The sequence below is a fragment of the Chionomys nivalis genome, chromosome 3 (genome assembly GCF_950005125.1).
Source record: "Chionomys nivalis chromosome 3, mChiNiv1.1, whole genome shotgun sequence".
NCBI classification, from domain to species: Eukaryota; Metazoa; Chordata; class Mammalia; order Rodentia; family Cricetidae; genus Chionomys; species Chionomys nivalis.
Window position 1 is genome coordinate 6,012,292 of NC_080088.1, and position 60,948 is coordinate 6,073,239.

General features: G+C 48.9%; 1 protein-coding gene across 1 annotated transcript; it reads right to left on the reverse strand.

Annotated features, from left to right (window-relative positions):
* Positions 1 to 18,259: 18,259 nt before the first annotated feature.
* On the reverse strand, positions 18,260 to 60,375 carry Clic6 (chloride intracellular channel 6). The gene is made up of 6 exons (XM_057764612.1): positions 58,985 to 60,375; positions 31,140 to 31,249; positions 30,284 to 30,409; positions 29,298 to 29,404; positions 28,400 to 28,581; positions 18,260 to 19,616 (listed from the first exon to the last, which is right to left on the reverse strand). The coding sequence occupies exons 1-6, from the start codon at positions 60,086 to 60,088 to the stop codon at positions 19,455 to 19,457; spliced, it is 1,791 nt and encodes a 596-aa protein (XP_057620595.1). The 5' UTR covers positions 60,089 to 60,375; the 3' UTR covers positions 18,260 to 19,454.
* Between the last annotated feature and the right edge of the window lie 573 nt (positions 60,376 to 60,948).

The window sequence follows — 60,948 nt, forward strand, 5'->3', positions numbered from 1 at the left end:
CACCTCATTACTGGAGCTGAGCATCTTGTGAATACATGAACAAACATAAAGTGATCAACGCAAGCCACATAGTCAGATTTTATCTGCTTCTTGTGACAGGGGCTTGCTATATAGGACATGCCGGCCTCTTGCTTGCAACCTTTCTCCCTCAGCCTCCTGAGCCTGGGTTGCAAGTCAGCACCGCCAGAGCCCACCACCACGCTTTCTCTAACGGTTGGTTTCTTTCACGTGCCGTCACTTGTACAGTCTGAGCGGGCAGAGAGTCACCAGGAAATTATATCTGCAACTTCTTATAATAAAGTTTTTTTAAAAAAAGAACAATAATAAAAATAATACATTTAAAATTTTTAGATTCTTTTTTTAAGCACACAATCTCTGGTATTTTGTTAGACGCTATCCCAGTCTCTTCTGTCGCCAGAATCCCGTACAGAGAAAGGAAGACGTGGGTGAGCGTGGGTGGATGATGGAAAAGACTGTGAGACCGCTGGACACAGGATGCGAGGAGGGGGTGCTGGGCAGCGCTTTAGGGTCACAGGATAAATAGGACATGCTTAGCAGCCGATGCGGAAAACCTACACCTACACCACACCTGTGTGAAGCCTCCCACCTACTCTTTTCTTTTTTTTTTTTTTCTTTTTTTTGGTTTTTCGTGACAGGGTTTCTCTGTAGCTTTGGAACCTGTCCTGGAACTAGCTCTGTAGACCAGGCTGGCCTTGAACTTACAGAGATCTGCCTGCCTCTGCCTCCTGAGTGCTGGGATTAAAGGCGTGCGCCACCACCGCCCAGCTTCCCACCTATTCTTGATTCAAAACCATCCAGAAAGTCCCTCAAACTTCCAAAGTTGCTGCTGCTGGAAAACAGAGAGGGCAGCCTCCAGGGGGCTTCCCTTTTTCTGGTGTCGCACCACATCTGAGAGCTACACCTGTTTTCCTGAATTTGAAATGATAGCTGGGTGTCACACACACAGGCAACCATCCCTCCTGCAGAGCTGAATACTATTCATTTCCTGTACAATGTCAGCTTGTTCTCCAAGCTCTTACCAAATTGTGCTGGGGCGTGCGTGCGTGTGTGTGCGTGCATGTGTGTGTGTGTGTGCGCGTGTGCGTACACAGAAGGAGCTCTATACATTTAGAGAGGGGAGAGGTGGGTGGGAGGTAAAATCTGCCTCTTCCTCCACCCCAGCAGAGAAAGGGATGTCCACACCAAAGCCGTACTATCCAGTGGGAGAAACAGAGGTGTATTGGGGGGTTGGGGCGTAAGTAGATCAGCGGATGCTCAGCTAAGGTGAAATAAAAGTCTTCAGAGGCTGAAATGGCTTTTCATTTCCCCAAATACCTTTGAGGTTTTAAAGGCAACATTCAAAAGGCAAGAGTATGGAACTTGCCAGCTGATACCATACCATCAACAAGAACTAAACTTGGGGTGCAATGACAGTCCCACATTGATGAACAAGTACAGTGAGATTTTTAAGCCCATGTTCTGCCCTGCACCCCAAACACTTTTCAATCCCTATTTAAACTCCACTACTGGAACCCAGGCATGGTACTTGAAGGGAACCGCACGAAGGGTCAGATAGTGCAGACCACAGGGTAAGGTCGAACCTCACAGCCTGTCCTGGTTGGTTCTTTGGTTACTTGACACATGTTGTCTGGGAAGATAAACAATTGGGAAATGCCTTCATCAGATTGACCTGTGGGAAAGTCTATAGGGTATTCTCTTCATTAATGGCTGATATGGGGGTAGCCCAGGACACTGAGGGCTAGTACCACCCTGGGTAGATGGTTCTGAGGTATACAAGAAAGCAGGCTGAGCAAGCCATGAGGAGCAAGCCAGTCAGCATCGCCCCTCCATGGCCTCTGCTTCAGTTCCTGCCTTCGGGTTTCTGCCTTGAGTTCCTGCCTCTGGCTTCCCTTCATGGTGTGCTGTGACCTAAGAGTTGTAAGAAGAAATATCCCTTTCCTCGACAGGCTGCTGTGCTTGGTGCTTATCACAGCCACAGAAACTAACTGGACCCAGCCCTTAACAGGGCTGTGCACAGATGGGGCAAGGAAGAATCTATTCTGAGAATGGTAAATGAAGAGGCCGAAGGCTGGGGCAAGGCTTTGCCCAGAGGAGAGCCTTGTCCACCTAGAGGAGAAACGAATGTCAACAGATGCTGCCTGCTGGCTTTCAGGGAGGCTGGCAAAAGTAGACACCAAGGGTCACAAAAACCAATACATATCCCCTTTGACCCTTTCCACCACTTTCTGGGGATCTGTGCTACCAGACATTCTTAAAGAGACATGGTCACAAGGTGAGTCCTCACGGCTTCACTGGCAAGGGCTAGAAATTGGAAACAAACCCAGATGTCCATCAAGAAAAGCTAAGTTAAACAAGGCATGAAGCAGCTGGACAACAAACTCCAATACAGCTATGAGAAGGAATGAGGAAGCGACCTGGTGCTGATGCGAGCAGAGTTCCAGGATGTTTTGGTAAGGGACTGAAAACAAGGAACCTTATATTGTGTGTAGAACGTCACTGGTCATGAAATAGGAGATAAGATAGATGTCAGGTGCCCTCGTACAGGGATGTATGAATTCTAGAAGGTTCAACAAACAAAGGCGGTATCTGTGGGCAGGAGGGGGAGTTGTGCTGTTGGAGGATGGGCTAGAAGAAAGGGAAACAGGCAGACTTTTATATTTGGCAGTGCTTTGGATGGTGGGAAGTCCACGCGAAGGAACACACCAGTCTCATAGGGAAATGTCCAGGACAGACAGGTCCAGAGAGACAAGCGAGTGCCTGCCAGGGTCTGGGAGGATGGGAATGCTAAGAAGGACAGCCCAAGGTGGGGAGTCTCTTTCAGACGTCTTGGGCATCTAGACCTGGGAGGTTGCCATAGTCACATGTGCCTTGAATGATCTGAAGGTGACTGGTGGTAAATCTTGTGTGAGATGGAAACAGTGCATCTGTTTCCTGTGTCCACGCTTCAAAACACACCAACCCTCTGGTTCCTTCAAAGATTCTGCCCTCTGGGAGAAGCTCCAGATTCAGTCATTGGGGGAGGGGTTTTTAGTCCTGCTCATTCTAGAAAGTTCTAGGCAGGGGGGAAATATTAACTCAGCATGAAGCTTCTCCGTGGGCCTTGAAAGTCAGGCTTCCAGTTTTACCTAATTCACTTAAAGCAGAAGCCACAGAGTGAGAGGTGGCAGCCAGTGGAGTCCCAGGCAAAAGTGCTCATTCGGCCTGCAAGTTCCTGAGGTACCCGATGCTGAAGAAAGGTCTGTGTTATCAGGGGCCCTAAACCTCCGATACCAGGGCTGTCGGAAGGGCTGCTACAAGGAGAAGCAAGGGAAAATGTGACTTCCACCAAGTTGAACAGTGCCTAGGAAACAAAACACAAACCTAAGGCAGGGCGTCTTTATTTTTAGGGCTGGCGGCATCTGTCGGTCAGAGTGGCTGAGTGGTCCCAGGCTGTCAGCAAGCTGTCTTCCCGCACTGCTTTGTGCAAACTGGAGGGTCACCGACTAGTTAACCAGATCACCTAGCAAGGCGGATGACGATTACTAATGAAGCCGACCCATGGGCTTGGGGTGGAATCATGAGTCAGAAAAATGAATCACCTTGGAAGTTCTGAGGATGGACCTGAACCCAGAGACTCACAGAAACACTGATACTTTTAAGCAGAGCAGAGCCAAAGTACAGAGCAAATGTTTGGTCTCAGCAAATCAGCTCATTTATCCCTCACAGCTCCCTCTCTCCCTTCCTCTCTCTCTCTCTCTCTCTCTCTCTCTCTCTCTCTCTCTCTCTCTCTCTCCCTTCCTCTCTCTCTCTCTCTCTCTCTCTCTCTCTCTCTCTCGTTTGTGATTCCATGTATGTATTTGTTTGTGTCCATCTTTCTGTAAGTCTGTCTGTGCTTCTTCTCCCCCAACCCATGTATGTATGTCTCTGTGTGTGCTCATCATGTGCACACACACACACACACACACACATACTATCTGGTTTCACTTTCACCTTTTCTTGTGTGACTTGGAAGATGTCACACATCACCTACATGGTTCAGTGAGTGCACCTATAAGACAGAAGCAGTAATAAGCGTCCCCTGAAGGAGCCTATGAGAGAGACAGAGATAACAAGTTTGAAGCAGTTGCTATATGGCAGGACGTTCTCTGTTGTCCAGCATGGTTGGAAATGGTGTGTCTGGCCAATAACGAGATTTCTCACACAGGTCATACTTCATTCTGTTTCAAACACTTAAATGCAGTAAAATGCCCTAAGGCTGCATAATCAGAGAAGGGATTTCCCTTAATAATTCAGATGTGCTTTATGTACCCATAGCCACCTCATTTACAATCTATGCCTTAGTGTCCAGGCACCTGCGCAGTTGAGGGTCAAGGAGAACCGTGTGATGCAGAATGAAGCTGCCTATCCAAGCTCCTCGTGCTGAGCAGAGGCTGGACTGGGTAAGGTCACGTGACTCAACCTTCTGCTGCCACGTGCTGTTTGCTGGTCTCTCTTCCAAGTTCAGCATCAGCACAAAACTTTTCCTTTAAGAGAACAGCTTGGCCCTAGCTGGTTGCTGGAGTGACATGTCAGGCTGTCCCGGAAGCAGCCTGAGTCATGCCAAATCGCTTGAGGCTTGTACCGTAGCGCAGCCTGGAAATCTTTCTCCTCCCCACATCAGATAGAGGCTTTCAGAGTCAATAACTGAGCGGTGATCTGGGGACAGCCATCCATTCCTTTTCCTCTCGGAGGCCCCTACTCTTGGGGCAATTGAATCTTCAGACTTCTCATAGGTCTCCTAAGAGACTGTTCTTACCTAACCTGTCTCCTGACTCTTTCTAGAACTTTCTAGTATTGGTCTACCATTGGCCTGCTAACTCTGCTCTCCTAATGGCATCATCTCCACCTCCCATCAGGTCCTCAAACACGTGCCAGCCTTTGTGCCCACCCTTCCTGCCCATTCAAAGAACCAATCACACACTAACTTTTATCCCAAAGTAGGAACTTCCGCTCCTATGTCATGATTCTCTGATATCTCCTGGAGGGAAAGTCCAAACCTAGTGGGTCTTCCCATGCCAAACTGTGTCTAACATGAGGGTGGGTGTTCAGGAACGAGTGTGTGAATGAGGAAAGGAAGCCACTGTGAGTAAGTCACTTCCCGGCATCCAGTTCTTCTGTGAAAGGTAAAAATGATGACCCCCACCCCAAGCACTCAACAATGCTTCCCCAACGTGAGCAAACAGACAAATTCTCCGGGAAGTTGAAATAAGTAAGCATGGTAGTTTCTAGCTTGACTAACTTGCAGTACACCTTGGTAATGGACATTTCCAAAAAATGTCAGTGTGGTCCCACTGCTGGCGAGCCAAGAAGCACATGCGGAAAAAGCCTGCTCTGGCCACGGCCATTAACAGTGATCAGCTAAGGGATTAGGGACAAGTAATTCACATCCTTAGAAGACTCTTGGATCATCTTCAATGATGAAGTCCTAGGTGATGCAGGGGCTAGTCAGAAACATGGCCACTGTTCACACCCTGAACTCATGGAAGTCAGTTCCAGTTGATGCTGGCCCCAAGGAAAGGTTAAGAAAGAGGAAGAAACAGAGGCCAGACAGCACGCCAGTACAGAGAGCTGACTTGAAGAAGAAAGCAGACCAGATTCTTACAGGGAACTGGAGCCCACTCTGTGTTGGGATGGCTTGTGAGTTCCAGCCATTGAAGGACACTAGCACCTGAAGAAGTGACAGTGCCACTTTCCAGACAGACATCCCAGTGCCACACAGGCTTCCCTGCCTCTGTGCCTTCAGATGCTTCCCCAGAGAGGAGGTGTTTCTGTCCCTTAGAGTCTCTAAACAGGAGGTGCTCCCTTGATAAAGGGATCTCCAACCATAGCACCCAAGGAGGTACCAGGTACCTGCAAGTGGGAAGATTTACTAAGGCTGGTTTTCTAGTCTCAAAGGAGAGAGCAAATAATGGAATGTCACCTCCGTGTTCCCTGTGTGATCTTTAGGAGATGATGAAACAAGATCGAGCCAGGCACAGGAAGACAAATAGTACCTTGTGATCTCCTTTAGGGGAGGGATCTGAGGAACATGATGTCATGGAGGATGGGGCTGGAATAGTAGCTAGCAGAGGCCGAGGACAGGGAAGGGGAGAACAAGAAGATGCATCTGAAAAGGATGAACAATGCACCGGGGCTTTGGCACCCAGCGAAGGCGCCTGGTTACCACCATCACATCAAATGCACCAAACACCTGGGAGAGATGATTTCATCCGAAAGAAATGATAACTATATGGTGAATAAGTGAAAGACCCTAGTTTGATTATTATATAATATGACCATGTATCAAAACCTCACACTGCGCCCACAAAATAGGTACAATTATGTATTTTTAAGAAGTGGGACCTCAGCATTATTGGGATTGGCACTCGTGTGCATCATAGAAGCTCGTTTGTCAGTCTGCTGTGGAGTCAGATTTCCAGGTTGCATCCGCAGGCCTGCCTTCCAACGCTGCCAGCCTCTGAGACCAAGCCTAGAACTTCTAGGGACACTAATGATCAAGGAACCTAAAACACAGTATTTTGTAAGAAGCATCCTCGAGGGGTGGAGGGGCGGAGCACAGCCCTCAGCTGTGAGTGGCCAGCTACAGAGCAGGGATGGGGTCACCCAATCTCTTAGACTTTCCTCATCTCTAGGACTCTTAAAAGTTTCTCAGTTGAAGAAATTTACGCTAGTGGTTGAGGCGACAACCATCAACATAATGGACGTTTCCTTGGCCCTTCCTCTTCGGAGCCTGCTTTCAAGAGATGGATTTCTCTTCAGATTTGTGGTCACCTTTAATGGTGGCTCCCTATCTAGAAGATAAGACAGAACACAGCTCAGACAGGGACAGGAGAAATATGGCTTGTGCCTTGCTCGGTTCATCACATGTCTTCTCGGCTGGAGGAAGTGACTCAGACTGAATGTGAGTACCCTGCGCTTACTAATGGCTTCTGAGGTGATCTGGACTCAGATGGGCTCTTCCCAAGCTCCCGGATCACAGGGGCTTCTTTAGGGGAGGGACAAAGGGCATCTGGGGCAGAACTAGGCAGTTAATGCAAAAATTATGTTGGAGTCGTGTAGCTCTGCACAATGCTGCTTGGTTGACAGTCAAAATTATTCCACTCCCGTATCTTCTTGCAAAGTCAAAGTGGACAGATGTGTGACTTTGAAGGGAGAGGTGGCTTGTCCTAAGTCCTAACTTTCTGCCCAGCTCCCTGCCTACGAGGCTCTCGTCAGCCTCTTGTGGCCTATTTCTTCACATTTCAAGAGTTGTTCAAATCCATCTCCCCCTCTGTGTTTGGCGTCTATCCATTGTGTCTGATGTGAAAAAATGCTGCATACAAAAACCTATCCCAGTATCCCGGGAGAAAGCCTGGTGACTGTTTTTTTTTACCAGTTTTGTGTGTTTTCTTGCATTTTTCATGAGCATTCTTATCAAAGTTCCAAGAGCTGAGTGGGAAAGGTTTTTTACAGAGGAGCAAATTGAAATTTGACAAAATTAAATAACTTGCCCAAGGCTACACAGCTCCTTGCCCAGGCATCTTGAGTCATAATTAACTGTCTGGATCCCAGAGAGAAAGAAAGCGCAGACCAACAGAGTGACGGTGGGAAACGAACCATCTAGAGGTGGCTGTCCTTAAAGGAACGTGGACAGCTGTCTGGGCGTTCCAGAGCCTGTGGTGACCACACTGAGGCTCCTCGCCTGAAGATACTCATAGACAACTCTAAGGGGTTCCAAAGGAGGAGGATTTTGTCCCAAATAAACCTTTTTATTATCTTAAAGCTCAGTGAACACAATAAACACTGTAGCCCTACTGTTTGTGAGCATTAATCATCCAAGTTAATCCAAAATGTTCTGCGCTGACTCCTGGGTCACTGTGAGACACCGCCAAAGGGGACTGGCATTGACCGTTGAACCAAAGCCTGTCTCTAGCAGAGTTTAAAGCAACCATTGTGCACACATGCCCCTCCGGGGCCCTATAGATTGCTCTGTTTACTAAATCTCTACTGGCTTCTGGTTTGCATTTTTCTTTTGGGGCCCAACAAAGGATATATTGTTCATTACCAAGATCCCTTGATTAAAAATCTAAGTGTTGAGTAATAGCACTGTTCCTAGCTGTGTTAACCCCCCCTTCCCCAATTCTCATCTGCATCAACTTCCTTCTCCATTCCTCTCATGAAGAATGGATCTGAACCCACATCTATTTGATGTCACTGATCTTGCCATACACACATGTGCTGGCTTAAAAGGACCACATGGAGTCTCAGGATGGAATGGGGAGGGTGGAAGACAGGGCTGGGCCTCTGGGAACTGTCATTCCCCTGATCTTGTCTGTGATGCACGGTTCCACAAAAATTAGCTTCAGGCATTAACTAGTAATGATGTTCTGAGTTTTAGGTAAGAATTAAATGACTTAGTAGTTGTTCGTTTGGAAGGCACTGAGACTGGCCAGCCGCCTTTGAGTCCCCTGGGAACACCTTTTGCCTCCCAGACAGTAAGGGCCACATGTCTTACAGCAGAGAATCACTACAGTAACACCAAGCCCTTGACTATCAGAAAGCACAGAGATGTCACAGTATGGGACATTCAGGTTCTGCAATGGCATCAAGGTGGTGGCTCTTGCAGTAAGTGTTTCAGGTTTTACTTGTGGGTGACTCTGCCATTCCCACTTCTCTTAGAAAAGGAAATGGATCTTCAGACATCTCTGAAATGCCAGGAAGAAACAATCTCTTTCTCAGAGGGCAATCACTGCTCCTAGGTCAACCAGTATAGTCTAATCGGCCCTACCAGACAGGGCAACCCCAAGATGTCTCTGAGAGATGAGCTGCTTCCTTTATCAAGATGTCCCGGGGGAAAATGTCACACCTCTTCCTACACAGTCAGTTCACAGCAAGCCACTGCTGCTTTCTAGAGAGTTCTTGTGAGGCCAAACTAACTCCTAAATCCATGGGAGCATTTCTTTGTGTCTGGCCGTCAGGACAAGATGGGAGTGTGTGTCTCCATAACAACCACATTAACAGGGAACCCCAGAGTCCCCAGAAGATGTGCTCCCTGATGAAAACATCAAGCATGTCATCTGGGAAGACACTGTGGTTAAGACTATGCCTTCATTTCTTGTCAAGGAGACTGCTGTCTCGACCAACATGACTAAAGGAAATCATGTCTGAGAACAAAGCCAACCTGCCTGGAAAACTAAGACTTCATTGCGTTCCCAGGATATAAAAATCCAAGTATCAGAAGAGTAGGCAGTACCATTTAAAATATTAATTTAATTAAACAAATAATGATATCTCTCACTAGAACACAATTTCCCAGGGAAGCCAAATCAACCAAAGAAGGACAGCCATCTTCCCGTCTTTCCCAATAATACTTGTTTGTCATTTCCTTGGAAGTGTTCTCTTTTGAAAGCTGGGAAGTCATGACATAGCTGCTCAGGCTGCAGGGACAATTATGTGTCACAGAGATAGGGCACTCAGAGATGACACTCTCTGAGTCCCTCACTCTGCACCAAGAGCCCCAGCATCTGAGGACTAGGTTTCCGTCAGCGTCACATCTGCCCTGGTTACCATGGCATAAGCAGGCCTCGCTTTGCTATCCTATCCACTGGAGCCTGGTCACCACCTTAGTGCTCATATTTTGACATAGATTTTCCTTCCCTTTGGCTTCAGTGCTGAAGGCCTCAGACTTCTCCATGTTCTAGAACCAAGAGAACCCAGTTTATTGCCTTTATGGCTCTCATCCCTTGATCTGCACCACGTGACCCATCTGCACGCATAATCAAGCAATTAAAACCACACATAATATAAACCTACCAAATGTGGAAGTGCTCTGCTTTCCTGTTGCTATGACGACACACCCTGGCAGAAGCAACTTTTACGGAGAGGGGGCTTATTCAGCTCCCAGTTCCAATCCATCATTGTGGGTAACTCAAGGCAGGAACTTGAAGTGCCAGTCACATGACATAGAGCAGACAGGGACGGGCACGTGCATACCTTCTCCTCAGCTCACTTTCTGTGCTCTTAGACAGTTCAGGACCTAAACCCACAGAAGGTGCTGCCCACTTTTAGACTGGGTCTTCATATGACCAAGACAATGCCCTATAGACATGAGTGCACATGTATGTCCACGGGCCACATGTATGTCCACAGGTCAACCTAGTTTCGATAGGCCTCTTAGAGACTCTCTTCCCTGTGGTTCTAGACAGTGATAAGCTGATGATGAAAGCTGACCATCTCGGTAACTGAAACCCAAGAGATTACAGAAAACTTTGTGCCCCGACGTTCGTGTGCGGTATCCACCATGCTCTATTAGAAGAACCTTTCTTTACTAAAAGAACAGCAGCCTTGGCTTGGCTGGTGGTGGTGGTGGTGATAATTTATAGAACTGCCTTTGCCTGAATTCAGGGAGGACTAAAGAGAATCATGTCTACCTTGTACTGAGACACTTGGCCACCTGTTCAACATGGAGCGAAGTCATAATAAAGCCCTTTATTGACCAACTGCAAAATATCCTTCCTTCAGCTCCACCCTCTCTCCCCACCCTTTGGCAGAAGAAAACCTTGAGCAAATAAGTACACTTAGTGCCAAGATGTAGAGGCCAGCAAACTTGCTTTGTCAGCGGAACCTGGGAACCAGGTCAAGTAAACTTCAGGGAATGTCAGCCCTTCCTGCCCCACGGTGTTTGAGCCCGAGGAGAAACAGTAAGAAAGTCTGGAGTCCACTCGCCAGGAAGATAGGCAGCAGACATCTGATGCCATGGCTTGGCTCGGGAACACCAAAGAGGTTTGGCAATGCAACCTCTGCTGACCTCAACCAGGGCTTGTGCGTTGCTGAAGGAAACTTCCCCTAGCGTGATCATCACAAAAGATGGCTCCTGGTATCCCAGGCCCTGGCTGGTAAAATGCCCCTACTCTGGAGGCTGGGTAGAACCTGTGAATACACATAGTATCCTTCTTGTGATCAGGTCACGTGACAGGACAAAGGGGAAGGCGGATGGAATACACAATGAAAGTCCCTAATCAGTGGAGTCCCTACTCAGGTAGGGCCTCCATTCTGTAAGGGTTTGATTTGCTCAGCTGTTTGCGAAGGAGGGTCCGCTGGATTGGCTGACCAATCAGATGAGCCTTTGAAGGGACAGACTATAAGTCAGAGATGAAAGCGTGCAGAGAGATGAAGCAATTTAGACACCAGGAGCTAACCTCAAACCATGTATAGGAATCCAACTTCAGCCAATACCTTCCTTTGACCTCTGTGACCCTGGACAAGACAGCCAGGTATGGAACACAACAACTTCTGGTAGATTACTCAGATTTGTCACAGTGACAAAACACTTGCAGCTTAACGGGAAAGATTTAGGGGCTCAGCTTTAGGGGTTTATGTCTGTGGCCAGTTGCTGTGTATGCAAAGGCGGTAAGTGTGTGGTCTTTGTTACATGGTGTGGAAGACAGCTACTTCTAGAAGGCTCCCTGGACAAGAGTCCTTGCTAAGCAAGCACCAGAACCTGAGTTTGAATCCTCAGTACCCACCAGGCACGGCTGCCTATAGATGTAAACCTAGTATTGAGGCGGGGAGGAGAGGGCAGAGGCAGGCAGAGCTCAGCAGTTCACAAAACACGCTTTCAGTTCAATGAGATCTCCCCTTAGATGATAAGTTAGAGATCAATAAGAGGAGAGTCCCCGATGCCCTCCTCTGGCCTCTGTATGCAACACACACACACACACGCACGTACACACACATACACACACGCACACACATGCACACACACACGCACGCACACACACACACGCAAACACACACGCACACACACACACATGCCAGGGACAACATGCCAGCATTTCTCCACGACTGTGTTTTCTGGCCATACTTCTTTTCAAAGCATGTGTGTGATTGATTCGTTGGTGAAGTGAAGCGAGCTGAGGTGTTAATGGAGGGATGTTTAGTTAGGGTTCTATTGCTGTGAAGAGAGGCCACGACCACCGCAACCCTCTAAAGGAAAACATTTCACTGTGCTTGGCTTACGGTTTCAGAGGTTCAGTCCATTGCCATCATGGCGGGAAGCACGGTGGCGTGCAGGCAGACAAGGTGCTGGAGAAGGAGCTGAGAGGTCTCCACAGGCAGCAGGTCTTCCTGTGACTGTGAGCCACTGAGCCTGGGCTGGAGCTTCTGAGACCTCAAAGTCTACCTCCTAGTGACACGCTTCCCCAACAAGGCCACACCTACTCCAATAAGGCCCCAGCTCCTAACAGTGCCATTCCCTATGGACCTGTGGGGGCCACTTTTACAGCTTATGCCACTAAAAACTGTGGTGATGGTCAGGAAGGTGGTCTGTGGAAAGGGTCCCATTGTCCTCGCTGAAGGTGATCGCTGCTGACCTCCTCAGAAGCCACCAGGTGAGTTGACACCACTCCTCCAGTTACAGATGTCACACAAGCCCTAAATGTGAGGAGTGGCCCCCTTCAGAAAGCAAAATATCTACCAAGACTTCCTATGGCAGGTGGTTGAGCAATAGCCAAGCCTGCCCTGATGTGAAAGCTCTGATGGACATGGTGATTGTCAGCTTGTCATGGAAGCACACCTCCAGGCACACCTGTGAGGACGGGTCGCCATCCGATGGGCTGGGGTCCTGAACTCACTAAAACGCTAAGCGCCAGCATCCAGCTCCTGCTTTGTGTCCTGACTCCAGAGGCGGCAGGGCCAGCTGCCATGTGTCTGTCTCCATGACTTCCCTGTGCATTCAGGCCGGGAGCCAAAGTAAACCCTTACCCCTCAGTGACTTCTGTCAAATATTTGTCACAGCAACGAGGCAGTGACTAACAGAGACAGTATGCATTTCTGTGCTTGGGCACTGTTCTCAAATATTATCCCTGGGGCTGAGCCCTTCAGTCCGAGTCAGGACTGAGCGCTGAAGAGCTTGAGAAGACACAGAGGTGATGCCATGCAATCCCTACATTTGGTGGGAGAGGGAAAGTGGGGCTCAGGAGGAGCCAGCTGTGGCTGTACCGGACATCAGGTGTCCCCCCCCACTCGTGTGTTTGGACAGTTGGTCCTCAGTTGCTTGCACTGTTCTGCACCCCCTCGGGCACGAGGATTGAAAGGCAGATGTAGAGCCCCCGAGTAGCACCTGAAGGTTTCAGGCCAGCTCCACCTCTCCTCTGAGCTGTTTCCTAACTACCGCAGCAAGGTACCTCACTGCCTTGTGTTTCCACTGCTGCAGCCTGGGGTGTCTCCGGGCCCCAGGCCTTCCAGCCACAGTGATGGACTGCAGTACTGCTGAGAGCATGCCCATGACAAACCCTCCCTCCTCCGGTTGTCCCGTGGTTGTCCAAGCCATAGAGTAACTAGTACAGCTCTTTCCCACAGGCACCCAAGCCGAACTCTGGAGTCAGTGGGTGGCGCTTCAGTTATCCGAAATGTGCAACCTTCTCACTGACCCGGAGGCTGGACTTTGAATTCCTGTATCAGCAGAGCCGAGCTCCCAGGGAGCATTCTGGGGAAGGATGCTTCCTTGCCTCTTCCTTGCCAGCTGTTGGTGGGGGCAGCCTTCTTCAGAGTTCCCAGCCTTTCTACTGTGTCCCTCCAGCTTCTCACCCCACCTGCACATGGTCCCTTCCCTGTGTGCGTCTGTGTAGTGTTTCTTCTTACGATGGCATCAGTGACACTGGATTTAGGGACCAGCTTCACCAATAGGACCTCATAGGAATTTAAATAATTACATCTACAAAGATCTCTTTTGAAATAAGGTCACATTCTGCTGCTCTAAATCACTGCAAATTTTGAGAGAACACTTTATAACACACTACGTAAGGATGCGTGCCTGCATGTGTGTGTGTGTCTGTGTGTGCACGAGTATGCATGTACTCAGAGCTAACCACAGCCCCCTGCATCTCCTGCAGCTCCCCCAGCAATGCTCTTCACCACTACACCATATGATGCTATAATCCAGGACTCAGACATCAGAGTTGAACAAGAGATAACCTCAGGGGGCACCTAGCCAATGGCTGATGATGAGCCCGGCTCCCAGCTACATGTGAGACATTGCCTCATCCACCTCTGCCTATGAGGGGAAAGAGAGTGGGGTAGGGTGGGCTAAGGAGGCAAACACTCTTGGGACATCCCTTGGACCATGAGAGACATCCATCACATGTGGGGTGATGAGGCCCCTTCTGCCAGTGGGATGCCCATGAGTCCCGAGCTGGGTCTCTGTGTTCCTAAGATTGATGAAAATGCCCCTGAATCTCCTGCCAGACAATCAGCCGTCTTTATGTTTGATTTCATCAGACTCCGGCCCTCTTGTGTTGGTGTTAGAGGCATCACCACAGGCTTCTTGTCCCTGACACTGCTGTGACAAGACAGAAAATCACGGGACTGAGCAAGATGCCCCCTCCCACAGCCATTCTTCAGTCCACCAGAGAAAACAACCCGATACTTGGGGGTGGGCTTCTTGGGACCAACAGGGTGAATCCACACTTTGTTCTCTGACACGGCAAGGCCACCTTTTGACAGGTTATTCCCCTAGGAAGACACCCGGAGGCCTGGACTGTGTTTGGACGAAGTCTCAAACCTATGTCCACATCAGGCTGGAATGGTCAGTCAGTACTTCAAGTCCAGCCTAGTGGAGGGTGGAGGAGGCTTTGGGGTGGGAGGAAGTGCCACCTACTGGTGAGAAGGAAAAACTGGCTTGCGTAGATCTAGGACTCCAGCTTTAGGGAGACTATTCTTGATCACCTTTTCTTACAAACATCAGACAACTGAAAATAGTGTGTCTAAAGCTGAACATGACGGCTTCCCAATCAAGCTGTCGGTCTCCTGTGGAGCCTCTCGACAAAGCCTTAGGCCAACTCTCCATAGGCAGTCAGCCCAGAGACCAAAGGGGCTAGCTGAGGCTCAGGGGCCACCATCTCAAACAACGTCCCTGTGCTGTCAGGAGCCAAGAATTCAGAGTCTAAATGCTTCCCACCTATGTGATGAAGGACTCAATTTTTTTGTAAACCTGAGAATTCATGCTCAACCCATTCTAACAACTCACGTTTAATAGCAATAGACAATCAGAATAGTAAATTTTAAAAGATTAATTGGCATACAGCCAGATATGTTGTAAATTATAGAGAACTTTCTTTTTTTGGGGGGGGGGCAAAGCCTGAGTCTGCAGGCCAGGCTAGATTCAAACCCCAAGGAATCATCCTGCCTTGGCTTCCCTAGAGCTGGGGCTCCAGGTAAGCCACTACACCCAGCTCAGATTTAGGGCCTTGCGTCTGCTCAAGATTTGGCTGTTGTTTGTTTTTTTGTTTTCTCAGTATGGCCTCAAAAGCCCTTCTTGGGAAAGGGACTGGAAACACGCTCAGCTTCTTAGTGCTTAATCCCTGAATGGGGAAATCAAATAAGCGAGTGAAAACCCTAACGTCATTGGAAGACATTTCCTGCTCTCAAACCAAGGCTGCTTCTCAGAATGGACTAACTCACTTCTGGGTGCTGGGATTATCACAAGATTACTCTGAAGCCTGTAGGCATCAGAAGATTGGAAGGGCCTTGGTAGGTGTTGGTACAGAGAAACTCAAAGTTCCAGAAAGACGTCTAACCCAGATTCACAAGCAGCAACCACTTGGAAAGACACTCTGTCAGGGTAACAGAGCCAGCTGATCTGAAGGACTGTGGGCAATCCTAGGCCAGCCCTTGGTGCCACTGTCCTTGTCCCATCACCAAGAGTATTATGGGAAGCCACTGTAGGGAGGGTTGAGGATGAGGTGAGAGCAGAAAGCACCGTCAGAGAGAAAACGGTTTCTTTCCCAGAGGGTAGTTAAATCCACCGAAGAGCCGGAAACCAAAGGTGATCTAGGACAGGGGATGGTGGTTATCAATGAAATGAACAGTGGTGAGATAAGACCCAATTAGTGCTCTGACCCGAGCCTTACTCTCTGAACAGAAGGCTCCTCATGCCGTCCACGTGTGCAGCTCACCGCTTCTGAATATAATGTCCTTGGACCATGACCAACTCACCTGTAATAGCTTCGGCCAGATAATGACGGCTTTGGACTCTCCCTGACTCTACAGCCTCATTCAGAACATCAGTTGTCAAAACTCAAGCTGAACCCTTGGCAGTGACCACAGTGACATTGCCCAAGCCAGGCTACAGCAGCACTGCTGGCCTCCTAAGGACACAGAGGACAAAGGAAGACAGACTGGACCTGCAAGTCCTAGATAAGCCTGTCCTGGTAGCCAGGGATCACAACTATCCATCCAGCACAATAAAAAGACGACACCCAGACCATGGTAAGAGATGAATCAGAAAGGCAACTGACTTCAGAGGAAAAGCTGAACTCCTGTCATTCTGTGAGTTTATCACTTAATTTGTTCATTTATAGAATCGTGGAGTACACATCCTTAGAATGAAGCATTTTTTATCCCGTTTACTGTAAAAGTGAAGGAGGGCTGGGGTACCCTAGTATTTTTAAGGCAGTTATTCTAAGAATAACTCTGAACCACTGGAAGTGAGGACCTGGAGTTGGGGGAGGCTGTGCACATGTATGTGCATGGGTATGTGTGAGGGTGTTAAGTACACACGTGCATGTGTTTGTGATGGGATGGTGAACATGCAATATACATGTGTGTGTGAGTGCACATGTGTGCAGTGGTCTACGTGTATGGAGCGGAGGCCTTGCCGACTGGCCGCTCTCCCATCTCCATCTTCACGTGTGTGTGAGTGCACATGTGTGCAGTGGTCTACATGTATGGAGCAGAGGCCTTGCCAGCTGACCGCTCTCCCATCTCCATTGGCTGGAAGGATCTAGAAAGGGTAACCATGTGGGGCTTTTTCCCAAAGTGTTGTTGAGGGTCTGTAGTCAGAGGGAAGTTGGCTTTAATAAAAATATTAAAATTGTTTTCTAATCCTCAGCTCTCAACAACTAAAAGTGAGAATGGAGCTGTATCATCCCAAAAGCTATAGACAATCAGTCTCTCCGTAATTTCACCACTGAGGGTGGGGCTGGGGGCTGGGGTGGGGCTGAGGTAGGGGTGGGGTGGGGCTGGGGTGGGGCTGGGGTAAGGCTGGGTGGGGCTGGGGTAGGGCTGAGGTAGAGCTGGGATGGGGCTAGGGTAGGGCTGAGGTGGGGCTAGGGTAGAGCTGGGATGGGGCTAGGGTAGGGCCGAGGTGGGGCTAGGGTAGGGCTGGGGTGGGACTGGAGGTGGAGGTGGAACTGGGTTGGGACTGGGGGTGAAATGGGAAGGTATGGGGTAGGACTGAGAGTGGGACTCGGGGAGTAAGGAGTGGGGCTGGGAGGGGGGGGGACTTGGGTGGGCCTGGGGTGGAGCTGGAGATGGGGCTGAGGATGGAGCTGGGGAGGAGCTGGAGGTGGGGCTGGGATAGGACTGAGGGTGGAGCTGGAGGCGGGGCTGAGGACGGAGCTGGGGTGGAGCTGGAGGCGGGGCTGGGATAGGACTGAGGGTGGAGTTCAAGGCAGAGCAGGGTGGTAGTAAGGCTGCACCAAAGACCAGGACTGGGGATGACTGCCCCAAGGAGTCACTTCCTATAGCAACCCGTATAAATGGAATGCCCTACAGACGTCTGTTTCAGTCACCTGGACGAAGAGGTCACATATATCCACTCAGGCCTCCTTGAGGTGCCATGTCTGTGGCTCACAGCTCACACATGGATTATCTGTCACCCAAACACCAGCAACCTCTGTTTCAGATTTGATCTCACCTTTATGAAGGACACTGATAGCTTTCATTTTATCCTTTAAATACAAATAGGAAAGTTGGGGGGTGGAGGGGAGACAGAGAGAAAAGGGGGGCAGGTTCACTTGAAAGTTTTTACTGGAACTTAGAAATGGCACAGCAGTTAAAGCGCTTGCTGCACTGGGGTTCAGCTCCCTAGAGTCCAGGTCGATGTCAGGTAGACATGGTGGCACACCTTGTAATTCCATCCTCAGAGGTGGAGATGGATCCCTAAAGCAAGCTGCCTAGTAAGACAGACTATACAGAGCTTTGGGTTAGACTGAGAGACCCTGCCTCAAAAGCATAAGGTGGGAAGATTCTTGACATTATCTTCAGGCCTCCCATGCATTCACTGCGCGTGCATGGGCACCCACACACATGCAAACACAAAGACACACATGTAGGCACATCACCCACACACACACGTGAAAAGGACGTGTAAAAAACAATAAAGAAAAACAATAATGTTGATTAAAATGTTTAATTAGTAAGGCACACAGTTGGTGATCATTCTAATATCTAACAGAACAAAATTAAAAGGACTAACACCCTAACTTCTACCCATTAACCAAGTATGAACGCAACTTTGTAAAAGCAGGATCTAGAAACTGACTCCTAAAGAGGCATGAAAATAAGGTGGGCCGTGGTGACAAGGGCTAGACACGACTCCTTCCTGTGACAAAGAAACCGACTGCTGGACTGAAGCCAGAGCTTCTAAGAAACAGGGAAATGAAGCAGCTTCCATATTGGACTTTGTGTCCTTACAAGACATTCTCTGCCCAGTCCTGGATCTTATTGCTTTAAAGCATTCAAACAAATAGTCCACTGAGCAGACTATGTATGCGGATTCCAGTGCCCACCGTACTTCTCAGCCAAGGCTACAAGAGACGCTTCCTGTAGGACCCGTGACCGTGGAGGGGCAAACCTGAGAAGTCTTGCAGAGTATCTAAGTGACCTTGCATCCCTGCCTGGGCTGGAGCCAAGCAGCCTGCCCGCAGGCCTCGCTATGAGGTAAGGTGGCCACAGGGATGGTGGAGGGAATGCCACAATGGACCAAACACTCCTCCGCTCCTCGTTAAAGGACCGTTTTCCAAAATTGCTCAAGAGTTGGACTGTCTGGATTTTATTCTGGAATTTAGTTTTCTTACTTGGCTTCAGAATGAGACAGAAAGTAGTCATGGATGAGCACCATGAATGAATGAAATTATGTGATGTGCATGTATGTGTGTGTGCGTGCACACACACAGGCATACATGAAAGACTGAAAATTCTAGAAATATTCACCAATTTGTTATCAGAAGTTAGATAGCATAAGTTTTAGGTGATTTTTTACTTTCTTCATATCCTTTAACACAGTTCTAAAGTATTATAAATATAAAACACCCTCTCATTTTAAGCAAATATGTAAGAAGAGAAAACCAAACTATCTATGTGATTATCAAAACTATGAAGGAAAGACTAATTTCTTTAAAATAGAGGAGGTGGAAGTCATTGCCACTGTGCTTTGAAACAGAGCACAAAACAGATCGCCCTAAACTTGGATTACAAGAGAACTGAGTCTCAAAGGCATAAATTAGCATAGCTGAGATGGAGGAATGAGCAGACAAATGGCAAGGCCGGGCATCCTGAAGTGGCATTTTGCAAAAGCTGTTTCTGGGAAGATGCAGAGAAGGTTCTCCAGGAAGCCTCGCTCACTCATCTGAGAAAAAGACAGGAAGCAACCCAAATCATTTCATCCTTCTGGCTGCATCTGAATACGCGTGCTCAATCTCCTGGTCAGCTGGACACGTGTTAGTGAACTCATCCCGGGCGTAGGCGTTGTTTAAGTACCTCCAAATGCCAGTCATTTCGGAAGGAAACTCAAAATCTCTGTATTTCTTGGCCACAATCTGAAAATCAAGAGGAAATAATGAGGAAAGGGGAAAGGCAACTCCCTAGGTCAGGTCAGACAATTCATCCCTTGAAGGTGCATAGCCTGGATCCTGATGGCATTCTATGAGCATTTAGGCTGCCCGTGGTGGCACTTAAACATTGCCAGGACCCCTGGAAACAGGCAAGGTGACAGAGGTACAGGACTCTATGACGGAATCTAGACTCAGGAGACAAACCTCTGATCATGTCTGTGAGGGACTTTCTAGATTGAGTCAATTGAGGTAGAAAGATCCATCCAAACTGTAAAAGACAAGATTCCATGGCAGGGGGCCTGGGTTGAATTATAAGGCATAGGGAGCTGAGTGCCAGCACCCACCACACTCTGTGCCCTAACTGTGGATGCAGTGTGACCAGCAGCCTCACCCTTCCCACCTCCATTCCCTCCCTGCTGTGATGGCATCACCTCCCTGCCGGGACGGCATCACTCCCATCAGACTATAAACCAAAATAAACCTTCCTCCTTTAAGCTTCTTTTGCCAGCCTTTTTGTCAAAGTAAAATAATGATAATGATGATGATGATGATGATGATGATGATAATAATAATAATAATAATAATAATAATAATAATAATAATAACTAATCTAAGATCCTGAAGTCCTGCCCACCAAGATAACAGAAATGACCCTTGGGATCCACCACGCATGTGGGCCACAGGCCAGTGGCTTTCTGGCTGTGCCTGCGGCAAGGCCATGGTAGGGTATCCGCTACTGTGTCACGTGGTACCTGAAGGTGCACAACAGATCTTCATCTTGGACCACATCAGAATCTTTGAATCAACCGTGGTTCCTCCTAGCTACTTGCTGTCGCCTCCAGCAATCCCTAACATCTGTGTACGGTATTTCTGCAGAAGGCTGTCACTCTGCCCTAAGCAGATTGCTCGACCATGAGCCTACCAGGCGCAAAGGACTTATGCATGAACACAATAGCTTGACCTCATCACCATGGAGACGGTGAAAGCAAAAAGAATAATCAGTGGGTGAATGTTCTAAGAAATCAGCAGTGTGAGATGCTTTCCTGGTCAGGAGAGGGCCAGATGGGGGCAATGTTGAGGACAGTGTCCAGCGATGAAGGAGGGATGTGTGACTTCAATAGTGTCCTGCACCTGAGAACCTGAGAACAGTAAGCCGTTCCATCACAGTCCCAGAAGCCAGGAATCTAAAGTCAAGATGTCATCGTGGTTATGCTTTCACTGAATGTTCCGAGTGAGAATCTGTCTTGGGTCCATTTAGTTCCTTTGCAGCTCTTGTCTGTGGAAGGACAGCTAAGTCTTTGCATGTCATCTTACGGTGTTTGGATGTCCTGTCTTAAATCCCAGTTAGCAAGGACAGCATCAGGTCATATTGGAGTCAAGTCCAGACTTCTCTATTGTACCTTCAACTTAACTCATTGTAACTGCGAAGACCCACATGTCACATGAGCCCCATCCTGGGGTAGTAGTGATTAGGACTGGGACATACGTGCTTGGGGAGGGAGAAACACAGTTCCATTTGCCACAGAGATCCAGAGCTACAACGGCCATTTCTGCTGCATCACCTTCCTCTCCACTGTCCCTGGGATGCTGGGATGAACCTCACTCAACACAATTCAGATCTTAGTATTCACTTATCAGACTGTGAAGCCAGCAGCCATTGGTGCAGTGTGGCAGCAAATTAGGACCAAGGAACCTCTAGAATGCCTCTGGCATGGCCTGGCATTCTACACCTGCATGCAGACTTAAGGATGCTCACGGCAAGGATGCTCATGTCTGTGGTTGACACTTGCTTTGCTTCTGACCTTGCTGAAAATTCTTACCCAAGAGTCTCAAGCAAGCTAAGCAAGTGCTCTGCCACTGAGCCCGGCTCTCTTTGTTTGGAGACGGGGTCTTATTAACTCATCCAGGCATGCCTCAGCATCACTCTGTAACCCAACAGGGTTGAGCTGGCCATCTGCTCCCAGCAGGGTGAGGCAGCTGGTAGGACAGGCCAGCACCATCAGGCCTGGATATTTTAATATTATAATATCGAGAATATTTGCTAAATGCCTGCCTCTCACACATGGACTATTGCTTTTATCATTTCTCTTTCTGTGTGTACATCTCCATGTGACTGTGGACCTACGTATGACAGCATGCAAGTTTTAAAATTTAACTACATTTTAAATTTATTTTAGATTTACTTTTTGAAATTATATGTATGTATATATGTATGTGTGTATGTATGCATGTATGTATCTATGTGGAGGCTGTGCATGTGAGTCCAGATGCCTGTGACAGCCATAAGAGAGTGTTGGATCCCATGGACCTAGAGTTGCAGGCAGCTGTGAGCTGCTTGATGTGGGTGCTGAACTCGGGCCCTCTAGAAGATCAGCCAGTGCGCCCGTCATCTGATCCATCCCTCCTGCCCCACCTCATTGTATTAAAGACATATTTCTTATGTATGTGTGCACACGTATGTGCAGATGCCTCTGGATGCCAGAAGAGGGTATTCCAGCCCCTGCTGCTGGAGTCACAGGTGGTTTCCAAGTGCGGGAATCACACTCAAGGCCTCTGCCAGGAGCACAAGTGTCTAACTGCTGAGCCATCATCCCAATCCCCCTTCCTCTACCTCATTTTTGAGACAAGATCTCTTGTTGAGCCTGGAACTTGAAGATGTGACTAACTGTCTAGCCAGTGACCCCATGATCCTCTTGCCTCTACTTTCCCACGCTGGGATTATAAGCAGACACCAATGCCTGGCATTGTCTTGTTTTACGTGTGTTTTAGGGGATCAAACTCAGGTCCTCGCATTTGAACTGCAAGCTTTGTACCAACTGAGCCACCTCCCGCCCACATGCCCTGCGATACTCTGCTTCCTGTGTGTGTGTGCTCGTTCACACACGTCTTCCCTTTTGGCAGCTCCAAGGCCGTGGGTAATTCTGTCTGGGTCCCCTAACAGTATCTATCAAATTTGGCTCCTGGTGTTAACAAAGGAGGGGCGTTTTCCTCTCCACTTCTTTCCAGCTCTTCTCCTTTACCCCCTCCTCCACCTGTGCCTGGGACAACATCCAGGTTTCCCACATCCTGACTTTGCTCTGCCCCTGAAGCTGCTGTTTGGTCTCTGTGCTAGCTCAGCTTGGGTTCCCCACTGAAAGGGCTGCAACTACAAGTGAAGAGACTCATGGGAAGAACTTGTCCCCTCCTATTGAATTTCCAGCTTCCGACTCTTTTTATAAATTTATTTTATTTTTAATTAAAATATGATTACCTCTCTCTCTCTCTCTCTCTCTCTCTCTCTCTCTCTCTCTCTCTCTCTCTCTCCCTTTGAGGCCTGTGTTCACCAAACAAATAAGAACAGGGAAATCAAGGAGGCAAAGGCAAAGCCTTGTGTGTTGGGTCTGTGTGGTTAGGTCTCTCCAAGCCCGAGTCTCTCTGTCTCACTCTTCTATGATCGTCCGCAGGCCACCCAGTGTCCTCTGAGAATATCCGTGCTCTAAGTTGGGGCAAGACAGCTTCCCTCTTCCTTAAGAGCCTTCTCCAACACACACCTTATCTGTCTCAGATTCCTATTCTCATGACCATTTGAGTGTTTCATCATAGAGCAATCTCACTGCTCAGGAGTGCTTATTTTGCTGAGGCCGGTGTCTGGGTGGATAATAACTGGGATATAAAACTCTTTCATAATCCACCAGACAGCCTCCCTTTCCTCTCTAAAGGCAATGCCAGTTTTCTAACTTTTGATGTCAGGAAGACACTTGAGGCCATTGTGAATCTCTTCCCTGCTGTAGATGCTTCTACTGTTTGTCTGTGTCGTCACTGCTATTATCGAGTGTGATTGTCTGGCTGCCTGCTGTGCTTTGAGTGCAATCCTTAAAGGGTCACATGTTGGAACTTGGGTCTCAGTGGGACAATATGTGATGGAACCTTCAAGAAGCAGGACTTTAGAGGACACCATTGGGGAAATGCCTTCAGGAAAGACTGAAGTGGTTCTCAAAGGACTCTGGTTAATTCTGTGGGGAAATCTACTCTACATGAGCAAGTCTGGATGCTTCCTGTCTCACCATATGGTCACTTCCTGTCTCACATATGCTCAGTTCCTCTCTCACCATATGGTCACTTCCTGTCTCACCATATGGTCACTTCCTCTCTCACATATGGTCACTTCCTGTCTCAGTATATGGTCACTTCCTGTCTCACATATGCTCAGTTCCTCTCTCACCATATGGTCACTTCCTCTCTCACATATGGTCACTTCCTGACTCACCATATGGTCACTTCCTGTCTCAGGCATGATCACTTCCTGTCTCAGCTGTGGCCATCTCCCACACACACTTACACTGGGAAGCCATCAGGTGCCCACCAGCGCTGACCCATGCTCTTGAACTTCAAACGCTGTGAGGCAGCAGGCTTTTCTGCATGTCCCTGTGGCAAATGCTTTGCCGCAGCACTGGAAAAGGGACAGGGATGGTGCAGGTCTCAATGGTGGCTTTTTTCCTACAGAAGCTAGTCAAATGCCAAACGTGTCTCTGGCTGACGGTTCTGGGAATATCTTTCCTAAACATGGCGTGACCTCAAAAGCAACGTTAGGGTTGAGGAGACCGAACCACACGGTGAGACCCTGTCTCTCAGGCTGAGGAGATCGAACTACACAGTGAGACCCTGTCTCTCAGGCTGAGGAGATCGAACTACACAGTGAGACCCTGTCTCTCAGGCTGAGGAGACCGAACCACACGGTGAGACCCTGTCTCTCAGGCTGAGGAGACCGAACCACACGGTGAGACCCTGTCCCTTCTCCTCTCCCTCCCTCCCTTCCCCCTCCCTCTCCTCTCCTCTTTTTTCCTCTCCTCTCCCTCTCCTCTTCTTTTTCTCCCTCTTTCTCTCTCTCCTTCCTTTTCTCCATCTTCTCCCATTCTAAACATAAACATCTGGGACCTGTCCATTTGATTTGAGGTGATTTTTTTTCAGGCCCAGCCCCATCCTTTCCTCCACTTCCATCATATCTAGCTCTACAGTGACCCTGTGCAGAGTCTGTCTTGTTTCTAGTCATGATTTTCTGAGGCAGACATACTGGAGTTACCATTTGCTTAGAGAGTATGTGGGAGAATAAAAGAGTGGAAGCAAGTTCAGTATTCACGCTTGGGAAATGCTGGCCTTATCCTGCCTCAGGGACATGTTACAGCTAGAGTTAGGGCTGAAGGTGGGGGTTAGCATCAGAGTTAAAGTTCACGTTAGAATAAGGGCGCTCTTTTCTTTTCTGTTCAGCAGCCACAAAACATGTCAGTCCTTTCTCTCCTTCTGTCCCATGTCCCTCCAGGATGCCCCAGTCGGGGAGGGGCTGGGCACAGGCTGAAAAGACACCATCTCTGTGGAATTCTCCAGGGAGGTCTCTTTAGAGACTTAACCCAAAAGCATTCTCTATACTCTTTCCCTCACTGCCAGTGTATGTCCACCCTGTAGGCAAAGATCTCTGATGTTTCAGGACCAGAGTATTTACTTCTAAAGAACTCTGGCTGGGTGTTGGTGGCGCACACCATTAATCCCAGCACTCAGGAGGCAGAGGCAGGTAGATCTCTGTGAATTTAAGGCCAGCCTGGTCTACAGGACAGCCAGGGCAACACAGAGAAACTCTGTATCAAAGAAAAAAAACAATGATAAACTCCAATTTGAAGATCAAGGACAATTTTCTTGAGGTGTAAAGGAAAAAAATGCATATATAAGAGCCCTGTCTCTAAACTTTCTTTTCATTTGTGGTTGGCCTGTCATTCTTCTGTAGTCTTGTGAAAGATGAACCAGAAGTCTATTTTTAATATCATTTTCAGTGGGTTTCAGGAAGGGAAATAAATTATAAATCTCTCCACTTTCGCGTTTTACCATAATTCCCTTGGTCTGACTCTCATTTCCTTCAGAAGTACTCTGTCCTGGAAGGTCATTAAATAGCCGAGCATCGTAAGTGCTAAATGGCTTTGAAGGCTTTGTTCCTCCGTCTTGTGTTGCACCATGACTGCCCTAGGCCCCCACCCCCACTCCCAACCCTGCAGCTCACCCTTCCATAGTTTACATACGTGTGTGTCCAAGTGCTGAAGAGGCCAGAAGAAGGTGCTGGATGCCCTGGAGCTGGAGTTACAGGTGGCTGTGGCTGTCTATATATGAGTGCTGGGAACCAAACTCTGGTCCTCGGCAAGAGCAGCAAGTGCTTCTAACCAAGGCATCTCCATCTCTCCACCCCCCCTCTTTTTTATATGAATAAATCACATTGCGATTAGTGCTATGTGGCTCTAATATTTCTCATGTTCTTTACTGTAGTCAACATTTTTATAATGAAGGCTTGGTCCCCAACTGGTGGTGATAGCATCACCAATTTGTTAATTATAGCGGATTAGATAATAGGAAGTGGAGTCTAGGTCACTGATCTTGTGCTCTCCGGGTCCCCCATCTTAGGATCTCTGGTCCTCCCTCTTGTGCCCTCTGGTCCTCCCTCTTGTGCCCTCTGGTCCTCCCTCTTATGCTCTCTGGTCCCCCATCTTGTGCTCTCTGGCCCTCCCACTTGTGCCCTCTGATCCTCCCTCTTATGCCCTCTGATCCTTTCTCTTGTGCTCTCTGATCCTCCCTCTTGTGCTCTCTGGTGCTCCCTCTTGTGCTCTCCAGGTCCTCCCTCTTGTGTCCTTTGGTCCTCCCTCTTGCGCTCTCTGGTCCTCCTTTTTGCGCCCTCTGGTGCTCCCTCTTGCATCCTCTGGTCTTCCCTCTTGTGCCCTCTGGTGCTCCTTCTTGTGCCCTCTGGTCCTCCCTCTTGTGCCCTCTAGTCCTCCCTCTTGTGCCCTCTGGTCCTCCCTCTTGTGCCCTCTGATCCTCCCTCTTGTGCCCTCTGGTCCTCCCTCCTATGCTCTCTGGTTCCCCCATCTTGTGCTCTCTGATCCTTTCTCTTGTGCTCTCTGATCCTCCCTTTTGTGCTCTCTGGTCCTCCCTCTTGTGCTCTCCAGGTCCTCCCTATTGTGACCTCTGATTCTCCCTCTTGTGACCTCTGATCCTCCCTCTTGTGCCCTCTGATCCTCCCTCTTACGCCCTCTGGTGCTCCCTCTTGCGCCCTCTGGTCCTCCCTCTTGTGCCCTCTGGTCTTCCCCCTTGTGACCTGGGGTCCTCTCTCTTGTGACCACTGGTCCTCCCTCTTATACCCTCTGATCCTCCCTCTTATACCCTCTGGTCCTCCCACTTGTGTCCTCTGAGCCTCCCTTTTGTGCCCTCTGGTCCTCCCTCTTATACCCTCTGATCCTCCCTCTTGTGCTCTCTTATCCTCCCTCTTGCACCCTCTGGTCCTCCCTCTTCTGCTCTCCAGGTCCCCCCTCTTGTGCTCTCCAGGTCCTCCCTCTTGTGCCCTCTGGTCCTCCCTCTTGTGCTCTCTGGCCTCCACAGAGTGAGCTGCTTCCCTGCACCATATCGTTCACTAGGGGCCTGACATCAAGAAAGCCAGCTGGTCACAACTATCCCCCTGAGATCACAGGCCTAAAGAAACCTCTCTGCTTTCACATCAATTTTCTCAAGCATTTTGTCAGAGCAACGATAATCCCTTCTTCACCCTGCACTTACCTGTGATGCTATATCATTCCCAGCAAATGAATGACATAAAAAAACCAAAACACAGTGGCATATCTCATTGGAAAATGACTTCCAGGTTTAGGTTTTGGAGAGTTGAGAAGCTTTTGTTAGACTTTGGATGGTGGGACCTTAACGAGGCTATTAACGAAGACATTCACTTAAAGGATTGCTAATGTCCATCTCAAGTAGACCTCCCTGAAGCCCAACATGGAAGAGAGGAGGAAAAGCCAAGGCTGGAAGAGAGTGCAGAGAGATGGTGCTCAGGAAGAGAAAGGCGAGGTTATGACGTGGCGTGGCCACGACTGACAGGCAGCCACCGTGGACTCTTGGAACCGGACAGGCAATTTCTGCAGCCAATCACACACGAACTTGGAACATGGTTGACTTGTATTCCCTGTGTCCCCTGTGCCCACCTCTGCCCTCCTGCTCTGGCTCTGGACCTAGCGAGAATTTCGTAATAATCAAGATCTCCCAGTGCAAGGCACAGGCGTCTTCTTTGGACACCTGAGGCTCACACACCTAGCAGTAAGGGCCATGGTGATAGCCACTGACACCCGAACGTGACAGAGAGGGAACAAGAGAGAAGCAACTCAGAAGTCTGGGAATCCCCACGGTTGCCACTACAAGTTCTGATTTACTAGGTCAGGTGACCAACCAGAACTGAAATGAAAAAAAATTAAAAAATTAAAAATTAAAAAAACAGCCTCAAACAATTCTGGTTGTGTATGACCACTGACTTTTCTACCTGCCTAAGAAGACAGGGTTCCCGCTACAGAAGAGGCCAAGTCAAGCAGCTATTGGCTGCTCTTAGCAGAGGAAGGCTAATAATAACTGGCAGGACACCCCCAGAACAAGGCTTATCCCTGCAGTTGTCAACAACACATCATCCCCAAACTTCATATGGTAAAAGACAAGGAGGCCCTGAGTGTCCTTGAGCTGTTTCCTCTTCCTTATGCCTAGAACATCAGCGAGGACATGGGTCAGGGGCACCTTCATAGGTCTGCCATGAGAACACCTGGAGTTCATGGCTCTGTGTGTCTAAGCACTGCAGCTCAGCCGCCTTGAACCGAAACGGCTCGTTTTCCGTTCATGTCTGTGTTCCAGGCCTGTTTTGGTGCCTGGCCCCAGCAAGTCAGAACAAAGGCCCACAAAGCACCCTTCATGCACTCAGCCCAGGTTCAGGAGGAGAGACAAACCTTTATGATGTGGAGCTTGGGTAGGAGGTTACAGTCAGCCAGCGTGAGCTCGTCCCCATCCAGAAACTTCCGTCGGGAAACGGTGACATCCTCTGTGCTGTCTGCATCTATTTCATCTGGCAGTGGGCTGTTTAAGTAGTTGTCCAGCTTCTGTAGGGCCCGTAGCAGGTTCTTTTCATAAACTGAAACCCAAAGGCAGGAGATGCCTGAGACGGATGGGCCATGCAAGCGGCTGCATGTGTTTTGTCTGCCTTAGGAGAGAGCTGGGTGCACTTTCTGAGCAGCAAGAAGACCAGAAGGACACAGACGCAACAGAACTCGGTCTCCCTGTTCCATCTCCACACCTGTGCTGCTTCTAGGACTCGTCTGTGTTTTTTTAAAAAAGATATTTTAATTTCATTTTTGTATTTATTTGTATCTCTGTTTGTACCATGTGTATGGATGCTCTCAGAGGCTAGAAGAGGGTTTCCAGCGCCCTGGATCTGGGGTTACAGGTCATTGTGAGCCACCTAGTATAGGGGCTAGGAGCTAAGCTCCAGTGTTGCACAAGAACAGTGTGTGCTCTTAACTGCTGAGCCATCCCTCGAAGCAAACTCGGCTACTCCTCTAAATCTTTATGAGGCGCCTATGTCGGGGTGGTGAGTGACAGAGGCACAGTTGCCACACTGCAGGTGGGAACAGTCAGACATTGAAATGTCTCCCCCTAATAGTGATATATTTTGGATTCCCAACCATTAGAAACAGTCTCTCCAAAGTTACATGCAGAGTTAAAGGTGGGGGCATTTCCTTGTTTCCAGACTTCCATCTGTACTCTCTGTTAAATGAGTCAGATGCCTAGGGTCTCCCAGCAGCCCTGTGAAAGACCGTGTGGAGACAGAACCCAGACCGGAATACTTACTCTCGTTTGCATCCTTCTTGGTGTTTTTAATAAATGCTGAGAATTTGGCAAAAACATCATTCCCTGCTGAGTTGGATTCAGGATGTTGGGTTCCCAGCTTAGGGTACCTTGAAGAGTTAGAGGGTCACAGACAGACAAAGGCTGGTTAGGAGAATGCAGTGGAGTAAAACAACTTTCTCTGGGCAGATATTAAAGTGACAAGCTCCTCTGGACTGGTTTAGTAAACAATGAATCTCAAAGTTGAGTAAAAAAACATGATTTGGGAGAACTATGTTGTATCAAGCTCTGGCAAGACAAATTCTAGGACACAGGAGTCAACCAGCTGTTCCTGACCTAATCCCCTCCCTGTTCTAGGAAAGGTGTTTGACCGGAAGGTTTCTGAAGGGTCCACAGTCTTGTGTAGCAGACACAAGGTACAGTTATCCCACACAGCAATAACGCCTCCTCCCTGACGGCTGCCAAGCCAGGGACACAAAAAGGGAAGCTGTGATGGCTGGTTCTAAGTGTCAGCTTGCCGCAATCTAGAATCACCTGCGAGAACAGCCTCAGCTGAGGAACCGTCTAGATCAGATTGGCCTGTGGGTTTGACTTGGATGTTAATTGATACAAGAAGATCCAGTCCACTGTGGGAGGCAGCATTCCCTAGGTAGGAGGACCTGAGCTATGTAGGGCAGGGATAATAGTAGCAAGTATCAGGTACAAGCATGCATTTCTCTCTGCTCTTGGTTGTGAAAGCGATGTGGCTGGCTTACATCCTACCCTGCAAACATGGACGGCAACTTGGAGCTCTGAGAAAATAGGCCTTTTCCTCCCCTAAGTTGTTTTCTGCCAGGATGTTTCCTTCACAGCAACAGGAATGAAACCAGACAAGAAGCAGAGTCCATCTCAACTCAAGGTAGCTAATCTGGCTGCTCCCTCTGGCGTACTGTGCCTGACCACGGAGAAAAGCACCAACAAAGTTTGAGTATCAGTTCTAGGAGGCCTACCTTGGGGGAACTAACTTCTCCTCTAAGAACTCCTCAATCTTATTCACGTCGGTCTTGACTTCACCATCAAAAGTCATGAAAGGAGGGTTCGTCCCGGGAGCCAGGTTCTGAAGGTCTGCAGGCTTCCTAGGTAGGAGGGAAGAGCAGTCTACATGGATGGTCTTGGGCATTCGGAGTCATGGCCAAGGCTTAGTCATGCCCTCACCATTTAAGAGACACAGCCCAGAGGAAAGAAGAGGAGTGGGGGAAAATGTATAGTTCAATAAAAACAATAAAAAAGAGACACAACTGTTGAGAATTTCAAAGTGGTCCCTGAATTAATAAGGTGGCTTCCTGGAAATCAGAGCCTAGAAGGAATTAACAAATGATGGGTAGACTCACCCCTCTGGACCCCCTTTCTGGCTGCAGAGGTGAGAAAGTTAACTCTCCAGTTCTGTCAACCAGGAACAGTGCTTAGGCAGGCTCCTGGGAGTCACACAGCTGGGCAACAGGGAAAGCAAGCTCTCCCTGGTCCCCAACCCCTACTCCTTCCTGCAGCCCCTGAGTTCTAAGCAAACCCTAGCTAGCACTTGGCTAGCACTCAGTCTTCATTCCAGACTTATGACTAAGGATAAACCTGCCATTATGTGACAATGGTTCCTAGCAGCATACATGTGCATGAGTGTATGTGTGTGTATGCGCATGTGTGTATATGCATGCATGTGTGTGCATACATGTGCATGAGTGTGCGTGTGTATGTGTGTGTGTACATTCATGAGTGCATGTATGTGTGTGTGTGTTTGTATGCATGAAAGGGCATGTTGCTGCACACTGGGAAATAGGACAACTATCTCAATGGCACAGAAGCCCATCTCACCTTTTCAAGTCCACTGTTGTCACATTGAATATCACACCCTTCAGCCAGAGGATCATGAAGAGACGCTGAGAAAACGGGCAGTTTCCAATGCTCTCGCCATCATAGCCAGCCTGAGAGTAGAAAAAAAAAGAGATCTTTATTTGACCAAACCTCACAATGAAAGGTGTCAGCAGTCACAGAGGACACAAGTTATTACGGATTTTCATCAATGGTCATGTTACTATACATAGCCTTCTGAGGCCATTTAACTCAGGATCTATGAGAGGTTAGAAATGGATGTGGTACAGGAGGATGTGCACACACACGGATACATACAAACACATACACACACACTAATTGAAAACAAAATGGGTATTGGGACTAGAGCAATGGCTCAGTGGTTAAGAGCACTGGCTACTCTTACAAAGGACCTGGGTTCAGTTCCCAGCACCCACATGGCAGCTCACAACCACCTGTAACTCCAGTTCCAGGTGATCAGACTCCCTCTACTGGCTCCCATGGGCACTGCATGTACATAGTCCATATACATGCAGACAGGTACACAAAAATAAAAATAAATAAATCTTATTTTAAAAATTTGTCCAAAAAAATCTGGGACCAGTAGATGGTAACAAAGTCATGGTGGAGGACTTTGCTCTGGGAATGTATTCAGACTGGTCTCTAGGAGTGATTCTCATGAGAGTAAGATGTTATTTAAAAAGACAAAAAGAGATTGATGCCAGACCATACCAGCTTCTTGTGTTTGACTGTTTCTTATTTGCTTGTTTTGAGACAGATCCTCAAGTCACTCAGGCTGGTCTCAAATTCATCCACAGCTGAAGATGACCTTGAATTCTTGCTCCTGCAACCTCCGCCTCCCCAGGGCTAGGATTATAGGCATGCACCACTGCACCCATCCTTGACTTCCTGTCTTACTATGCAATCACTTCTGTACCCCTGCCCTGAGATGCTGCCCACTGTCAGACTCTCACCAAAGCTGGGCAGAAGCCAACATCACACTTGTGAGTCTCTGGCACTACGAGGTAAATCTTTATGCACTGTCTCTAAGCTCAGGTATTTGGGTATAGCAACAGAAGATAGACTAATGTGCCTTGCTAGAATTCATGATCATGCACTTACTCTTTAACGACAAGAACATGACCACATTCCATGGGTGAGGTCTATTACTGCCAACTATAGTGTCCTAACAAAACTGAGAAGGAAGGACTGCCGTGTACAGGAAAGGCATGGGCAGAAAGTCTGTTGCTTGTTTGTACGGTGAAGAAAAGAAAGAAAATATGGCTCAAAAAAAAACAAGAAAAGGCGGGGCTGGAGAGATGGCTCAGCGGTTAAGAGCATTGCCTGCTCTTCCAAAGGTCCTGAGTTCAATTCCCAGCAACCACATGGTGGCTCACAACCATCTGTAATGAGGTCTGGTGCCCTCTTCTGGCCTGCAGACAGAATATTGTATACATAATAAATAAATAAATATTAAAAAACAAGAAAAGACAAAGAGTACTCTGAGGCAAGTCACCTGGAGGGGCTATTAATGGTAAAACAGGGAGCAGACAAACTGGGCGTGGTGGCATGGTGGCACACACCTTTAATCCCAGCACTCGGGAGACAGAGACAGGCGGAGCTGAGTTCGAGGCCAGCCTGGTCTACAAAGAGAGTTCCAGTACAGCCAGGACTACACAGAGAAACCCTGTCTTGAAAAAAATAAATAGTAAGCTAACACCCATGAATGGATATTCCTACTGGAAGAGAAACGATAGCAGTTCAGCTTCTGAAAGTTCCAGCCACTCAAGCTGCCTCGGACTGCTGCATCTGAGTCCTCTACGCTCCATGTCTGGGTTCTCTACCTGCCCCCCAGCCCAGGCCTCCCTTCCTGCGCTGAAATTGGTTTTCTGCCTAGAAGGCAAGGATCTGGAAACTCCCCCGGTAGAATCCGTGACATCTTTTTGATGGCCCAGTGGCTGACAAGGGTGACAGTAGTGACACAGCCCTCCAGCGTTCTTTACAATCCCCTGTCATGTGACCCTGGAAGACTGCACTACCTCAGCCCCCTGAGGACACACCTGTAGAGACCCCACCCCCCTAAGGACACACCTGCAGGGACCCCACCCCCCTAAGGACACACCTGCAGGGACCCCCACCCCCTGAGGACATACCTGCAGGGACCACACCCCCTGAGGACACACCTGCAGAGACCCCACCCCCCTGAGGACACACCTGCAGGGACCCCACCCCCTAAGGACACACCTGCAGGGACCCCTCCCCTCTAAGGACACACCTGCAGGGACCCCACCACCTGTCACCCTGCTCTCCCACTCGGTTCTGAAGCCCACAGACGAGCTGCAGATACTCTCTAGCCCTGGTGCCTGGAAGACTGCCCTCCACTCTCTTACCTGCTGCAGGTTTGGGCACAGTTAGACCAGCAGAGGATGAGGGAGAGGAGAGCAAGCACAGGGATGTGCAGTCTGACCAGCCCTGACTTGCTGGCCCACTTTTAATCCTCCTATTTTTATAATAGCTCCACTGAGCACAATAACATCTGGAGGTTCCATGGAGTGGGGTGATGGTTCTCCCTCATCTCTTGCCCCTCGGGCCTGGTATCAGCTCACTGTGAATGGGGCAAAGCCTGGCTGAGTCCTGGAACCTTGTTCTGTAGTGTGTCTGAAGTTCACATGACAATGTGTCCCATCTGTGAAGCCTCGTTGCCCCTCACCGTCTCCCACGGCAACACCTGGAGAACTGGGTTACACAGGCAGCCTGCCCTGCAGTTTTTCTGGTGCTCCCAACACACACTTGTGTTTTCCCTCGGAACGGTCCTCGCCATTTCCTCAACCCCAGCCGCTGCTGCCTCTGGTGGGAATAGGGGTCCAGGAACAGGACATTTCTAAGAGTATAATAACTGCTTTTGTCATTCAACTCCATAAGAACTTTGGGGTTAATGATCATAGAGATAGTTCAGTTGCTAAATGCTTGCTATGCATGCATGAGTTTAATCCCCAGAACCCATGTAAAAGGAAGCCAGAGTGGCCCACGCTCCAAGACGATAGAGACAGAAAGATACACCTGGGGCTCATTGCAAGCTCCAGGGACAACGAGGGCTCCTGCTTGGAAAAACCAAGGTGAACAGCAACCAAAACGGACACCAACAATAAATTTTCGTTTCCATGAGTGTTCACACATGTGCATACTTACACATGCATGTACACACACGCACATACAAAACAAAACAACAAAAAACTTTTAAACCCCCTCATGCTTAGCAGGCTCCGTCTCAGATTTGCAGGGGCTGAAACACCCAATCTGAAGGCAAGCGAGTGGTCCTGGCAGCCACAAAGCTCATGGTGCAAAAGAAGACGTGTTTAACTCCCCATGCTCCCTCCCTGTGGCCTTGACACTGAGTTATCCCAACCCAGAAGAGCCCATAAACCGAAGGCTGCCAGGCATCTTAGCTAGCTGCCCAACTGCCAATAAAACAGCATTTACATACCCAGCATTGCCTCATCTTAAATTGCTCTAAAACTTTCTTTCTAGCTCAGTCTGCTGCAAATGAGGGGGTTACGGGAACATGGTGGGAGGGACAGGGACGCCTTGCTTAATTTTATTACTTTAATGCGCTTCGGCGCTAGGAGGTGCCAGCAAAAATGAAGGCAAAGATGCGCCATCTCCGTGGTCCATTATTGGGCAATAATGGGAGTGGATCGCCTCGCTTGTATCATTAACCCGACAAGATGATGGGATAAATACATATATATTCGAGTGAATAACTGACACTGTCCCATAATTGGGAGGCTCTATCACACAGAGTTTTATTTCCCAATGTTGGTAATTCTCTCTGGCTAATTGCACTCTGGGCTGAGATTTCTCAGCAGGGTTCTCAGCCTGCAGGGGACGTTTTTTGTAGGTCCACATTTCTGATTAAATCAAATTAAGCAGCTTGAGAAATTGGAGTGTTTTTTTTTTTTTTTCGTTTTCAGCAAAGACTCAGACACTGTGAAAAGCCAGAGCAGCCTCATGTTTGCCTTTTGGGGGGGGGCACTTTTGGGGCATCTTAGATGGCAGGTCTCGGAGCAGATCAGGCAGGCACACCTCTGACCTGTTCTCAGAAGCTGCCTTTGTGAATGGTGTCTGTTCTGGCCTTGGGGATGCAATAACTGCTGGTCCCTGGCCTGTGCTTACTCAGGGGAACCCAAGGTATGGGCCAGTGCTAGCCAGCAATGCAGCAGAAACAGATCCTCTCTGTCCCAGAACCTCCAAACATCAGAACCTACCTCACTAATCCGTCACTCTCTCCTCACCCAGAATTTGTGAAAAGAATTGCTTGCTACCGCTAAGCTTTTCTCTTTTAAGCTAACGACCTCTGACGCCCTAGAGGAGAGGATCTCAGCCTTCCTAAGGCTGTGACCCTGAACCACAGCTCCTCATGTTGTGCTGACGCCAACCATAAATTGTTTCGTTGCTACTTCATAACTGTGATTTTGCTATTGCTATGAATCATAATGCAATATGCATTATGCAGGATATCTGATATGCAAACCCCACAGGCTGAGAACCGCTGCCCTGGAAGCTGCACTGCCACTTTCCACCATGGTGACCGCACTACTGCATTCAGAGGCCCTGGTGGACTTCCCGATGCTGGCCTCACAGGCGACAGCCCTCAAGCAATCTTGGTGGCTCCCCAGCACAGCACCCTCTCCCTGCTTCACACGCAGAAGATCATATACCCTCAGTTTACGTTCTCAACTATTTGGTTCTACCTCGTTTCTAGACATTTCTACGTGAGCCTAAATGTCAAGCAAGTCCTTTAAGATAAGTACTTTTTTCTACTCCTACGAAACACAGTGAAAAACAATTTGGGGTATTGAGGAGAGATGAGGAAACATTGAGGTGATGTCTCCGTTGTTCTTTTTCTGACGCCCGGATGCAGCATGAGGAGAGAGGAGACACATGCACACAGGGTGCATGAAGTCTCCTGGTGCTTACATGGGTTAGGGAGGGGCTCGGAGTGAGGTGGGGGATCAGAGAGGAATTATGGCCCCTCTGCAGGGTTCTGAAGAGCGACAGTAGGAAGCAATGGCTGCTGTACCCAGTGTACAAGGGGGACTTTAGGCTAAACAGTGGTGCTCAGAACAGGTACAATAAGAGGTAAGCTTGATTTGGGAGATAGAGCCATCTCAGAGGGTACTGTGGGAGAAAACCAGCTAGAACTGGCTGCCATTGTTGGGTTTCTGCTGCTGTCATGGAATCCCAAAAGTTGGGTAATGAATAATGTCAAAAAAAAGTTCATTTCTCATAGACCTGGAGGCTAAGCAGTCCAGTGTTGAGAACCCAAACCCAGCTGAGGGCCTCTTCCTACATCAAATCACAGGGGATAGCATGCTCCTGCTGAGGGCATTCTTACTACATGGGGGACAGCATCACCCCTGCCGAGGGCCTTCTGATTACATCAGAACATGGGGGACAGCATCACCCCAGATCAGGGCCTTCTTTCTACAACAGAACATGGAGGACAGCATCACCCCTGCTCAGGGCCTTCTGACTACATCAGAACACGGGGGACAGCATCACTCATGAGGTCAAAAGAGACGGAGCACACGAGCACGAATCCTATCTGAACCCCACTGTGTCTCTACTCCGCAGAACATTAAAAGCAAACAGATGGTTCCATCCTGGGTGGGGACCCTTCGGGACACATGGGGACTGTCCCACTGGGCCTTTCAGGGAGAGCTGAGGGCTCTCTAAGCCTCGATGAGCACCTGGAGCCAGGGACCCTCCTGTCCCTGTGCCGGTCGTCCTCACACGTGTAGCAGTTGCCAGCAAAGAAGAGCCCTCAATAGTGACTGGACAAAACTAGCTGCAGTGACTTTATTGGCCCAGTGCACCCACATGGGTGCTGGGATCCGAACTCAGGCCCTCGTGGTTGCAGAGCAAGCATTTACCCGCTGAGCCATCTGTCTCCCTAGCCTGACATTTCCATGTCTACACAATGCCAAGTTTCTCTGAAACATGATCAAAAGGAACAGGAAGAGGTAATGGAGCAGGGGGAGTAAAAGACGTTAGCCCGACTGCTGAACAACTGCGCAGCCGCAGTCAATCAGCCCGTTTGTTCTCCTAGAGCCTCATTTCGGCCTCTTAAAAACAAAGATTTGATCTGGGCTCACAGGTCAGGATGTAAAGGGTTTGCTTTGGAAGCAGAGAGACCAGAGTTTGATCCTCTAGACCCCACATATTCTAAAAGCAAGGCATGATGGCGCATGCTTGTAATCCCAGGGCTGCGAAGTGCAGACAAAAAGGTCTCTGGGACTCCCTGGCAGGCCAGACCGCCTGCTTGGAAACTTCCAGACCAATGAGAGATCCTGAACAAACAAGGTGGGCAGCACCTGCGGTTCCACTGAGGTAGCTCTGGCTTCCACACGTGTGCGTACACGCGTTCACATGTGCTCACCTCGTGTGTGTGTGTGTGTGTGCGCACACACGCGCGCACACACACACACATACAGACGGGAGGCAGGGATAAAATCACTGATATATTAAGCATCTCGCAGGCCCAGTAAAGGGAGCTATTATTTTCATTATCAGCAGCAGCATCGCTGCTCTCCCAAACCTGGGCCCAGAACAGACAATTATGGAATTTAGGGTACTTTGTAACAAGCCTCAATTAGCGTGATTTTCATGCCAGCCCACGTCCTCCTTAGGGAAACGGATTTTTCTCTCTCTCTCAACAAGTCACCCACCCCAGACCTGCTCTAAAGGAAAATTCAAATGTCCTCAGTAGAAAAAAAAAAAAGTAAATCCTCAGTCAGGAAGCAGAGAGGTGGGGCTCCAGGCTGGTACTCGAGTCAGAGAGCCACCCTGACCTTCTAATACAGGGTCCAGTGAGGACACGTGCAGAGCCGTGCACACCTGGACCATGGCCGGGCCTACGAGCCTGAGGGGAGATGTGACACCATGCTCAGCAAAGGTTTGTCCATGTCCTGACTTGGGTTAGTACCAGGGCAACCCAAGCAGGGGTCAGCTCACCGGGTTTGCCCAGGAGCACCCTGAGTTTATCACTAGTCTCTCACCCCTGTAAGTTCCAGGCAAGTCGGGACAGCTCTTTGCCCTACCACCTGGACAGGTGCTCCTTTTTGAGGAGGGGAAGGTGTTACTAAAGTCCTCCTAGGTCAGCCAGAAGCCGGCCTCACAGGCCCCCAAGAACATCCACACGGAAGGACACACCAGATTCCACAGCCGACAATGCTGAGGAGGTGGCCCAGACCCAGCGAGGACCCATCAGTTCCCACGGAGGACACAGGAAGGAGGCAGGACCTTGACAAACAGCCCAGAAAACAGCCCAGGCATGCATAGAGCTAACCCACAGTCAGCTCTCCAGGCATCCCCACCCTGCTCTGGGCCTGTCCTCTGTTGAGCTGGACAGAGGAGGCAAGGCATCAGACAGCCAACACCTCCAGCACAGCCCACCTCAGAGCAGTACAGAAACGCCTGGTCAAAAGACATGGCACAAGCAGGCTTGGAATGAGGCCCTACTTGCTCTCAAAACCCAGAGTCTCTCTCAACAAAGGCCTCCATTTCTCGCTGATCCTTCAGGGGCTCCCTGAATTAAAACCAGAATCTGTGTCCAGACTGAGCAGGAAAAGCTTGCAGGAGTCCCCTACACGGTTGGCAAGAGGTGAGAAACAGGGAGCCCTGGTGGGTGTCTCCTCTGAGGAAGCCCAGGCTCAAATCACCTGTATCAGCCTCACAGCTTAGCTTAGGCTACAGCTCTCACCTCCATTCCAGAGATGCATAGCAAGATCATCTCCTCAAAACAACAGACCCGTGGCCCTGAGAAGCCCACACCCACCCCTTCTTTTACAGATGGGATTAGAACTAAACAGTCACACTGTGAAATAGCAAAGGGACCATGCTGACAATGACCATGACCATAAGAGTGACTTACACATACGCAGCATTTATTCCTTTACCACTACAATCGATTCTTTTTTTTTTTTTTTTTTTTTTTTTTGGTTTTTTTCAAGACAGGGTTTCTCTGTGGCTTTGAAGCCTGTCCCGGAACTAGCTCTTGTAGACCAGGCTGGCCTTGAACTCACAGAGATTCGCCTGCTTCTGCCTCCCCAGTACTGGGATTAAAGGCGTGCGCCACCACCGCCAGGCTTACAATCGATCCTTGTAGTGACCCTAACCACACAAGGACTTTGGTGGATAGAGGTACTTTTACTATCCCCATTTACAGGCGAGAAAGTTAAGATACAGAAAGATGAACCTGCCCAGGGCCACGCAACAGGATTTGTGTTGAAGCACCTGGCTAGTGTGCATCCAGTTCATCTCATGCTAGGCAACAGGGAAGATTCCTGCCCCTTCCTCGGCCTTCATCAGAGCCCTTCCAGAGATGCCTGCACTTTCTGGATCGCTTTCTTCATCCCTGTTATACAAGGGCTGCAGGTGACTCATAAGAAGCCCAGCGACAAGAGAATACATATAGGAAGCAGATGAGAGGGACAGCGAAAACTGGTTGCAAAGGGAGACGGCAGGGCAGGGCCCTGGCTATACCACCCTGCGTGCTGAAACAGTGGGAGAGAGAGGAGAGATGCCTGACCTTCCTGGTGGGCCCTTTGGGGCTTGTAAATGATGTATCTCTTATGTCTCCTTTGTCCTCACCAGGAGACTTTCACAAGCCGGAAGAGAGCAATGAGGGTGACTCTGTTACCCCACCCCCACACTCGGAGCACAAGGAGACCTGCTTGATTAACATGGGCTTCACCCTCTGGGTGTGGGAACTGACCCTGCAGGGCTGGCATCACAAGCAAGGAAAGCTGTGAGCAACTGTGAGCCCTGGCCTTCCTCTCCTCTCTTTTGGCAACAGGGCAGGCAGGGCAAAGTCTTCTAAAGATGCCTGTGGAGTCTGCTCCATCCCAGGCTATCACAGCCCTGTGCTGCAGGCTTCATGAGACCAGCCAAGAAGTTTGGATCTGAATTTTTTTTTAAAGGCAGGTAAAACCATTGCCCACACTAGCCATAGAGAATTTTCAGTAGAAGCAGGAAGAGCTACTCCTTAACACAGACCTTTCAGAGTGCCCTTCCCATTTTATAGCCGAGAAAGCATCCCTTGCTGTCCTCAGTTCCAGGCATTTGAGAAATACTCCCCAACTGGCTTTTGACCCCTGTTCTCTCTACCATTGATTGACAAGGACAGAAACGAGGGGAAATAAACTCAGAGACAATTTACTAGTAAAATAGATGGGGGTGGGGGGTGGTGGTGGGGTGGGGGGGTGACCATTTAAAGAGGCCAGCGTCCTAACACAGCACCTCTGAACACGTTGCCTTACTATGTGTGGATGCCACCCGCATGGGGAATTTTGAGCCACAGGTGTGATCCTGGAGGATTAAGATGGTCCAGTCTAATTGTGTGGGTTCCTGAAAGTGCATCCTTCCCCTAGCTGCTGTGAGGAAGGTTTCCACCAGGGAAGGCCAGTCAGAGATGGAATTATTTCCTCTAAGGTGTTGAAGGAGGGGGTCGGGAGGCCAGGAGAGCAGGTGGCCTCCAGCAGCAGGAGAAGAAACAATGTAGCCAGTCCCCCAGAGCCTAAGAAGAAACCAGCCCTTCTGATGCCAGCCAGAAGCCGTCGTACTCGGACCAGCAAAGCTATAAGATATAACAAGCCAGGCCTGCTCACACTTTCTAGTCTCTGGGACTCTGTGACAAAGGAACCAGAAAGCTTCTACTGCTGGACTTCCAATCGGAAATCCAAACCTTTGCCTGAGACAGTTTGACAGGTGAGCCACAAGTAAGTCTGAAAGAGAAACAATCTATGACACGGAGGGTGCTTAGCCTGTTTCTAGAAACGTCCTTCATGGAGGCACTTCAGGGATTTGTGTAGTGGCCACAGGCGCCAAGGAAGGCCAGCAAGCTTCCTTTATCCCAAGCTGAGAGGCCAGCTCTTCTGTATGAACGCCAGAATTCCCACGGCTGTTTTGCTGTCAACACAGGAGGCCTGCAAGCTCCTCCGCAGCATCCCTGGAAGCAAAGTTTTCCGAGCTGGGTTCACAGTCTGCACTCTGAGACATAGCCACAGGGATAGCTTCGGGATGGCATTGGTGCCCCCTAGTGGCGAGAATATATATTTTCACGCATATCTCGACTCAGCATAGTCCTCGGGAGATAGTCAGGATTGAAAACATAGTTAGGATTTAACCCGTTTAGGCAGCTATATCACCCAGATGTCCCCAGAACTTGGGGGAATGTCCTTCTACATAGGGTTTCAGGGTTAAACAAAAAATTTATGGCTGGGGAGACAGATCAGTCAGTAAAGTGTTTGCTTTATGAGCATGGAGACTAGAGTTCAGGTCCCCAGCACCCACATGACAATAGGGGACTCTATTCATACATATAAACCCCAGTGCTGGAGCAGAGGTGAGAGGGTCCTAGGGGCTCGATGGCCAGTCAAGTCGGTGAGCTCTAAGCTCAGTGAGCACGTACACTTCTCAGAACATGAGGGACACCACTGATGACTACCTCCAGCTCCCACACGGCACCATGGGTGAAGTCACCGTCACGTGGCACCATGGGAAGGGGCATACACCACACATGGCACCAAGGGCAAGGGCACACACCACACATGGCACTATAGGCAATGACACACACCCTCACATGGAACCGTGGGCAAGGACACACACCACACATGGTACCTTAGGCAAGCACACACACCACATACATGTGTGTACATGTCTATACCACATACATGTGCATACATGTCTATACCACAGACATATAGGGAAAATGAGACTAAGAAATAAATCCAGAAAGTCTAGGAAAACTAGAACAAAATGTCTCCCTACACAACCCTTCCATATTGTGCAGAGAGCTTCAGGAAGACACCATCTTTCTGTCCTTCACACTGCTGACACCCCATCCCAAACACATCTGGGCCCTCACAGCATGCTATTAAAAACACATGCTGACTTTGAGACCAGCATGTGTGTTAGGAGAATACCAATTCTTGATTTGTTCATCATTTCTCAGCTCTCGTAAACTGGAGAGTGGAGACGGCGGGGCGGAGCCAAGTGAGCAGCACAGAGGGACGCGCCATATGCCGCGCAGGGCGTACCCTGTGACGGAAATCGGAGTGTCTCCAAATGCAGCCTTCTCGATGTGTTCAGAATTCCCTTCCTCATTTACAAGTCCTTCAGACAGGAAGCGTTTCCGGCCACGGCGATGGGTGGGGCGGGGGTACCTGCTCTCTCTCTCTCTCTCTCTCTCTCTCTATTTTCCTATGTGATGTTTCAAGTACTATGGACATGAAAGTCCCCAGGCTTCTTGTTAACAGAGGGGAAAAGGTCCCAGGGCCTCAAAAGAATTCTGGCTGATTTCAGTAGCCAATGTATGAAGTCTTAGCCTCTGGTAGCTGGCGTTTCTACAGTAACTTCCGTTCCTCAGTAAATCAGAAGTCTCTGAAGGGCTCTGAACGGAAGTGACATGGGACAGGGATTGGGCTGTGTGGGTTTAGGAATGATTTCTTTTCAGCCTGAAAAGACGTTAGAAACCAATGCTCTGTGGTTAACAGTTTGTGTAGGAGGCAATGATCACCTACATGCTAACATCTGTGAGATTCAGAAGACTCTACCTAAAGCATGCTCCCATGGTTTGCAAGCCTGAATCTTAGCGAACTATGCAGAAAGACACGATGGTCCAGAGTGGCCATTTTCCACAGGGACAACTGACAGAAGGATCTTGTGTCCCTGTGAGAGGACGGTCTTGGGGAACTTCTGCATACACACAGCAAACAAGCCCATGTGGGGGATCCTTCCACACCTTCCCACAGGCGGGAGTAGGAAAACCTGGTGATTCTGTTCTCTAGAGACACACACGGCAGGTTCTTGTGCAAACTGTATGGCGACATTTTGAGACCATGTAGTAATGACTGCAGCTGGTCACCGACACTCTGAAGGACAACCACAAAATACTCTCATCAGCACGGCCCAGCAGCATGGAGGTCTTTTGCTCATTCACTCCTGGGATTGAAGTACTTAATGGGGCTCATGAGCGGCATGGTCCTTGACGAGTGTTCCTTCGTTTTCACGAGTAAAACAAGAGCGATGTCAAGTCAGTTGGGTAATTAGTTTATCCTGAAGTTATCTTCCTTAATGAGGAACTTTGACAAGGATTAAAAACAAAACAAAAACCTAAAAATAAATGAGCCCCTCTAAGCCCTAACAAAATGATTATAAAGAGACATGACAGCAGGGTGCATGGTGGGACCCCAGCCTGGTGACATCAGAGGGAGGCGGGGCTCTGTCGCCAAGTCTATCTACAGCTTCATGTTTCAGACACCCAGGCTGTGTCAACCTCCTGGAGTCTGCAGACACGCAGAGACTTTAAAACAAGCCTGTTTGACTAAACCACAATGCCAGGTTTCACAAGCTCAGGGAGCAAACCAGGCTGTGGTTCTGCTGGTGAGAAGGGGCAGAGGTTAACCAGCCGTGCGTGAGGTCATGTCATGTAGAACATACCAGAAGGTGATGGCAAGCTTTCAAGGCAGAAAATTAGTTGTGACGTTTACAAAATAAGTGTGGTACCTAGATGTGGGGCCAGGGAAATCACCAAATGTAGTTAGAACTCTGTCTCAAAGGGGTACTCTTCCACTTTGAGCAGTCAGATGTCACTCGATAGCTTCTGCTAGTTAAATCTCTGCTTCAAGGGCTCTGGTTTAGGATGATGAATATACAAAACTTCAAAGTTCTTTGTCAGCTACCGTTCTGTAGGCGTTGACAGTTCAAATGGAGCATTTCAGGATACTTCAGACAATACCGAATTATCTGGAAGCTTTATCCTCCCCCATTTCCAACTTTGGCCTGGCTTGACCAACACAAGGAGAAGGGCTCTGGCCCAAGGCCCAGTGGGATCAGCTGCTTGCTCAACAAGGAGAAACACAACCGGCTGGCCAAGGCCAACACACGGCCCAGGCTAGAAGGAAGTCTTCCCGGTGTCGCCTGCTTTCTTTGGCAGACCCTCCGTCCCCACCCTCATCCTTGGGAATAGAGGACGAGAAGGATTGACCTGCCTCAGGGTTCCCCAACCTGGGATCAGCTTTGACATGGTTGCCTGAAACCCAAACCCAGGCAAGGAACACTCTATGCGCAGACTCACCTTTTCAAAGCAGGTGGAATGCTAGGCATCCAGAGATTCATGCCCCTAACTCATTGCACACCACACAGTGATCGTTACTGCCCCACGTCAGGCAGAGCTACCTTGACTTCCACATACAAATAGACTCACTGACACCATGCAAGGAGAGGGCTGCCATTTTCCAAACCATCTGTTTCATGCCCTGGCTACAACCTAGGTGACTCCACTTACCCAAAATCCCCATTATTTCCATTTGTGTTTATTTAAAAAAGTCTCAGGAAACTGGAATTTAGAGAAAGTGGAAAAATCTCACTTCATGCAAAGAACAACTTGCAAATATTTTGGGATACAGAACCAGCAAATGACCACAGAGGGGAGACATGGAGTCCATTCGAGATGGAAATGTGACGTGGTGGCAACCTAACGTGGTCGGATGGTGGACTCGAGAGGCTGCTGCACAGGTGGGTGGGTCAGTGCTGTGCTCTTACCCACAGAGGCTGAGAATTAGACCAAAGGACCAAGCTCACGCCAACCTCAACCCCCTGAAGTATCTTGTTTGGAAAAATATATATCCAGCCATGGCTTTCAGTCCCCAGGAGACTCAGGATAGCCAACAGGTTGGTGAGTGTCAACATCACCTTACAATGTCAGAAGGTTGGACACCCCTGGAGATGTTCCTACTGGGACCTTCAAAAGCTCTCATGTTCCAACAAGATACAGGCCTGGAAAATAATGTTAAGAGTCTTCTGGTTTTTGTTTTGTTTTGGTTGCATTTTTGTTTTTTCAAAACGGGATTTTTCTGTGTGACTGCCCTGGTCATCCTGGAACTCACTCTGTAGACCAGGCTGGGCTCAGACTCACAGAGATCCACCTGCCTCTGCCTCGCAAGTACTGGGATTAAAGGTGTGCACCACCACCGCCCGGTGTAAGCGACTTTTATAATGGGACTCGGAAGTTGAATTTGTCTCACCGCCATAGTGTTCCCTGAACCTGCGCTAGCTGCACTGGGGTGGCTCACAAAGCTGCAGGATGTATTTGTGCAGCAGGCTGTAGGGAAGAGAATGCGTTCGTGCTGTGGAAAGGGAAACTGAAATGGCAAGGCCTCCAAGGAAATGGCAGGCACAGACACGCACTATTATCTGAAAGCCTCTGCTGAACCTAAGGAAGCAAATACAGAAGAGAAAATCTCCAGCAGTCCCAGTCCCAGAGGAGGCCCCAGCCACCACGGGCACACCACAGGACATGTTCATACCCTATGTGTGCTGGTTTGAGGGTAGTGCCCCTCAGAACACATCTGTGGTGCTAGGTTCAGGACTGGAACCATCTCTGTAAGAATGGGGCCGTCCAGGGTCTACCATAGTGGTCGTCAGAGAGGCTACACCTGAACTGATGGAAACAGACGCAGAGACCCACAGCCCAACATTAGGCAGAGCTCGGGGAATCCTCGGAAGAGAAAGAGGAAGGACTGCGGGACCCAGAGGGGTCAAGGACATGACAAGAACATGGCCCCCACAGAATCAACTAGCCAGGGCTTATAGGGGCTCACAGAGACTGAAGAGGCAGCCTGCATGGGTCTGACCTAGGTTCTTTGCAGCTGTGTTATGGTGTCCTTGAGGGACCCCTAACAGTGAGAGTGGGGACATCTGTGACTCTTTCAGTTGCTTTTGGGACTCTTTCCCTCCTATTAGGTTGCCTCGTCCAGCCTTGATACGAGGGTACGTGCCTAGACTTATTGGAACTTGCTATGCCATGTTTGGTTGATACCCCTGGGAGACCTGCTCTTTTCTGAAGAGAAATGGAGGAGCAGTGGATCTGGGGGAGAGAGGAGGTTCAGTGAGGGACTTGGAGTGGAGAAGGGAGGGAAAACTTTGGTCAGGACATAATATATGGGAGTTTTTTTTTTTTCAAAAGTGGGTCTCTGACAACTGGAGATGCATGAGACTGAAAAGGACAGGGACAGTCAGCAAACCCACGCCCTCCTCCCAGCTCTGTGCTCTCCCTCCAGAGCAAACAAGGTAGAGGCAGAAGAAACAAGGGGACACCGAAAGGTGGTGGTGCACGCCTTTAATCCCAGTCCTCGGGAGGCGAGGCGGGTGGATCTCTGTGAGTTTGAGGCCACCCTCGTCTACGGGCTAGTTCCAGGATAGCTAGGGCTGTTTCACAGAGAAACTCTGTCTCAAAAAAAAAAAAGAAAGGAAGGAAGGAAGGAAGGAAAAGAAAGAAAGAAAGAAAGAAAGAAAGAAAGAAAGAAAGAAAGAAAGAAAGAAAGAAAGAAAGAAAAGGAGAAACAAACAAGGGGGCTTCAGGGACAAGAGTGAGGGGCTAAGCTTTCCCTGGGCCTACATTGTTTTAAAACACACCATATTTTTAAAAATAAAGTTTCAGGGGACGAAGGGTGGCTCAATGGTTAAGCTCTCTAAGAGGACCAGAGTTCAGTTCCCAGCACCAACATGGTGGCTCACAAGTGTCTGTAACCACAGCTCTGGGCATTCAGTGTCTGTCCCAGCCTCCGTGGGCTCTGGCAGACATCTGCCCACACATTTGATGCAGCAACAGATCTTCAAGGACAAGGGGACAATGACAACAGCCCCAGAGGAGAGGGCAAGCCCACCAGATGAGTGTCCGCGTGCGGACTTTGACGTGCTTTCCTCTCTTGCTGATGGGGTCTCTGGTCCCCTTGAGGACACCTGGAGCTCCCACCCACAGTGGAGAATGTTCGAGAAACACAGCCAAACACACACTCTGTGAACTTGTCCTTATGAATAAACCGAAGAGGAACAGGAAAGTCTACCATTCTTTCCATCTGCCTATTCAGACACTGCTAGTGCAGGCAGCAAGAGCTGTATCAAATTTAACAAACCCAAAAGCTAGTCACCCAGGGCAAGGTGCGCCACAGGCTTAGAGTCCCGAAGCTCTGGACTTCAGACTTAAACTCTCAGACGGAAACATCCATGGAAGCCTCTTAGGAGGACGCATGCTTTCGCAGAGGGTATAATCCGACAGGAGCAGAGTGAGCAGAATCCACGGACTGACTTTTTCATGGAGGCAGTGCCGTACAAAATCATCTTCTGTGATAACATCCAAAGAAACAACTTTTGTGTCAGTGTCCAAAAGAACCCAAACTTGATCAAGGAGGGTACAGAGCCCGAGAGCACCAACGCACATACAAACCCTTAGGATGGTAACAGACAGTGTGAGGTAAAAGCATGGGACCCCAACTAGAATATCGCATACCGTCATATCCGCCAACTAAGCTCACCATTGCTGGAGGGGACAAGAACACCTTTGCCGAGACCATGAAATAAGTACCGGGCTCTGGGGAGATGCTGGCATCAAAGACCTCAGAACGTGATTCCTCCCCCTTGTGTTCTGGAATTCCTATTGGTGAGTCTCCCAGGCAGACTGAGGGCAAGCTGTGCCACGGCATTGCTTTTGAGAGACCCACCCCCAAGACCTACGCTCTCCCTCCCCGTTCCCTCTGCTCAAGTTTTCATTGTACCCTCAGCAGTGAGAAACAGGGTGGGGCCACTGTGGGTAACCCGAGCAGACCACCCTGAAGTGGAGAAAGAGAGGACAGGCATGACGCAGAAAGATGTCTGCAGACGCCTTGGAAAGTATCCAGCTTCTTTAGAGAGGGGATGGGACCCTCACAAACAGCAACAGAAACCACTCCGCTGGCTCTGTGTCCCTCTTGTCCCTTGTCTGCCCCAGCTGGGACAGCAACAAGCAACCCAACCCAGAGGCAGAGATGACGCTCCTTGCAGAGGAAGGAGCTAATAGCTAGATGGGCAGGCGCCTGCCACCTGAGGAGGATAAAGAGAGGCCACAGTGGCCTCAAGTGGCCACCCACACACCTCAGTATTGTTCACTGTCCTGTTTGACAGTGCCACACACAAATATATCAGGAATCACACTTCTCTTAAGATCATAAAAGGGAAAACTGCTCTAAGTGAAGTAAGGTTTATTTCAGCAAAACTAAAAATGTAGTGGGCTTTTTTCCCTTCTCAAATAAAAGTCTGCACAGTGAGTCAGTCCCAGTAGGGAGGGAAGCCAGTGCTTTGTTCCCTCACTGTTGGTCAAATGTGTCTGCAGGTTACTCGGGAATTCTGTTCTGTTAGGACGAAAGCCCGCCTCCCCGTTTAACTCAGAACTGATTCCGCTCAACCGCGCTCTAACCCACTACTAAATACACTTTAGATTTCAAGACTACAAAACTCAGAAGTTATTTTTCAAACAGGCCCCTCATCCTAAATGTAGTCTAAACTGTGTATAGTATTTATTCTTGTCAACTGTTGCAATGGTTAATTTATTATTAGAGAGATCAAGAAGTTGACCCACATAGCTTAATTGCCTAACCACATAGCTTTCAGCTTTCAAATGCTTAGTGATGCCCGTGCTCCTTGTCACAGCAAGTAAAATCAAGTCATGAAAAGTAAGCGAACAAATAAAATGTCCCTTGACATTTTTTTCCTTATGTGAGTTAAGCTCAGAAAATGCAGGGCTATTTTTAATCCTGAGTTAATAATATGGCCCAATACCAGCCGGAGCTTTCACATGGAGATGAAAAGCTTATTTCCTTGTAAAATTCTCACAAGGAATTATGACAACAAAGGAACACCTTGTCCTGAAAGCCTGCTTGCTAACGCAGCCCGCTGCTACACACCCTGCACGCTAAGCTCTTGAGTGACAGCATATTTCAGTCCCCACACTGACTGCAAGGGGGAAAATGCAGAAACCGAATAGAAAGACCAAGAGTGACGGGAGCCACCTCCTCTGCACACTGCCTGCTACTGCCCTGGCCCCTGCCATCCCTCCCATCTGGGCCCTTTCTTCTTATCTGCTCATATTTGACCAGCCTAGAAAATATATGAGCTTACATATACCCGTCACCAACTGCCACGTCACAGGCTATCCCAGAGTTGGGAATCTCAAGTGATGGTTTTGTTAGCTCTCGTGATGTTTTAGAAACAGTATGTGTGCCTACGTGTTCAGCTGCACGCGTGCCACGGCATGCACGTGGAAGTCTGGAGACAGTTCCACAGGAGCTGGATCTCTCCTGCCACCTTGTGGGACCCAGGCATCCAACTCAGCTTTCCAACTTGCACAGCAAGTGCTTTCTACCCTCTGAGCTGCCTCGCCAGTCCTGCCGGGTTGTTTAGACACAGCCATTCAAGTGATGCTTGCACCCCGCATGGCACTGATAAGCTGGTTGGTACTCAGCCCGTGCATGGGTTAGTTAGACACAGCCGTCCAAATGATGCTTGCACCCCGCATGGCACCGATAAGCTGGTTGGTACTCAGCCCAGGCATGGGTTAGTCGTGGGAAAGATGATGTGGCTTCACACAGTGTCCAGTGTCTTGTGGACACAGCTGTAGGCTGAGTTCAGCCAAAACCATCAAATGGACTACCTGAAGGGGGTCTCTCCAGCATGCTGACCTTAGGGTCACCAGCGAATAGGCAGGAGCCACGCAATCTTCAGCAGTAAAAAGCACCTCGCACTGAGACAGCAGCTGGGGGACAGCAACCTGGGGCTGTGCTTGGCCCGGGCTGTGCACACATCTGCCTCCTAACAAAGCATCTGGCAGCTTAGACCTTACCTGAGCATAATGCGCATACCTATGTGCCTAGCAACCCCTCAGCAACCTAGGACCCCACCCGAACCCATCTACACTTGCACTGAGCACATGTGTATCTGACTTTAACAATGGAAGTAAGCTGTTCTCCTTGACAGCTCTGTGATAATGCCCCATAGCTACTCAAAGCACCCTAAAACAAACATGGGAACTACAGGCGATGGGCCAGTCCAGCTTAGACTGGTTCAGAGGTGTGTATATGAGACAAACTGTGTCATCTGAGTGAGCTTTTAGGGGAATCTCCTATTTGCCTCATGCTTATTTATCTTATGCTTTTGCATAACTGGGTTGCATAGTATTGAAATCACACTCCTCTGGGAAGGGACAGGTACCATGAGCAAAGGTTTGCATAATCTAAGACCATCTTTCAAAACAGAGAACCACCTACAATACAGCCCTTAGAAGCCAAACTCTGGCTCTTCCTGAATCCCAGAAAAGAAAACCCCAGCATTAATCATGGCCCTTGAGTGTTCTTGTTCATGTGGTTCACTGTAGTAACACTCCATGGCTACTTTTTGCAATCTGTTAAAGCATTTGTTTCAATTCCTTGAATAAGAAGCAAAAAAAAAATAACAATAGAGAATTTAAAAACTAAAAAAAACCTGGAAGCACCCAGACCTGACCTGGATCACCAACTACAGCATTGTAGGCATCATATCCTACCAGTCGGCATGGGGGTCAAAAAGAGTCAAATCAGATTCAGAGGGAGGAAAACCAAATCCTATTTCTCAGTGGCCAGTGTGTTACAGAATACAGAGTCATGTTGTGGAGTATTTAACCAGGCAAAGATGTGTTACATTTGTTTCTGCTGCCTTTGTTTAATTATGTGAAGATGGGTTGCTTTTATTCCACCTTGCCTGCCTAAGGCACCTGATTGGTCTAATAAAAAGCTGAGTGGCCAATAGCTAGGCAGAGAAAGGGTAGGCGGGACTGGCAGGCAGAAAGAAACAGTAGGAGAGAAATCTAGGCTCCAGCAGAAAAAGAATAAGAAAAGAAGAAAGGAAAGAGCAGGGGAGATGTCTGGGGCCAGAAGCCAGGCAGCCACCAGACAGACAGACAGACAGACAGGAGAAACAATGAAAGTAAGATGTACAGAAGGAAATAAAGAATCCCTGAGGCAAAAGGTAGATAAAGAGAAAAAGGTTAATCTAAGTTAAAAGAGCTAGCAAGCCAGAAAAAAGCCTAAGCCAGGCCGAGCATTCAAAGCTAATAAGTCTCTATGGCATGACTTGGGAGCTGCTTGGTGGCCTAAATAAAACACCCAGTACAGAGTCGTATCTAATCCACCACACTATGAGAATCCATCGACTCAGCCCTTGACTAACTTGAACACACCGGAAAGCTTCAGCGAGCCCCGGGAGCCGTGGAGCTGTACTCTTACACTTAGTGACAGGAAGAGCTACGAACAACACACTCACCTTAGCAACCCCAGCATCTGCAGCAGCTCTTCCATCTGGGCTGCCACTTACAACTTGGAGTCATAATACACTGGCTAAAATGTCAGTGAACGCAGACCGGCCCCTCATATCTGATTGCTGCCACCTTTGAGCTTTCTTGAGTATTGAATTCTGTTTGGGGAATTCAATGATGCCGAGAAGCCATTGAGCGCAACCTAAAACTTCGTGCAGCCTGATTGTCCATGGGAGCAGAGTAGAAGGCCTTCGGCTTGGAGCTCAAACAAAGAAAACGAAGTCGGGGGAAAGATTGCATCTTCCCAGCTTTTTTTGAACTGGCCTCCAAGGTCCTGACACCAAAGGCATCAGAAAAAGTGTTAATTTTCTGCATATCCAGACCAAGAACACCTTTGTTCTGTGAAGCTCCAACACACACGATGGCTGTGATGCACTCAATACCTTGGCCATTGCTCCAGTGCCACATCAGAACGCTGTGTATACCTCAACCTCAGGGATGGGAGCAGCAGTTGCCCTGCTCTGATCCCTGATCTCATCCCTTCATCCTACTATGGTTTGAGATGCAATAGGGGTCCTGCAGGGAACGAGACCGAGAATACCGGGTAAAGATTTCTCCCTGTCGGGCTGCTGCACCCCACGTCCAAAAAGAGAGAGCAAAACACAAACAACAAACATGCAGCCGGTTGTCTCCAGGTGCCTGCCCAAAACCCCCACCCCTCTGCTTGCCAAACATTCCTGCTGATTTAAACCAAAAGGAGACATGGAGGGTGGAAGAGGGAACCCCTAGGCATTTAAGAAGTTACGAGATATAGCACACCAGAGAGCACTTAAACACGGCAGCAAACGGAGTGAGAGACATCCAGGCCAGAGAGCCTACACTGGTTCCCAAGCGCCGATGGTAGACATGACCAGAGAACAGGTCGCCCCAGTCCACAGCCAAAACATCCATGAAAGGAAGCAGGGCACATGTGAAGACAGACAAACATCTGATTCCTTTAGGTCAAAAATCAGGAAGAATAAGACCAATGCCCGTTTGAAATCAGACAAAGGACCTACACAATCAGCCCCAGGAAGTGGGAGGCAGGAGATTCAGACACAGGAAAGCAGCATCTCCCGGCTGCATCAGAAAGAGAAACCTGAAGTAACTGAGCACCATTTCCACCTTTCAGAGTCAAAGTGTTTGATAACTCAGGACCTCAGTGGGGAAAGCCATGGGAAAGCAGAGTGCCGGCAAGATGTCAGAGGAACTTACATAGCTCATCTTGGAGGAGGAAAATCAGTAAAGGTTGGCACAGGCTACACACGCATCTCTTTTCTCCTGGCATTGCCATTCCTAAAAACTTAACTTCCGGTGTTGCTGCCTGACTGGAAGGATGTTCAGTACAGTACTGGTCAGTGTATCACAAAAGGGAAACACCTGCATACGCATGAAGGATTGATCAGAGTGCATCCATCATGACAATACCAGGGCATTTTTAACGAGCATAAAGGATGATTTCTAAGAACCTGCTAACATACTGAAATAAAGCGATGTGTTTCATAAGAGACAATACAAATAGAATTGAGTTTGAATTAGGTATCCACAAAGACTTTGACTTTCCCTTGAAAAGGTGGTGCCTGGCACCGCTCTCTTGAAGGGTGGGCTTGGTAACTCCAGTCTGATGAGTAAAATAACTTACAAGTCACCCTTCTGTTTTGGGGACAGGGTCTTGTATGTGGCCAGCAGGACTCAAACTTGGTATATAGTAGAGGATGACCTTTAACTTTTGTTCTCTGCCTCCACCTCCCAGGCTCAATTTATGTGGCGATAGAGATCAAACCCAGGACTTTGAGCATGCCAGGCAGATATTCCACTAACTGAGCTATGTCCTCAGCCACAGTACTGTGTAACTTTTGAAATGAAACCATAAAAGGCATTATGGCCTTTTCTTTGATTTTCCTTGGATTCCTCTTCTAGAGACAGCCACGAGCCAGGCTGGAAGACCTGAACACAGCACAACAGTGTACCACGTGATGAGGAGTTGAACCTCCTACCAAGAAGCAAGTGAGTCCGCCATCTTGGAAGGAGCTTCTCTGCCTCTGTTGGTCCCTCACCCCAGCCAGCATCCTGACTACATCCCACCCTAGCAGCTCCAACATTCCTGTGCCCAAGTGACTCTGAACAAAAAGTATTTGGAGTTCAAGGATTGGCATAATTCTCCAAAGCTCTTAACAGCAAATCTGGGGGGATTTGCATACGAGTTTGGTATGCACGGCAGATGTCTCTGGAAAGACCTTTAGTAGTCATCTCTAGGGAGACAAGCTGGAAAGTTCTCACTCAGAGATGGAAGAAGACTTCTTTTTCATTGTATTATAGATTTTATGTTCCTTTTCCCCCTTATGCTAATTTTTATCTTTTATCTTTTCAAAAAAAAAAAATCAGAGTATGTTTCACGGAAGAGCCACATAGACTACATACACTTCCTGCTCCGGTTTGTGTATGAACACACTTAAGCTGTGCTTTATTCTGACCTTAGTGAAGTCAAAACTCTTGACTTTGTGCAGAAAATGCATTTCTAGCACTATGTGAGATGCGTACTGTCATATATATATATTTCCTGCTACTCTAGTAGAACCTGAGGGTCCTTTATTCTCCACAGTCTGCTCCCTTTTCTGCATCTAAATCAACCCCAGCTTTGTGGACAAGGCGATGTGTCTACCTCAGGCACCAGCCCAGAGTTGGTATCCCTAGAGGTCAGCAAACTGTTTCTTAGAGGATCCAGCAGTAACTATTTTAGGCTTTGAGTTCGACAGTGTCCGTCACAATGGCTCAGTTCTGGTGTCACTGAGTACGAGCGGTCGTAAACAAGTCATTTGGGGATAATCATGACTGGCTCTGAAAACCTCTATGGTGCTGATGAATCCTTAATTCATCTACTTCTCGTGGCCCTAAAATATTCTTCTTTCTTTTGATATCTTCAACCACATAGAAGTGACTAGCTCATCTTGGGTTTCAGATGTACAGACACTGGACCAACTTGTCTCCTCACTGGCCTGTGTCTTGGAAAGGTCTGGACGGGCAGGGGCCGTCAGCCAGCTGGGGCCAGTGGAACAGAGGGGAAACCCACTTCCAGGTAAAAGGAGTAAGGAGTGGGCCTGAGGAGAGGGCTGCTGGCCTGTGTCAGAACTCTCCAGTGAAAGTCTGATGCAGGTGAGAGAGGTCATCTTTGTGAGACAAAGGGAGAAGGGACCCAGATTGTCAGACCCTGCTCTTGTTAACCCTGCTTTTGTTAACACTGCCAACTGCTGCATCCTGTTGCTTGTGTAAGAAAAAAAGAAGCTGTTTCAGCCCCCTGTAACTGCTGCTGGGCACACAGCTCCTGGTGCCCTTCCCAATATCAGTCACCCGGGTTAGCTCTGCTGGAAGAAAAGCTTTGCTGGGTAGACGCAATTGCTCGATGCTGTGGGAATGCAGCATCCATAGCCCTACAGCCAAGATGTCCTCAGAGGGAACACAGCCTATTCCTCTTCCAAAGGACATGCTGGGCTGGGGTCGGGGGGGGTGGGCTAGGATTGTGTATAGAACTTGCTTCTCTCACTGTTAGTCACCTTGAAACCATCAGTGTGGGTGCTCATCTATCATCACAGAAAGCAGGCACTGAGGAGGAGCATGAGCCAGTGTCAGGGCCAAGCTGGGAGTCGAATCAAGGAGGCCCTATCTCATTCAGGTTAGTGGGGTGTCGTCGCCCATCCCCTCCACCCCACCCCACCGCAGTGTGTGTACGTTTACTGTGTCCTATTGGAGGAGGGAAGCAAAATTTCTCATCCTCCATCTCACTCCACTAAACCACACTGCTCATTTCAATGATGAGCAAGTACCATCATTCTCGAAGCAGTTTTAGAAGAGACTAAGAAAACACAGAATGAAAAGACGGGAGTTGTAGGGTGCTTTGTTGCTCCTTTCCCTTCCAAACACATAGTACTCACACTGTGGGGAAAATAACCTCCCCTGGCGGTTCCCTAGAGACCAAGTTCCACAGGACAGGTCTCAACATGTTCTCTCTGGAATGTTCACAGGGAGCAGTAGCCTACTGGTCGACCAGTAGTCTCTAAGAAGCGGGTCCTGGTATAATCCCATCCAGCTGTGTAGTGTTAAAGTGTTTGACAGTCTCATATTAGCTTATTTATTTTTGGCACTTCTGATGACATAGCCAAGAGCCACATCTTCCTTGAGTTTTACTTTACTTTCATGAGATTTCAGTTTCTTTGTTTTTTTTGGGGGGGGGGTCTTTTTGTTTGTTTGTTTGTTTTTGAAATCCACATCTGATGGTCCAGGCAAGTCCACAGGTTCTATTACACCTGCATGTTCTCGTTAAATGTGATTGAGTAAAATACAACTTGGGAATGCTTAGACTCTAGTTCAGGGTAATTCAAAAATCATGTGGAAGATTTTTAAGTCATGTAGAATTTGCCAGGAAAGCCATATCTCAGACTCCCCCAGCCCTAATGCGGCTTCAGAGGACACAGGCCGGATTTGAGGAAACAATGTTGTGAACCAGACTTCCCTGAGGATTAAACCACTGTGGTTACGCAGTTTGTTGATCATTGCCCCACCCCCACCCCCAGCATGTGCTGTTATGAAGTTCTTTCCTAGTCCTGAGTGACGACGACAAATATCTCTCTTACTAAATATATTTGGGGAATCACCCTATAGTTTGGTAACCTAGTTAACTCTTCTTTAAGGCAAGAAAAAAAGATTAGCAATTAATGATTAACCATGAATTTGACCAGCAAAAACTCAAGGGAGTCTCCCTTGACATCCTGCACATAGCCATAGCTCCTTTACAAGAATGCATCGTGGTATATTAATCGAATAAATAAATGACAAGTTATCAACATGATAACTCTCATAACATGAGCAATACAATCCACCAGGTGACCAAAATTATAAACCCACTTAAAGTTGTGATTATTAATCTGGGTCATTAGGATACCATCCAGTACATAGTATAATAAATTGTATTTAAATAAATTTATGTATAATAAAATATAAAATGTTATAGCTAGTATATTTGAAAAATAAGAAAAACACTAAAAGGGAAAAAGTCATGGACAGGATGCAGACAAAGTGCAGTGCAGGGAAGAATTCCGCTGGAGCCTAAAGCCAGACCTCAAAGAACATCTCTGGGAACTCAGTGGGTCTGCGGGGCCCCAGGAAAAGCACCACGAGCACAGGCCTTAACGCAGAGTCCACATGCAGGATGGCCAGCCTGCCACTGTGGACTGCAGAGTCCACATGCAGGAGGCCCGGCAAGAACTAGACAAGCCTGAGCTGGTAACAAAATGTAAATCTGACCTAATGGCAGGGTTTCCAATACAATGTGACAAATCTAGAACACATCTTGACACAAAGGGTTTTGTTGTTGCTGCTTTGGGTTTCTTTGTTCCTTTGTTCCTCGGGGGAAAATGATTGGAAGGATCAGCAGAAACCAAGAGGCCTTATCAACGTGAGGCAGATCACAGGTGACCCTCAGAAGCTACCCAACCTCACTGTTGGGAAATCCATTTGTTTTCTTAAAGAAGAATAAAGACAAACAGGGAGTTTGGAGTCAACCAACCCATATCCTACATACACCAACTACGGGCAAATTCCTTCAGCCAACCCGCATCCTATATACACCGACCATGGAGGAGCTCCCTCAGTGCTACCCAAACCTTTGCCTATACCAAAACACAATAGCCACAAAGATACATTGTTTGAGTTTTCATAACATTCTAATCTCTAGCAAATGAAAATTCAGTACCTAGAGGAAGTCTCCCTTAAAAAAATGGAGAGGAAAGCACTTTATCAAAGAAAGCTGGAGGGAAGAGAGAAAGGGCAGCAGCGCGCATGGGCATTGACACCATGCTAATGCAGAGCCTAGCGCAACTCCAAGGCTTTACAGATCTCTTCCTGGGACTTCCTAATACCCTCCGAGGCGAGGTATCGTATTATTGCTAAATTGAACAACTAGCATCAAGAAAGTGACAGAGGCGGGATTTGGCCAGTTCTTCAATTCCATACCTGCAGTCATACTGGAGATGTAATTAATGATGCATTTAATCTGTCCAGGGAAAGGGACATGAAGACTTCAGGGGGACTCCTGCATGCAGCTGACAGCCAAGTGGAGGAGGCAAGGTCAGGGCACTCTTGGGGGAGACCCCACTCAGGCAGAGGGTGAAATATGTGCAAACGTTCAAGGTTCAGAGGACCAGGAATATGGTTCTCTCCTGGTGACAAGTGCTTTCCTATAGCCAGCACTGCCGTGCCATTGGTGACACAATGCAAACGGAAGGCCAGAGAGCAAGGAGGGCAGAAACAGAGGCACGAAGGGCTTGTGTTGAGTTTACTTGAAACTCTATAATAAACAGATCAAAGAGGGTCAGGCAGCAAAGCAGAGGAAGCAGTCAGAGCTGCAGTTCACGTCCTAACTGCAACCCAAGCAGGTTGGCTGCAATCACGCAGCCATGTGACCAGAACAATGCAAAATCTCCCTGAGGGAGCGGACTGCAGTCACCGTGCTTGTGCAGTCGGTCCCTGCAGCATGTGGTTGGACTCCATCATGCTTCACCATCTCCTAGGGTCTTTAACACAGTGTGGAGTGTGAGAACCATCTCACCATTTAGAAATGCAGGCAGATCCTAGCCACCCAGACGCTTGGCTAAATCCTGATGTTGATCTCCTGGGAACATTTTCCTTTTTACTTATTAAAGTCTGAGTCAAGGAGGTTCAGACCTGAGTGGTTCCCTAAGCTCGAAAGGTTTTCTGGAGGATTAGCGCTCTACAGGGACCGCATTCTTCGTCCTATTCTCTCCCGCTTCCTGGGATCTGACCAAAGGTCCCAGGAAGAACTTTTGGTTTGTGTTTTTTTTAAACAAAGCTTTTGGTGTGGGCCACTGCTGGACTTTGTCCACTTTTTTTGAAGCCTTGTAAAAATGCCTTTTTACACTCAAAACTTCCTCCTCATGTGTCTACAGGCTCCATCAAAAATGAAATCGGGGCTTTCTTCCCAAATAAAGGGGGAGCGTAGTACACAGACCATGATCTTTAATTCTTCCAAAGCAAAACTTAAAATGTTCAATAAATCACCCAGCGTAAGGGACTTTCCACTAGACCCTGAAGGCATATATCTGCTCTGCTAAAACCAAGTATTTTTTTGCTGCTGAAAATGTTGGGCAACCCTGGGCCTCTGGGAGTTAAGTCCGGAGTTGGATCTACCTGTTCACATTTTTTTTTTCTTTCAAGGACTAAAGGTTCCTTTAGCAGAAATCTTTTGAAGACCAATAAGGTGGGTCTCTTTTTGTTTTCCTCCTAATTCTTTAATAACCTTGGGACTAGAAGGGCCAGTTAGGATGTCCAGGACAAGGGACTAGGAACACCCCCAGACTGGACTTCCAAACATTTCTACCCTCGAACACCTGACTCCCAAACCTTACACTGCAGGTTCCTGCCGCAGACTTTTTTGCGGTGTTGAAACTTGGCACCTCACACAGGCTAGGCAGACACTCAGGCTTACCACTGAACTGCACCCACAGCCCTAACTTTTCGGAAATCTTAGCTGTCCCTTCTGGCTGGTGATGGAAGCGCCTGTGCACAGTTTTGGCTCTGCACCGGTCTAGATTAGAAAGACAGGGTAGTTCTAGGACTGGGGATGCCCGGGATTTACCTTGACAAAGAGGGTGATGTCATGCTCCTGTCCCCGCTCCCCCACTTCGGACGCTGGGCCGTTCTGCCTGCGGCCATTCACTTGTTCCAATTCTTCTCCGCCCTGAGCGCTGGGCAACTCAGCAAGGTGGTTGCTGAGTTCCGCCTGGGACTGGTCGTGCCGGGTGGATTTGGCCTCCTCCTCATCAGGGCTGCGGTCGGGGAGCTTTTCCTGGATGCCCTCCTCACAGCGTCCCTCCAACCCTCGTTCTGGCCTCTCTTCTTCCTCCCCGGTCTCCTCCTGGAGCTCGCCCTGCTTCCCATTCTCTCCAGCGTCTACCCTGGCCTCCTCCGGAGCTGCTTCTTCCGACCCGTCTTTCCCCAGGGCTCCCGCTTCCCCCGCGGCATCTGCGGTGGCAGTTCCCGCCACCTCCCTGGGGTCGTGCTCTTCGACATTTGCGGCTGCGACCTCAGTCGCCTCAGCCTGGTGCTCTGAGCTGTTTTCCCCTCCACCCTGGGGCTCACCCCCTGACTCCTGTGCCTCTCCTACTGGTGCATCTGTGTCCATGCGGTCCCCTGCAGGTCCCTGGGCTTCTGTATTGATCTGCGACCCTTGTGCAATGCCTCCCTGCTCTTCCAGACTGGACTCTACCTCCTTACACGCCTCTGAGCTCGTAGGGTCCTCCGGCTGCTGGCGATCGGCCCCAGGGATTTCCCGGGCCTCGCCCTGCTCGCCGAGCCCAGGGCTCGGCTCTCGCACCTGCTGGGCGACCGGCTCCTCCTCCGCTCCCTGCAGGACCCCGGCGCCCTCTGGGTCTCGTTCTGCAGCCTCAGCTTCACCCTGCTCTCTGCTCGCGCCCGGAGTCTCCGTCCAGTGGCCAGTCTGCGGGTCCTGTGCCTGCGCTCCCCCAATCCCTCCGTCCGGCCCACTACCTCCTGCTTCCTTCCCCGAGGCAGTCGCTTCGGCGCCCGCTCCCTGCTCCCTGGGCGCCTCTGCAGTTCCCTTGCTCTCTTCCCGCCCCTCCATGTCTGCAATCCTAGGTTCTCCTAGACCCTCAATCCTCTCAGCTTCAGGTTGCCCCTGGGGACCAAGAGCGACCTCTTTGTGCTCCGTGGCCTCAGCCATGGTGAAACACCCTTCCTCAACACTTCTCAGGGATGAGTGGCAGGGGCTGCCAAGCCCCCTCCGAGAGGACACCCCAGCCCCGGTTCTGGAGTCGAAGGCTTCGCTTGATGCGAAATCCAGCCGGCCTCAGGAGCTATGTCCGATCCCCTGACTTAAGATCTCTGGTCTCTTCCTCTAGCTTTCGTGCTTCTAGATTCGCACCCAGACCCCAATCCTGATACGCAGGCCAGGATGTAAGGCTAAAGAACGCAACTTGCCTCTTGAACCCTTAGAAGAAATGGACTGGTTCTCTGTTGTCTCGGAAGTTGACCAGTAGTCCTCAGAGGCAACTCTACCCTCCCAGGGCTTGGGCGGGGTTTGTCTTCCCCACCTCCCAGCCTGTTCGGTGGCCTGGGAACCTAGCCAATGATAGCCTTTCCTGTGGCTTTTGTGGATTTTAATGAAAAGACTGAGTTTCCTGACCACTTTGGCGTTTTCTGGAACAGCTTCAAGTTTCAGTGCCCTTTAAATCACAATCACATACGTCAGCACCTAATTCTCACCTTACCTATCCTTACCCCCTTACCTCGCGCTGGAGGAGACTTAAGCTCACATGGTACAGAGTGGAACAGACCCACCTGTACCTCTGATTCTCCGGCAAAGGAATAAACCCTAGAGCGGGTGGTGGTGGCACAGGACTTTAATTCCAGCACTCGAAAGCCAGAGGCAGGCGGATCTCTGTAAGTTCGAGGCCAGCCTGGTCTACAGATCGAGTTCCAGAACATTCAGGACTGTTTCACAAAGAAACTCTGTCTCGAAAAAGCAAAAACAGAACAAAACAGAAAGGTATAAACCCTAAGGAAGAATCACTGAGGTGAGCC

What these genes read in the sequence shown, in the direction of transcription:
- Clic6 (XM_057764612.1), bottom strand. Translation starts at nt 60,088, where the DNA reads ATGGCTGAGGCCACGGAGCACAAAGAGGTCGCTCTTGGTCCCCAGGGG. An exon ending in GAGAAGTTAGTTCCCCCAAG is followed by an intron (nt 29,405 to 30,283) that starts GTAGGCCTCCTA and finishes TAACTCTTCAAG; the next exon opens with GTACCCTAAGCTGGGAACCC. An exon ending in CCAAGCTCCACATCATAAAG is followed by an intron (nt 19,617 to 28,399) that starts GTTTGTCTCTCC and finishes CTTGATTTTCAG; the next exon opens with ATTGTGGCCAAGAAATACAG.